The sequence below is a fragment of the Gossypium hirsutum genome, chromosome D01 (assembly GCF_007990345.1).
Source record: "Gossypium hirsutum isolate 1008001.06 chromosome D01, Gossypium_hirsutum_v2.1, whole genome shotgun sequence".
NCBI lineage: Eukaryota > Viridiplantae > Streptophyta > Magnoliopsida > Malvales > Malvaceae > Gossypium > Gossypium hirsutum.
Window position 1 is genome coordinate 58,779,818 of NC_053437.1, and position 72,089 is coordinate 58,851,906.

General features: G+C 32.4%; 3 protein-coding genes, 1 long non-coding RNA gene and 1 pseudogene across 10 annotated transcripts in view; 3 read left to right on the forward strand and 2 right to left on the reverse strand.

The window, feature by feature from the left end:
- The first annotated feature begins 20,103 nt into the window (after positions 1-20,103).
- LOC107922599 (60S ribosomal protein L3-like) lies at positions 20,104-23,409 on the forward strand (annotated as a pseudogene).
- Positions 23,410-24,183: 774 nt separating this feature from the next.
- LOC107922281 (uncharacterized) lies at positions 24,184-27,080 on the forward strand. Of its 5 annotated transcripts, none has more exons than XM_016852244.2 (3): positions 24,184-24,655; positions 25,806-26,202; positions 26,844-27,080. In XM_016852244.2, the coding sequence occupies exons 2-3, from the start codon at positions 25,918-25,920 to the stop codon at positions 26,985-26,987; spliced, it is 429 nt and encodes a 142-aa protein (XP_016707733.1). In that variant the 5' UTR covers positions 24,184-24,655; positions 25,806-25,917; the 3' UTR covers positions 26,988-27,080. The 5 variants fall into 5 exon arrangements, with proteins under 5 accessions (XP_016707733.1, XP_016707735.1, XP_016707734.1 ...); XM_016852246.2 differs by having other exon boundaries at positions 24,187-24,207; XM_016852245.2 differs by having other exon boundaries at positions 24,231-24,357.
- Positions 27,081-27,407: 327 nt separating this feature from the next.
- Positions 27,408-32,728, reverse strand: LOC107922280 (MACPF domain-containing protein At4g24290). The gene is made up of 8 exons (XM_016852242.2): positions 32,243-32,728; positions 31,470-31,746; positions 31,032-31,270; positions 30,569-30,770; positions 29,845-29,913; positions 29,551-29,737; positions 28,844-29,010; positions 27,408-28,364 (listed from the first exon to the last, which is right to left on the reverse strand). The coding sequence occupies exons 2-8, from the start codon at positions 31,728-31,730 to the stop codon at positions 27,678-27,680; spliced, it is 1,812 nt and encodes a 603-aa protein (XP_016707731.1). The 5' UTR covers positions 31,731-31,746; positions 32,243-32,728; the 3' UTR covers positions 27,408-27,677.
- A 2,553-nt stretch (positions 32,729-35,281) lies between these two features.
- On the forward strand, positions 35,282-38,545 carry LOC107921381 (uncharacterized). The gene is made up of 3 exons (XR_001691046.2): positions 35,282-35,462; positions 36,022-36,110; positions 38,298-38,545. It is a non-coding gene; the product is annotated as an uncharacterized lncRNA (long non-coding RNA).
- A 31,555-nt stretch (positions 38,546-70,100) lies between these two features.
- Positions 70,101-72,089, reverse strand: part of LOC107921106 (MACPF domain-containing protein At4g24290) — a 3,288-nt gene continuing 1,299 nt past the window's right edge. For all 3 annotated transcript variants that reach the window (XM_016850977.2, XM_041087516.1, XM_016850978.2), the window contains 5 exons: positions 72,002-72,089; positions 71,702-71,903; positions 71,419-71,611; positions 71,149-71,315; positions 70,101-71,053 (listed from right to left, as the gene is read on the reverse strand). The exon at positions 72,002-72,089 is cut by the window's right edge. In XM_016850977.2, the coding sequence (XP_016706466.1) occupies positions 70,382-71,053; positions 71,149-71,315; positions 71,419-71,611; positions 71,702-71,903; positions 72,002-72,089 (1,322 nt within the window). In that variant the 3' untranslated portion in view covers positions 70,101-70,381. The remainder of the gene's footprint in view (positions 71,054-71,148; positions 71,316-71,418; positions 71,612-71,701; positions 71,904-72,001) is intronic.

The following is a 72,089-nucleotide window of genomic DNA, read 5'->3' on the forward strand; positions in this document are numbered from 1 at the left end:
TTTCATCATTGATTAACTTGTAATATTTTGAACTATTTGGACTAAATGGAGTTTCTAAATGATTATTTAATATTGTCGTGAATTTTCTTATGATATACAAGTTTGTATAGTCGCTCACGAATAATATAGTAATAAATACTAGCGTTATTATCTCCACAAGGATCGGTTTTAAAATAGAAATTGAAAAATTAACAAATGACAATTTGGAAAGTAAATAAAAATATGATTGGATTCAAATAAATATACAAAGCAATTTAAAAATAGTAACAAAAATTAATAACAATGAATTGAAGAGCCAGAATAATTATTCCCCCTAATAATCAATTATTGGTAGCCATGATACGATAATGTGACATTTTATTAATCCGGAATCAATAGTTTGTAGGCTTCTCTCTAAGTCATTATGTTCAATCGTATAACTAATTATACATATGTCTATGCCAAATTAATGTTAAGAATACAATTGCAAGCACCATTCCTACAAGATTATGCACGGTAACAATATATGTCTATATAGGGGTGTTCAAACGGTTAACTGATCAGTTAAGCAAATCGAACTAGTATTAACCAAATTAACAGAACTTTTTAATCCTTTAACCGTTAAGCGAATCGAAATATTTCAGTTAATTCGATCGGTTAACCGAATTAACCAAAATTTATAAGTTTTTGTTTTTGTTTTTGTTAAAATAAGTATAAAACATATAAAATAAATTGATAATGTTCATTTGACCGAATTAACTAAATTAACCAAATTAGTAATAACCTAATACATATAATATATAATATTATTTATTAATTTCGATTAATTTGGTTAATTACCCAATTTTGAACCAAGTTAACTGTTAACTGAAATTTCAAAAAACCTTTAACTGACCTCCAACCGAACTAGATCGGTTAACCAACCGATTAACCGAATTATATCGGCCTAGTCGATTAATTCAGTTTTAACCAAAGTTTGAACATCCCTATGCCTATATCATTATGCATTTAAAACCAAAGTTTCTCTTAAGTTTTATTTGTTGATTTTTGAAACAACAAAAAGAGTATTTGTTGATTTTTGATATAACAAGAAGGGGGATAAGAGAAGAGAAAGGTAAATTTAATTGGTATTTGGTTGATTATTTTTTATGACTAATCTTTTAATGCCAACACCTAAGTGAATATTTTTTTCACTATCAAGTCTTTGTTTCAAATTCATAAAACCAAGTCATTGATTCAAATTGATCTTAACAAGGGGGAGTAACAAATTCAAAAACAAATTTACATGTTTTATTATATAAAAAAGTGGGAGGTTGTTAAACTGACTTTGTAATAGGCCAATTTAGCCCGGGCTCACAAAAAAATAAATCCAAAATAATAAAACAAAGTCCAAGTCCAGTCCAAAATTATATCATTTGGCCCGATCGGAATGACCCATTACTTGAAGAGGTTGAAGGTCCATCTACAAGCTTAACGCATATGGAAACATAATCTTCAAGGATATGCAATCTTAGGTATGATATGCAATCTTAGAAGATATGATTTTGTAATATTAGAGATTTAATTTGTAGATACCCTTTAATCTTAGTCGTTGATGTAATTGATCTGTACCGTTGGATTTGGGGAGGCTCAACTATAAATAGACGCCTCTCCCTTCATTGTAAAACACTTCAGTTTGGAGCAATAATAATTATTAAGAGCATTCACCCAAATTTCTCCCTCTCTTGCGTTCTTATTTTCTGTGGCTTGTTCTTATTTTGTTCTTCGTTCATCTTCGTTTCTTTTTAAATTGCTTTCATTTGAGTTGGATTTTGGTGGAGAAATTTCGTTGAATCTTCATATTGTGAGAGTTAGGCTGACTTAAGCATTTTTTTAACCTTTTTTATTTATCCATTTAATTGTTTAATCATTAATTATTCTTTTACTTTTATTCCTTTATTTATCCATCAACTTTCTTATTTACATATTGTTCATTCATTTAACCATTCTTATCATTCTTTTATTTTCTTCCATTAATTATATAATTTATTTGTTTTTAATATTATGTCACACATGTTGTTTATTTTTTAAAAAACTCGTGTGATAAATCATCCATTTTAAATTGTTTGATTATTTGCTTTAATTTTTTTTCCATATATTATCAATCGCAAATTTTTTTTATACTATCTATTTTATATACCATTTATTTTTAAGATGTTTTGTGTATAACTTGTTCTAAATTCCTTATTACACAATATTTATTTTTAAACTCATTTATATATTATTACTTTATATATTACCTATTTTCATTTTTTATATATTATTTATTCCAAACTTATACATATATTACCTACTTTTTTATATATAATTTATTTATTGATTTGTATATTGTTGATTTCAAATTTCTTTTTCCCTTATTATTAATTTTCAAATTCATTATTTTTAAATTTGTTTATATTTTATTTTGCCTTATATTTTTTATTTTTTTATTTTAAATTCATTGGTCTTTGATTATTGATGCTAGTATTTAAATAATTGCCATCATGTGTTTTATAAATTATTTATTTGTATTTTCATATTGCCGTTTTTTTATCAAAGTTTTTACGGATCGTTTTAATATTGCGTCAATTTTTCCCAATTTTAAAAAAGAAAACTTTTAAAAATAAGGTAATATTCGGTATTTTGGAGCTTTGAAAAAATCATGCCCTAACTTACTGGGTTTCGATTTTTTTTATCCAAATAATCGAATATCATTTTTAAACTTTAATGCATGAGACAAGCTTAGTTTCGAGGGTTAAAATGTCGTATCCTAACTTACTGGATGTGACATCTTATTACTTCGGGACAAGGAGGTCTTAACATCAAATTCGATTTATTCAGGTTTTTTAAATCTTTTCAAATTTTTGACATTAGGATGTTAATCAATTAGGTACCAATTTTTGGGCGTTACGAGGGTGCTAATCCTTCCTCGTGCATAACCGACTCCTTAGCCCGTTTTCTCGAATTTTGTAGACCAAAATCATTATTTTAATAAATCAAAATATTTTATTAAAATGATTAATCTCAAGGTGATCCGATCACACCTCGAAAAAGGATTGGTGGCGACTCCATTTTTGTTTTAAAAGTCGACCCCGTTTTTCAAAATAAAAATAATTTCGACAGCTTGACGACTCCACTGGGGACCATAAGAGAGTCAAGCCGTAAATTGATTAATTTTTGTCTTTTTTGTCGAAATTTGAAATTTTGGTTTTTAACATATGATCATCTTATTGCATTTCATCTGTTTTGAGTTATAGTTTTCATCATGTTTTGTATTTTAAATTTTTATATCTCCATACATTGCATTGCATGACCGTTGGTCATACGCTTTTAAGTGGGAGTGAGTAGCTACTCTTTCGTGAGGTTTTCACCTCCGTGCAGGATAGTGGATCATTTCCGGGATACATCCGTATTTATGTCTTCATGAGATTTTTATCTCCGTGCAGCCATAGGGAAATGTATTCCCCTGAATTGAACTCAGTCCATATGAGCCTATAATGGGTGAGGATCGAGGAATCTACTGGTTCAGGTACCCTTGCCTTAGAACCGAACCGCATATAGAGAGCCCTAAGAACCTACCCTAGGTAAAGCCGCGCCAAACCCTAGTGGTCACCCAGATAGGTGTTCTATTTTGTTGTTTATTTCTTCTGTACTAACGTATTTTGTTTTGTTTTGTTTATGATTGATTTGCATTTTCATCATAGAAAAGAGGTATTGATTTCAATTTGATTGCTAAATAGAAAAGCTTGTCATGAAAAATGAATTTCTTGATAAAGTGGAATATAATGCGACTGCCCGAATATGGTCTGATTAAACACAACAAGAGAAGGCTGGAAATTCGTGGAAGAATATACGACTATGCTTTGCTACTTGAGAATTCAAACAGACAGATTATTCGAGAGCTGTCACGTCTCAAAGAAACTAAAGAGCATCGCGGGGTGAGCAATGAGTTGTGGCTCGGATCAAACGAAAAGGAGATAAAAGAGACAGATTTTGGAAAATTCGCAAGATTTGATCCTAGCATCCGGATATGAAGAAAAAGATTGATGTCTTCGCCTGGAATATAAGGGCAAAGCCGTTTATATGTAATCTGTTTTATGTAAAGAAATTTGTTTTCTAAAAAAGTTGTTCTAACAGAATTGAATTCAGAATCAATGCCTCTCTTTCTTTTTGCATTCATTCCATGCATCTGCATTACATTGCATCATATGCATTAGATTTTCACAAAAGGACCCTAATAAGGTAAAATTATTTCATTTAACTTGGGAATCAAAAAAAATTCTATCAACTAAGCATCGTTACAGTACTCGCGCAAGAACAAAGGTAATGGACCAAAGATTGGAAAGGTTAGAACATATTCAAAGAGAAATGCAAGACCAGTTGCAAATGCAAATGCAAATGCAAGAGCAATTGACCAAAATTTAGCAAGATATGAGGGACCAGTTGTTAAAGTCCCAAAAGAATATGATGGATCAATTGACCTAATTGTTACCAGGGGCTAGAAAAAGAGAAAAGCCCTATGGTCAATTCTGGAGATGATAATGACAAAGCTCCGAGTTTTACCCTGATAAATGCTCAGACACAACCTGAGGTGTACCCACGAGGACCATCTGTTACGATTAGGCCTCAACAATATCAAGCCGGTACCTCTGTACCAATAAACTACTCGATACACTCAGTTTTTAATCTGGGGAATAACCCAACTAATCTCGTTGTCCGTGATCTCGATGAGGTGGTAGAAATGGAAAAGGCAATGGTAGATCTGCCGAAACAACTTAAGAACTGATGCAGATGGCTGGAAGAGAAATTTAAAGCAATAGAAAATGCTGGCTACCATTGCAGGGTTGACACTAAGGACTTGAGCCTGGTCCCAGATCTAGTACTCTCGTCAAAGTTCAAAACTCCAGAGTTTGAAAAGTACAACGGGACTAGTTGTAACAACCCGGTTTTGACTCTAATCGGACATAGTGGTTTCGGGACCACAAGTCCGAGTCAAAAAAATATTTTAATATTATTTTGTGTGTTTATTATGCGTTAATTTAATTGTGTGAAATTTTCGTGTTTTAATTTTATCATTTGAGTGTCCGATTAAATAAAAGGATTAAATCGCTTACAATAAAAATTTAGGGGTTAAATCTAAAAGTACCTAATTATTGTTGTCTTTTTAAAATGGGGGATTAATGATGCAATTAGACTAAAACATAGATAGTGGGTGGAAAAGGACTAATATAACCTTATTATATATGTTTTGTTTATTAATTATTAAAGGTTAAATAAGTAAATTAATAAATAATGTATAGTATAATAAAACAAAACATAAAACAAGCCATTATCATCTCTTTTGTTGGCCGAATGTTGTAAAGAAAGAAAACATCCATGGCATTTAGGGTTTCGGCACTTTACTAGCTTGATTAAGGTATGAAATTGTTTCAGTTTTTAATAATTTTTACGTTTTTGAGATCGTTGCTTTGTATATTACCTAGCCCATGCTTTAATTTTCGGATTTGATGATGAATTTGAGATTTGCCATTGTTGATAATGTGAGGAATTTATTGTTTGATGATGAAAAATAAATCTTTGATGTTTGATTATCATGTTTAATTAAGTGATTTTTTATAAAAAATCCAAATTAGGGATTTAATTGTGGAATTTGAAAATTTAGAGGCTTAAATGTGAAATAAATGAAATATATGGGCTACTAGGGACCATTGGAAGATTCGGCTAAGGCATGATTTTGATGAATTTTGTGTATTTGGTGTATTTTTGTATTAGGACTAAATTGCAAAAAGTGCAAAATGTTAGGGGCAAAATGGTAATTTTTCCATTTATGTATTTTTGGACTTAATTGAATGTTTTGATGAATAAAAAGGTTAAATTTGATTATGTTTAGATCAAGAAACGAAGAAAACGAATTTGGATCGGGGAAAAACGAAAGTAATCGAATAGTCGATCGTGTCTGCTGATATCCAAGGTAAGTTTATCAGCTATTTAATGTTATCAAATCAATATATATGTATGTATATCTATTATGTTTGTTGTTGAGCTATAATTAAAAGTAATTTAATTGAATAAATTCAAATTATAAATGGTATAAATATGTATATACAATGTTCGGATATATAGGTATATGCTTATATAAATATTTGAATTAAGTTAAAGTATGAATGGTATAAAGGTATATATATATTCAAATAATTATATATGTATCTATATGTATATATACTTGAGTTTGGTTGGTTGTATGAGAGTTATATATATATGTGCACATAAGTTTCGAACATATATATATGTAGGTAAAAACATTTGGGTTTGATTAAAGATATATATGTTGTAATTGTACAGATAAGTTCGAATAAGTAGGTATATGGGAATTGGAACATCTATATATATATGAATAGGTCTTGATTATATTTTAAGGTATAAATGTTAAATACGTACTTGGGAGTTCGAATATATCTAAGTGTATATTCGTGTACAGATTCTTGAATTGAATTGAATGTATGATTTGCAAACTCTTTTGTGATTGAATATGGACTACAATGAATGTGTGTTGCTGTTAATAAGTATTTGAGGAAATTATTATGTATATGGGAAAATTGAGATTTTCAGGCTTAGCGCTTAGCAGGCTTATTGCCGGTGAAACACTTCAGACTAAATGTCTAGCAGGCTTAATGCCGGTGAAATATTTCAAACTATATGTCTAGCAGGCTAAGTGCCGGTGTACTGAATCAAGCTTTAAGCCTAGCAGGCTAAATGCCGGTGAATCTGTTTTTAAGCATGTGATTAAGTGTACAATTATATGATTTTGGATATATTTAATTGATAAGTATATTTATATATACATTCGGCTAAGTGCGTTTGATGATTATATATATATTCGGTTTATGCAATTGTAAAATATATATATATGCTTTGGGATTTTGTATTTGATAAATATATATACTTATAAATATTTGGTACGCATACTTGATTTGTAACTACATATGCATTCGAGATATATATATATCTTTGTTTATAAGTATTTGATGAAAATGAATGCATTCGTTCATATGTATTAGATTTGTATTGGTTTAAAGTTTATCATGAGTATACATACACATTCGGTTATGATATGTGTATAATATATATATGATCGGTTGTATACATTCGGTTGTAATGTTGTTTGGTATAAATATATATTCAATTGATCGCATTCGACAGGAATACATATCTGAATATAAATAAAATGGTCTGAGTACAATAATGTATAAAAATTAGTTATTCGTGTTAATTGAAATCTCAGTGAAATAGATTAACAGGTTATATTATATATATTTATATACATTTAGTTATGCTGTAAACTTACTAAGCTATAAAAGCTTACTTTGTTTGTTTTCGTCCATTTGATTTTATAGATTTTGGAGATGCGTTACGAGCTCGGGGATCATCAACATAGTCCATCACACTATCGACTTCTTTTGGTATTTTGTTAAATATTTGAACTTAATCTTATGGCATGTATAGGTTTGAGTACGATGTTAATTACATTTTGATTGTAAATTATAATAGCTATGCGAAAGTAATTAAATTTTCATGTTGTGATTAGTTTGGTTTTAAAAATGGTTGTGTTTGTTCGGTAATGCCTCGTAACCCTAATTCGGCGACGGAGACGGGTTAGGGGTGTTACACTAGTTGTTCTGAAGCTCACATCATGATGTTCTGTCGAAGGATGACATGATATGTTAATAATGACCAGTTATTAATACATTGCTTCCAAGACAGTCTGATCGGGTCAGCAGCAAAATGGTACAACCAATTGAGCTGTGCTAAAATCAATTCATGGTAAGACTTAGCACAAGCTTTTATGAAGCAGTATAATCATATAACAAACATGACACCCGACAGAATTACTTTACAGAATATGGAAAAGAAGTAAAGTGAGAGCTTCAGGCAATATGCCCAAAGATGGAGCGAGGTAGCAACACAAGTCCAGCCACCACTTTTGGAGAAAGAAATGACGATGCTTTTCATCAATACTCTGAAAGCCCCGTTCATCAACCACATATTGGGAAGTTCTACCATGAGCTTTTCAGATATGGTAATGTCCAGCGAGATAATCGAAAACGAGATAAGGAGTAAGAAGATAGACGCAGGATAAAGTGCCAAAAGATTAACCCTAAAAACAGGGAAAATAAAGTGAATAACCTGAGCACCAGTCATTATAGGTCAGCCGAGGATCGTAACCACTAGCTATCAAGGCTCTTCAAGGCAGAAATCCAACTTGAGGCCAAATACAAAAAGCCTCCAATTCACACTCATCCCGATAACATATAAGGAGCTGTATCAGAATCTTTTTGATGTGCATGTGGTGTCTTCGTCCTACTCAGAACCCGTACAACCTTCGTTCCCAAAATGGTATAATGAGAATGCCCAATTCAAGTACCACGTGAGAATAACGGGTCACTCAATCAAAAACTGTACTACGTTTAAAAAGTTGGTCGAAAGGTTCATTAAAATGGAAATTACGAAGTTTGACGTTTCATCAGAACCTAATCACTTTGATGAGGCAATAAATGCGATAATTGAATGAGGAGGCAGGAAAGTTACGACTCCTTGAAGAAGTCAAAAGCCCAGAGGAAATATCGGAGAATCTGAACATTAATGATGTATCCGAAGAGGGAACCGGGGAATAAAGTTTCCAAGCCCTTGCATACTTGGGAGTGTTTTGAACAATGGGACTGTGAAAGAAATCTCTGTATTTTTAGAGATAATCTAGAGTAATATTCAATACACACTTGTTGCTTTAAAGCCTAGAGGCAATAAGAATCTTTTTGTGAAATAGGCTAATGTCCAAAATCTTTATTTCAATAAAATACATCTTTTTGAGTAAACATTCTTTTATTCTTTTCATTTATAGATTCTTTTATTCTTTGGACTCTCTTTTAAATATTATTTTATTCTTCATTCATACAAATAATTATCCTTATATTTATTTATTCTTTGGAATTCGCCTTTGTGCCTACAATAGGTCTTTAGATATCAACGACATGAGCGATGTTGCTACTGACCCAGAATCTCATTTTGAGTAAGATATGTGTTTAGGGGGATCTCAGGACTTTGAATATGTCTGAGATTGTAACCTATCTCTTGATTTGTTAAGGATGGTAGAACAAGATGAAAAAACAGAACCTACCTTACAAAAGTCAGTGGACAGTGAGCCTAGAAGAAGAGAAAGAGATTGGAGCTTGTCTTACCATCTAAACAAAGTGAAACATCATTAAATTATTCCAAGAATTCAAAGATGTTTTCGCACGATCATATCAAGGTATGTCTGGCTTACTAAGGCCTGTGGATGCTGTTAAGGCTAAAAGGTTCATAAGTGTGTCAGAAGGACACATACTAATGGTTTTACGATAGCCAAGTTAATCACGAGGTTTCAGTACTACTAGTCTATCATAGAAGGGGATTACATCAGTTATGCCGTAAATACCAATTTGAGGAAGGTAAAACCTATGTGCCTCCTCCATTTCTTCATAAATTTTCCATATGTGGGGCATGGATGTGATGGGGCCAATCTCGTCAAAAGCTTTTAGCCAATATCGATTCATCTTTTTGGTCTTCGATTACTTCACTAAGAGGGTGAAAATAGTTTAATATGTCAATGTTACAAGGTCAAAGTCATTAAATTTCAATTTTAAAAAAATAGAGATCAGGCACCGGTAAAGAATGCCAAAAAAGATAATGTCAAAATTTTGTAGTCTGTTCAAAGATTAGATGCCATAGGCAGCCAAAAAAGAAAAAAAATAAAACAAGGATCGCGGGAAAGATGATTGAGACTTGTAAAGATTGGCATAAAGAAGTTACCATTTACCCTCTATGCTCATCAAACGTCGGCTAGGACCTTTGCCGGGGCAACACTTAGCCCATTGGTTTATGGAATGTTGAACCCAATCAAAGAAAAAAAGGTTAAAAACTATCCGTCACGGTCAGATGATGTGAGCTTACAACAAAGAGGTTCATCCTAGAGAATTCCACGAGGGGGACCTGATGTTGAAAAAGATCCTTCTTATACAAAAATATTTTAAAGGAAAGTGGATGTTAAATTGGGAAGGACCTTATGTTGTAAAAAATGTCTGTTCTAGAGGAGCATTAATATTGACCGAGATGGATGCCAATGACTTGCCCAATTCAGTGAATTCAAATTTAGTCAAGAAGTATTTCACCTGAAAGGGGAGAGGCCAAGGTGAAAACCCGCAAAGGGCACATTGAGACAAAAAATCAAAAAAATAAAAAAAAAAGAAAGAAAGAAAAAGAGGAGAAGCCAAGGTGAAAACTCGCAAAGGGCGCTTTGAGACCAAAAGGGTTTTGAGTTGAAAACCCGAAAAGGGCGGCTCAAATTTTGATTGAAAGTGGGGCTTGTGGTAGTCTTGCTATGTCTGAATTAACAATGAGGAAATATGCTACATCTTAGGGCATTGACAAAGTACTCCAGATCCCCTAAACACATGTTAAGCTCAAACTAGTCCTCAAGAAGTTCGTACAGAGAAGCTCAGGCTGCAATATCTGGGGCACCTAGTTTTCCATCTTACCCATTTTTGAATTTGCTATCTTTGATTACCTTATTCTTTTCAAGATACGCCCCAATCAATTTCTTTTTATTGCCTTGGCTATCTTTGATTAATTTAATTGTTTCGAGCTATGCTCCTAATTAATTTCCTTCTTGTCCATTGTTATGATCTTTTTCAAGCATTTTATATTGAAATAACGATTAATGGACAAATAATACTTTTTATAAAAGGAGTTTCGCATATTACTCTAGAAGTTTCTAAATAATACAGGAACCTGATGTAGGACTACTATTTAGAATTCACCAAGTTTAAAGGTTAAAATATCTGAGGAGGAAAAGTCTAAATTAAGACTATCTCTTTGGATTTTGTTGTTAAAAATATTGATTGAACAAAATGACAAGATACCGTATTGGTGATACAACTTCAATAAACAAACAAGCAATGATCACTGAGTAACAAGAAGAGGTTTTCTTGAGGAAGAAAATTCTACATTTGGTATGAAACCCTATTAATGGTGTAGGAGACCAAAGAGATTCAGATCTTGTATCCTTGAATTGCAATAGGAGAGGATTGAGAAAGAGCCAGATCTTATACTCCTAAATTACAGTGGGAGGAAAATGGTTCAAATTTTATGTCCCAAAAGTACAGTGGATTGAACCTTGAAGATTACAATGGGGGCATCTGATTAAGTAAAATGTGAGTGTTTTTATGGAAATACCCGCCGAACAAGATGACGTTCTGACATGTCAGTGATAGAGCCTTAATAAAAAACGAGCAATAATAACTCAAACATTAGGGGATCATTTTCATGACATTTTGCATTCATGCAGACACATCTAGTTAGGAGATTTTGATTCATTCTGATCACAACATCCTAATCACTAGGCATAAATAGGCCAATGAAATGGATTCTACAGGTCACGTTCCCCAGAGAACATATCAGTGAAACCACAAATCTTATCTCCCTGAGGTTACAGTGGAGCGGATTAAAGTTACAAGTCTTATCTCCCTGAAGTTGCAGTGAAACAGACTGAAGAAAGCAAGTCTTATTCCCCTGAAGTTGCAGTGGGGCAGACTGAAAATGGAAAATCTTATCTCCCTAAAGTTGCAGTGGAGCAGATTAAAGCCAATAATCCTATCTCCTTGAAGTTGCAGTGGAGCGGATTAAAGTTACAAGTCTTATCTCCCTGAAATTGTAGTGGAGCAGACTGAAGAAAGTAACCTTATCCCCCTGAAATTGCAGTGGGGCAGACTGAAGATGGCGAATCTTATCTCCCTAAAGTTGCAGTGGAGCAGATTAAAGTTACAAATCCTATCTCCTTGAAGTTGCAGTGGAGCGGATTAAAGTTACAAGTCTTATTGAAGAAAGCAAGTCTTATCCCCCTGAAGTTGCAGTGGGGCAGACTGAAGATAGCGAATCTCATTTTCCTGAAGCTGCAGTGGAACAAATTAAAGTTATAAATCACAGATCTTATCTCTCTGAAGTTGCAGTAGAGTAGATCATGACAAATCTTATCTCCCTGAAGTTACAGTGGAGCAGATTAAAGCTAATAATCCTATCTACTAGAAGTTGCAGTGGAGTGAATTGAAGTGAAGTCTTATCTCCTTGAAGTTATAGTGGAGCAAACTGAAGATAGCAAATCTCGTTTCCCTGAAGATTGCAGTGGAATAGATCAAAGATATAAATCATAAGATCTTATCTTTCTGAAGTTGCAATAGAGCAGATCACATCAAACCTTATCTCCCTGAAGTTGCAGTGGAACAGGTTGAAAATACCAATCTTATCTCCCTAAAGTTGCAGTAAAGCGGATTGAAGCTACTAATCCTATCTCCTTGAAGTTGCAGTGGAGCGGATTAAAATGATGAATCTTATACCTCTAAAGTTGCAGTAGGTCAGATTAAATTCCCATGACAAGTCTTATCTCCTTAAAGTTGCAGCGGAGCAGACTAACGATAGTAGATCTTGTCTTCCTATATTGGCAGCGAAGCAGATCGAAGACACCAGCCTTACCTCCTTGAGTTTGCAGCGGAGCAGACTGAAGATAGTAGATCTTCTCTTCCTATATTGGCAACGAAACAGATCGAAGACACCAGTCTTACCTCCCTGAGTTTGCAACGGAACAGACTAAAAACAACAAATCTTGTCTTCTTGTACTGGCAGTGAAGCAGATCGAAAACACCAGCCTTGCCTCTCTGAGTTTGCAGTGGAGTATGTAATATCCCGAAAATTACTATAGTAAGAAAGTAAGATAATATCCTTGATATAGTAAAATAAGAAAATAAAGTGATAAAAAGGGTAATATTGAGTTATGTCAACATTGATAAGTATATTATGACATATTAATTCAAGAAAGGATTAAATTGCAAAAGTGAGAAAAGTTTTGTTGCCCAAGAGTAAATACTCAAAATTTGAGGGGTTAAAGTGTAAATATGAAAAATTTGAAGGACCAATAGCGTAAATATTTTAGGGTGGAATAATCTAGAAACTAAGGAAAATGGATGAATTAGGACCAAATTGAAAAGGTGAAGAATTTTGAGGGACTAAGTTGCAATTTTACCAAATTAAGTGATGACTCAAGGATGGAATTTAAAAAAATTATTAAGGGCAAAATGGTCAAATAGAGAGAGAATTCTAGAAGGTAATGATAATGTTTGTGATATTTTTAATTAATTAATTAGATAAATGTTATTTAATTAATATTTTATTACGATTTTTAGTATTATTTTATTATTAAATGATTAATATAAAAGGGAGGAAAGATGATGAAAAATCATCATCTTTCCATGCAACCAACGGTAGAAGAGAAGAGAAGAAAGAAAATTTTGCTTTCTTTACAATTTGGTCATTTCACCAAAAACTCACTATTTTCACCTAGAAATCAAAAGAATTTCCATAGCTTCCAAGAGAGAAAAATAATAAGAAGACAATGGGGAGCTAGAATTTCAAGCTAGATTCAAGAAATAGAAGCTGGAGGAGAGAGAAAATCAAGTTAAAGATTTAAGTCAATAGCACAAGGTAAGAACATCAAGATTTCAATATATTTTTAAGTTTGTTATAGTTGAAAAAGTATGGAAATGATATTATAGTAGAGTTTTCTTAAATAAAGTCTTATGTTCTTGATATATTAGTGAACGAAAATAAGTGAAAATGATGGGAAATATTATAGAGAAAGGGAATAAGGGAGTTATAAATTTAGTAATCAACATCTTGCACTAAAACAACTTTGGACAGCAGTAGTAGGCTAACTTTGAAAAATCACCATAAATTGTGGAAATTGAATTAGAGGATGAAAAAACCATGGAATTAAATATTATTAAGTCTAGTTTCTCATATAAGAAACGGTATAAGTAATAGAATTGTAAATCATGAGATATAATAAATTTTGTGAGACAATGTCAGAATGAATTCGGGTTCCCCTGTTCTGATTTTGGAAAACCATCAAAAATTGAATAAAAATAATTAGAGGCTTAAATTTATATTTTTAAAATCATTAATGAGTCTATTTTCAATATAAACAAATGGAAACATCATTAAAATTCTGTACAAAGAGATAATTATTTTTTAGTTAAGAGGGGTTGGAACTGTCAAACAGTGAAACAGGGGAAATTTTAAAGAATAAACTGTACTTATTGGCTAAACCAAAAATTCTGAAAATCTTATGGTAAGAAGATATGTGAGTCTAGTTTCATAGGAATTTAGCGGATCTTAATTTGGAGTTTCATACATTAAGGATGTGGAATGGAGAGGAGGAGGAGGAAAATAAATGATTATTCAACTAGCATGAATTCTCATTAAAAATAACCAATTTGCATGCTTTAGGTTCAAGGACTAAATTGAATAAAAGTAATATTTTTAGGGTAAATTGGTAAAAATGTCAAAAAGTGACCAAATTGTATGAAATGAATTGTTTTATTATTTAAATTAATAAATTGAATGAAATATTAATTTATATCAAGATTGGGTGGAAATTCGAGAAAAATAGAAAATTATCAAAATGTCCTTGAATTTTGGTATTTCTGCAATTTAGCCTGGTAAGTTCGTGTAACTTGAATTATATTCTTAGATGATTGAAATATATATATTGGATTGAGAAATTCATTTGAATTGTGAACATGAGAAATTGTGAATTGAATGAAATGGAAATGAAGCTTTGAATTACATGAGTAAATATCGGGTCTCGTAGGCCCTATTTGTTATGAATATAATATTTCGAGGATATGTTGTAAAGAATTATAAAAAGCACGTTAATAATTTAAAATTTTTAATTCGGATGAAATTTTGTAACTCGGTTTAATACGTATGAAAATGTATGTCTTCTAGTAATGCCCCATACCCTATTCCGGCGTCAAATACGGGTAAGGGGTGTTACAATGTGACATCACCAGATTCGATCATAACGTTTAGACCGGGCTTGGGGTGTTACAGAGTAGGTTGAAGATTGTAGATCCTGTCTCCCTAAGCAGTAGTGGAGCAGATCAAAGACGGCGAATCTTATCTTCCCAAGGTAGTAGGGAAGCAGATTTAAGCCACCAGTCCTATCTCCTTGAGCAGCAATGGAGTAGGTTGAAGATTGTAGATCTTGTCTCCCTAAGCAGTAATGGAGTAGATCGAAGACGACAAATCTTATCTTCCCGAGATAGTAGGAAGCAGATTTAAGCCACCAGTTCTATCTCCCTGAGCAGTAGTGGAGTAGGTTGAAGATTGTATATCCTGTCTCCCTAAGCAGTAGTGGAGCAGATCAAAGACGGCGAGTCTTATCTTCCCGAGGTAGTAGGGAAACAGATTTAAGCTACTAGCCTTATCTCCCTAAAGTTGCAGTGGAGCAGGTTGAAATTACCAAATCCTACCTCCTTGAAGTTCCAGCGGAGAAGATCAAAGCTAGAAATCTCTTCTCCCTGAAATCACATTGGAGCAAATAGAAGCACTAATTCCTATGCCCCTGAAGATGCAGTGGGATGGAATGAGACAACTTGAAGAAGACGAGCACTCAAAGAAGTCAGAACCCAGCAAGACCGAGCAAAATTGGCCATTTTATAGTCTTTGCTCCATTCTCGTTACACGACAATGAGCAAAAAGGGGCAGCTGTAATAGGCCAATTTAACCCGGGCTCACAAAAAAATAATAAACCAAAAATAATAAAACAAAGTCCAAGTCCAATTCAAAATTATATCATTTGGCCCGATTGGAATGGCCCATTACTTGAAAAGGTTGAAGGTCCATCTACAAGCTTGACGCATATGAAAACATAATCTTCAATGATATGCAATCATAGGTATGATATGCAATCTTAGATATGATATGCAATCTTAGAAGATATGATTTTATAATCTTAGAGATTTAATTTGTAGATACTCTTTAATCTTAGTCGTTGATGTAATTGATCTGTACCGTTAGATTTGGGGAGGCTCAACTATAAATAGACGCCTCTCCCTTCATTGTAAAACACTTGAGTTTGGAGCAATAATAATTATTAAGAGCATTCACTCAAATTTCTCCATCTCTTGCGTTCTTATTTTGTTCTTCGTTCATCTTCGTTTCTTTTTAAGTTGCTTTCATTTGAGTTGGATTTTGGTGGAGAAATTTCGTTGAATCTTCATATTGTGAGAGTTAGGCTGACTTAAGCGTTTTTTTAAACCTTTTTTATTTATCCATTTAATTGTTTAATCATTAATTGTTCTTTTACTTTTATTCGTCTATTTATCAATCAACTTTCTTATTTACATATTGTTCGTTCATTTAACCATTCTTATCATTCTTTTATTTTCTTCCATTAATTATATAATTTATTTGTTTTTAATATTATGTCACACATGTTGTTTATTTTTTAAAAACTCGTGTTATAAATCATCTATTTTAAATTGTTTGATTATTTGCTTTAATTTTTTTCCATATATTATCAATCGCAAATTTTTTTATACTATCTATTTTATATACCATTTATTTTTAAGATGTTTTGTGTATAACTTGTTCTAAATTCCTTATTACACAATATTTATTTTTAAACTCATTTATATATTATTACTTTATATATTACCTATTTTCATTTTTTATATATTATTTATTCCAAACTTATACATATATTACCTACTTTTTTTATATATAATTTATTTATTGATTTGTATATTGTTGATTTCAAATTTCTTTTTCCCTTATTATTCATTTTCAAATTCATTATTTTTAAATTTGTTTACATTTTATTTTGCCTTATATTTTTTTTATTTTTTGTTTTAAATTCATTGGTCTTTGATTATTGATGCCAGTATTTAAATATTTGTCATTATGTGTTTTATAAATTGTTTATTTGTATTTTCATGTTGCCTTTTTTTATCAAAGTTTTTACGCATCGTTTTAATATTGCGTCAATTTTCCCCAATTTAAAAAAAGAAAAATTTTAAAAATAAGGCAATATTTGATACTTTGGAGCTTTGAAAAAATTGTGCCCTAACTTACTGGGTTTCAATTTTTTTATCCAAATAACCGAATATCCTTTTAAAACTTTAATGCATGAGACAAGCTTAGTTTCGAGGGTTAAAATGCCGTACCTAACTTACTGGATGTAACATTTTATTACTTCGGGACAAGGAGGTCTTAACATCAAATTCGATTTATTTAGGTTTTTAAAATCTTTTCAAATTTTCGACATTAGGACATTAATTAATCAATTAGGTACCAATTTTGGGGCGTTACGAGGGTGCTAATCCTTCCTCGTGCGTAACCGACTCCCGAGCCCGTTTTCTCAAAATTTGTAGACCAAAATTATTATTTTAATAAATCAAAATATTTTATTAAAATGATTAATCTCAAGGTGGCCTGATCACACCTCGAAAAAATATTGGTGGCGACTCCATTTTCGTTTTAAAAGTCGACCCCGTTTTTCAAAATAAAAATGGTTTCAACAGACTTTATTTGATAAATTGTTTTGATATAACAAACAAAATTATTTTTAAATAAATTTTGTTTTTTAGCAAAGAAATTATAAATTTTAAAGTATAAAAATCATTTCAAGACTTCCAAACATCTTATAACATGTTTTGAACACTTAGAAAATTTTGAACAATGTTCCAAAACGGTTTTAAACTCTTTAACTCGATTGAAACATTTTTAAATCGATTGAAACACTGCTCCTTACAAGAAGTATCGATCTTTTTCAAAAAGTATCGATACCCATACAATTTTTATTGATACCCTTTTCTATATTGATACCAAATCTGCTTACTGATTTGAAACAAAAATTGAACAAAAGCAAAAAGTATCAATATTTTTCAAAATATATCAATACCTGTTGTATTTTTATTGATACCATCTTTTTATATCAATACTATTTTTGTATTTTGACTTGATGATTTTTCAAATAATCACAAAAAGTATCGATACCTTTTACCAGGATAAAACATCTTTGGTATTGCTGTAAACTAACTTTAACAGTTACTGAATCAGGTGTTAAATGCTAATAGTATCGATACTCATAGAAAAAAATATCGATTTCTTTTGTTGCAGGTGAATTTAATGATCTCGTATTTTCATCCCCAATGGCTCTATTTATTTTGTCAACAACCACAACGGTTGGAAATGAATTAGAATGTACAAATACCAGCCTCCAAAGGTCCTACAACAACAACAAGAAAGAATATTCAAGCTTAAAGATCAATCAACCTTTGTGCTAAAAATTTACTTTTCTTATATACACTTGTGAGCTTCATTGTTATTCTATCAATTCAAGTGTTCTTCTTTGTAATTGAGTTTAATTTGCAAACATTCTGATCTTGCGACGGTTATTTCTTTGTTTGCTTATTTGTATCTCTTTGAAAGAGTTTGTGTCGTAAGGTTTGGGTAAAAACCTTAAGGGAGTTTGTAAGGTTAAACATTATCCTCAAAGGTTGTCAAATTAGTGGATTTGAAAAAAATCTTTAATAGTGGAAAGCTAAGGTAGTGGAGTAGGAAGCTGGGGCTAAACCACTCTAAATTCTTATGTTCAATCTTTCTATCCTTATTCTCTAGCATCCACAAAATTTTAAAAAGTCAATTCACTCCTCTCTTGGTAATTTCGGTTTTGATTATTTGAGCTAACCATTTGATTGGAACAAATGATTTAATAATCACTGGTATAAGTAATGATCATTTCCATCATAGTGGTGACCATTATATAAAAGAGATCAAGTTAGGTAGATAAAAGAGATCAAATCAGGTGAACAGATTTAGTCTTTAAGAATTATGGATATCCTATGAGGGTAACACATATGACAAGGTTACTAGACTAAAGCTTAATAATATAAGTAGCTTTCGTGATGGAATATTTTGGGAAGTTCAATTATAGTACTTTTAGTGGTTTAACTTCATTATTAAATAACCTTGTAATTAATAAACAAAGAGTCCAAAGTTAAATACAAGTTATTTTAATCCTAATTATATATATTTAATCAGTTCCTCCACTAACTTATTATAACTCTAAACATATTGTATATATGAACGTAGAACTAATAGACAACTCAAACGGAGAGAAATAGGTTGCATGAGTTACTATCCACAGTAATTGCATTTCTCGATAAGGTAAGGGACGACTTAGAATTAATTTAATTTATTTGAATTATTGTTTAATTGGATGAGTTAATTAAATAATTGAGTCCAAAGTGGAAATTAAATTAAGTAGCCATCGAAAATAAGAAGTGCATTACTATAGATAATTAAATTAATTTATTGACCAAAATAGAAACACTCTAATACTTGGGTACCACTTAAGTAGTATACCCTTTTATTCCTAAAGAGTTTAGGCATTTTTTACACCTTAAATATGTTTATATTCATAAATATCTAGGTACCATATAAATTAGACTAGGTTAAATTATGTTATTAGTCCCTATATTTTGTAATCGAACCTTCACGCCCTTTAACATAAGATTTTGAGTCTCGTGTGTCTACTATTTCACCACAAAGACATCCTGAAAGTGAATCATATTCAATAAATATGATATCTATCTAGTGTGATGTATGAAATATATGACAAAAGTGAAATGTTAGAGTATTTCTATTGATCGGTCATGTCATATAGGCTCAAGTTAAACATCCAATTAAATAAATATTTTCTAGGGCCCATGACTTGCTTCGATTTAAAACCCTTGGTGGCCATGATGGATTGTAGAACAAAAGGACCATTTTTCAGTTCTTGAACTAAAAAAGATTATTAACGGAGCCCATTTTTCATTACTGGACAGTTTGTATTATGGCCATGATGGATTGTAGAACAAAAGGACCATTTTTCAGTTCTTGAACTAAAAAAGATTATTAACGGAGCCCATTTTTCATTACTGGACAGTTTGTATTATATTATAAGGGTCTAAACAATTAAACATTCAAGTTGATATTTAAAATTAATTTAGACTGATAAATAAAATTGTTGTTAAGAAGATAATAAATTTTAATGGTAAAATAATTAAAATGTAATATAAAGTTAATAAAAGTGATTATTTTTATACTTTACCCTTTCTTTTTCCAATCTTTTCTTTCAGATATCGGGGTATTAGCGTTCAGATTGTCATTTCGATTTCCATATATAAGGTTTTTTTAAAAATATAATTTTGAATTTTTCTTTAGTTTTTTGGTGGATGCTCTTGGTGTATGAAACTGAAACATATTGATTAAACTTCAGTTTCTGGCGATGATTGAGATGGATTTCCCCATGAAAAGACATTGTTGGGAAAATCAAGGCTGAGTCTCGAAAAGGGCGCTTCTCGCCAGAACCCTAAGGGGGTTTTGGAAAGATATACCAAAAGAGCCCGAGAATTGGCATGCTTACAGTTCATGCCATAGGCCTTTGGTCTTGGGGTCCATTTCTTTCACTTCGCTAGATCTGCTATTATACATATGTTTCTACAACTAGGGTTAACTTCTTTTTGGACTGTTTTTCATTTACATTTATCTAGTTGATGTTTTTAGAAGAAAGTTCTAGGGTTCTTACTTTGATTCTGTCATTCAGAATTTCAGGTTTGCTCTTTATGATTCTGCTTTGGCTGAAATAAGGCTTATTTTACTTGATCGAATGGTCTACTGCTCTACTTAACAGATTTAATTTTTATCTTATACTGCTTATGTTATTAACTTGAATTGTTTTTTAGTTGTTTCTCTTTTTCTTATCTTATGATGCTTTGAGTTATTCTGCCCTGATTGAAATCCTCAATGCCCAATTTTTATGTTTTGCTTGAATGATTTTATGAATATTTGGACGCAAGTTTGTTATCTGAAAAAAGAGATGAGAATTTGGGAGTCGAGTTATAATTTAATTTATTAATGAAATCTTCAGTGCTCAATTTAGGGATTTGGTTGATGTTTTGCTTGTATGATTTTATGAATCTTGTGCACACAAGTTTCTTATCTGAACATAAGAGATGAGGATTTGGGAGTCAAGTAATAATTTCATTTATCAAAGAAATATCAATTGAGCATGTGCCAGTTTATAATTGTTGTAATATTTATCATTCAGCAGATATTTCCTTTATTTTGTTTGATTTGTTTTATACATTCCAATTATTTTCCCTTGGTTTAATACTCTAATTGGCGGCTTGAATCTGTTGGCATTATACTTAAGCTTAGGTTAATAATGGAATTGAGTTGATTGGAATTTGCAGGATACTTAATATTGAAGAAAAATATCTCATCGCAAATTTGAGCATCCAAGGCATGGCTCTTTGGGATTTCTCCCAAGGAAAAGAGCCTCCCGCCATAGAGGAAAAGGTTTCTCCTATTTTCCCTTCAATTGTTTATAGTTGGATTCTGCTATGTTTGTTTAGTAAATATGTTAGATTATTCTATTATTTGAATGGCTTATTGCATCTTAACCAATCATACTGATGCAGAATTAGCTGTGACCAAGTATAATCTTTTCTAGTTTAGTAATTTGCCTTTTAGATTTGATATAATCCCTGAAGTTGTAATCGCTAGCACGCTCCCTTATTATTAAGTTAAGATTTTTAGCTTGTTCAGGATATATCTTTAATTCCCTCTATGAATGTTTTTTTTTTTTATTATAAAATCTTCTGATTTTTCTTTCTTCTTTCACGGTTGTTCAGTGAAGGCATTCCCAAAGGATGATCCTACTAAGCCATGCAGATTAACTGCGTTCTTGGGATATAAAGCTGGAATGACCCATATAGTGAGGGAGGTTGAAAAGCCTGGTTCAAGTAATTTTTTCTCTTCTGACTCATCTGTAAATTTTGGAATACTAGATTGTCTGTTGCTTATCTGCTGCTATATGAAATAAAACCATGTGCCTTTTATGTGCTTTCTTGCATTGTTTACTTTCCTCCATGGTTAGGTGGATAGCATAATGTATTTATATGTTCTTTTCTTCCAGAACTTCACAAGAAGGAGACATGTGAAGCAGTTACTATCATTGAGACACCACCCATGGTGGTTGTTGGAGTTGTGGGATATGTCAAAACACCTCGTGGTCTTCGTACTTTGGGCTCTGTGTGGGCTCAGCATCTGAGTGAAGAGGTGAAACGAAGGTTCTATAAGCACTGGTGCAAGTCTAAGAAGAAGGCTTTTACCAAGTACTCAAAGAAGCTTGAAACTGAAGATGGTAAAAATGACATTCAATTGCAGCTGGAAAAATTGAAAAAATATTGCACTGTAATTCGTGTTTTGGCCCACACTCAGGTATCTCCCCCTCAAGCAGTTCTATATTTTGTAGTTATGTTTTAGTCCTTCCAATTCTGGATGATTGAATGCTTTAACTGCTATGTTTTTCTTTTTTTCCTATTTCTTTGATGTCCTTTATTGCATATTTATGTAGATAAGAAAGATGAAGGGCTTGAAGCAGAAGAAGGCCCATTTAATGGAGATTCAAGTAAATGGTGGAACTATTGCTCAGAAAGTTGACTTTGCTTACGGTTTCTTTGAGAAACGTATTCCAGTTGATGCTGTGTTCCAGAAAGATGAGATGATCGATATCACTGGGGTGACCAAGGGTAAAGGGTTTGAAGGTGTGGTGACCAGATGGGGCGGCACCCATCTCCCACGCAAGACCCATCGTGGTCTTCGCAAGGTTGCCTGAATTGGTGCATGGCATCCAGCCAGGGTTTCTTTTACGGTTGCCAGGGCTGGGCAAAATGGCTACCATCACCGTACAGAGATGAATAAGAAAGTATACAAGCTTGGAAAGGCTGGACATGAGTCGCATGCTGCCATGACTGACTATGACAGGTTAGCCAAGTGTCCTCTACTCAGTTTGCTATTTATTTTGTAGGATTATGATTGCCACAGGGAATTATTAATTGCTTCCGTCTTCTGCTAATTTCAGGACAGAGAAGGAGATTACCCCAATGGGTGGATTCCCCCATTATGGTGTGGTGAAAGAGGATTATTTGGTGATCAAAGGAGGGGGGGGGGGTGTTGGGCCAAAGAAACGGGTAGTGACTTTTGAGGCAATCCCGGGTGAATCAAACTTCAAGGGTCGCTCTTGAGGAGATCAAGCTTAAGTTCATTGATACATCATCCAAGTTTGGGCATGGTCGCTTCCAAACAACACAGGAGAAGGCCAAATTCTATGGGAAGCTCAAGGCATGACGAGGGACTTAATATTATATTTTCAAGTTATGAAGGGCTAATCTACAAGTTCACATTTATTTGCCTTCTATTTCTGGTACAATGTTAATGTTCACACTTTTTCTTTTTATGGTTGACTACAACTTTCAATTTCTTTTTAGTTGGGACCCACTAAACACTGTAGTTTAGTACAGCTTTCGACTTTCAAGCTCACTGCTCTGCATATAGGACCGCTTATAACCACTGTTTTTGGAATGGTCAAATTGGGTTTTTGGTGCATTTGGTTTAAATCACATAAGTTATTAAAAAGTACATAGAATTTGATTAGTTTGTATTAATTCTCATATCAAATGATTTTTGCCGTTCTTTCGATGGATTTTGGATCGGATTCAATTGGTTTGATGGATGGACGAAGTTGTATGTTGTTGGAAACTTGAAAATCACATGTAAAATCTTTGCTCTTTTCCATTTAATGTATTTATTTATTTATTTTCTTGGTAAAATTGTTGGAAAAGGAAAAAGGTCGGCTGACCTGGTTATGAAAATAAAAAGAATTGACGGAGATAAATAACAGCTTTGGTTTTTCCAAGACATACTTCAGTGTGCTTTCCTTTTCAAAGGGGTCCTCTTGTCTTATATGGGAATGGGAAACAGTGATCTTTCACAAATGTGTGTTTACGCCTGATTATGAAATTAGCTTTTTTATATGTATAATTATAATTGGTATCGCAATATAAAATATATAAGGATATATTCCAATTTTAAATATATTTTACTTGTTTAATAAAAACTTAAAAAAAAGGGATAAAGCTACTTTCTTTGTGTTATTATTATTATTATTATTTTATCTTTTCTAGAACTCTGGAATGAATATTTGCTCCCTATAACTCTCCTCCTAGACGACTAAAAACCTCAGTGTAAAAAATAAATAAATCTTGTTTCTGTCAAGCTTTTGTTATCAATAGAGGATGTCATTATCTATGAACTATAATACTAGAAGATTATAACTTGTTTTAAATCCAAAAACTTTATGAAATTATCTTATTTTTGGTTAGGCCTTAGATAAGCTTTCACATCGTTCTCAGACATTTTGATTATCTTGTTTGACAAAGAGTCCTTACTTAGGTAGAAGAACCTGTTTCTTTTTCAAGGGTCCTCATTATTTCTGCTATAAGTAATTATTGCTTCAAGTTTTTTTCTTTCTTTCTTTTTCATTCTTTTTCTAGTTATATGAATTCTAGGCTTCATGGAAGAAACAATAAGAAAGCGATGTTGGTATGTTGAAGAAAATAAAAATAAAAATAGATTCTTCCATTTTTACAAAATAATTGAGGTAATTTTGTAAGTTGTTAGCTTTAGTGTTTCTGACAAAAGCGACGGGTTCCTCTCAGAGTCACCTCACCAGGTTTTGCTTTAAAAACTATAAAAGAAAATATATATGAGGAATAATAATTGTGGTCTAAATCACCCCTTCCCCCTTTTTTTTTTCAAGCTCTTTGCTTTAAGCCACGGTCCATTTTCTTTCTACTCTAGAATCATGACATATCTGCCACTGCATATGCTTGGTTGTAAGGTATCCCAACATTACATCTCCCTCTCAATCACCTCTTTTCTTCCTAAACTTTCAAGTCAATTCTTATTCTTCTTTTTCATGTGCTTTCTACCCTGTTTGTTCTTCTTGTGTTTGCAGCTTCTTCTTTTCTAGAAAAATTGATACTATAATCAATTGTATATGACATATTAACAGATAGTTTAACCTTGCATGAGTCTTTACCTTTTTCTTTATTTGGTTTAATTGGAGATTATGGTAGATTTGGCTATCTTTCCCATGATTATGTTGGACAGACATAAATGATACATAGTAGATCTTTGCAGCCTACCTCATGTAACCTCCTCAAATATTATGTACTAATTCTTAATGATAGTTATAATCAGTGAAAACTTGGTTAAATCTTAGTTAGTGGAAACAATTATTAATCTTTGAACTCTTTTTTCTTACCTTAGAAACTGCTGTTAGTAATTATAATTATATTGGAGATATTGAAAAATGATGGCTTGGTATCATCCTATTAGGACCCAGATTTAAATAAATTCAGAATTCCCAACATAACATCTAAATTCAGCAACTAAAAAGTGACAAAGTTTGAAAAAAGGAAACCAATAGGCCATTCTTTTTTTAAGGGTCTCCAGACAAGAAGGCCAATGCTTTTTATTCCTTTAGGTTTGCTTGTTGGGACAAGGTATAGTATTGATTAAGCTAGGCATCATCAGGATCATGTACCATCATTCAAATTCAAGAAAAAGTGTACTGCTGGGATTATCATATAACTTTGTCTTTACATTTGCAATTGGGTATAAATCTAGCTGGTCTCAGCCCCTACTTTGTTTCATTTACAAATGGTGGCTGTGGCTGCCTTATTTTTCCAGGGCAGTGTTAAGAGGTGTTTAGGATGGGGAGGATAAGTTGATGTTTGCAGCTCTTAATTCCAAATACCAAAACCCAAGTTTTTTTAACTTGTTTAAAGAATCTCATTAAAAAACTCTGCTGGTTTTTCCACTCTTGGTAAGTACCTACTGATAAGTTCATTTTCATTTGTAATGATGCGCCACTGGGATTCTAATCACTGTCTTCCATCATACGTCTATGATTTCTTGGATTCAGAACTATGTTAGTTTCTGTGTATTAAGGATTCTTAATAATTACCTTTGTCAATCTTTTACAGAGACTATCTCGAGTCATTAATGAGGAAGGGCATTTTCTGAGAAGAATAACCTGCAACTACTACTAAATCTGCTTTATTTCACAAGTACTGTTTGTTCCTACAAAAACGAGCCATGAATGAGTTTGGAACTGGAAGGTCAGTGCCATGGAACATATACCCAAGTTCAGATCCGACTCCATCTCAACCAGTAGTTGATAAGGAAACTCCATTGAAAAACTTGGGGACATCCATGAATGCCATTTCTTTTGGCTTTGTTGCTACTGCGATCTTGATATCAATGTTTGTTATCATGGCCATCTTTGAACACCTTTTTCAGCCAAATCCTGCTTTTTCTTCCCCCAATCAAGACGGTGCTGTAGGATCTGGTGCAGCTGAAAAACTCGGGAATCCACAAAGAGTAAGCTTTTATCTCTTCAGGCTGTAAAGTTGTAATATACCCCATGGTAAAATTATCGTATGGTCCTTAGGAGTCGGATTGTATTTTGCTCGCTTTACTCATAACATGAGCAAATTCGTCTCCATACAATAGCTTTCACCTCAAAATGAGATACATTAATTTTAATTGTTTGGTTATTCTGTCAATCATGTTAGTTTTTAACAGTAAAAATGGACAAATTCTTAACAACATATAAAAGTTAATTAGCCCACTTTTTGAATAAAGGGGGAAATGCAATATGAGTCTTACTACAATGACTCTCATGGTACTTTTACATACCCCAGTTTCCTTTCTCTTTTTGTTTTGCATTGTCTGCATGCTCTTTTGGCAGCATTCCTTTAAGAACAAGGGAACTTCAAACAGATAATCGTCCACTAAGCTAAAAACCCTTTGGCCCTCTGAATGGCTTGCCAATTTCTCAGAGCTAGGATGAGAACCACATTAAGGAAATGCGGCCTGTAAATTCTGGTCACCTTGTATATAATATCTGTCTGGTTATGGAAGAATGATATAAAAGTAAAACATATATTGTATGTCTAAAACATGCTCTATATTTTTCATTCAATCTTGAAACAGGTGTCTGATGAATGTTGTGATTGCAGGCATCGACATCATATGCAACTGATTTGTCAGTAGTGATGCCAGGAGAACAACATCCTACCTATATAGCTCAACTTGCTCCCCTCCCTTGCCCAAGGGAAGGCATCTATTGGCCTCCCCATGAACGTAATTTTGTATATCCATAAACATACATCATCCATGTATGATGCATTTATATTTATCAGCAACCAACCCTCCTTTCTTCTATACTATTTATCCAATGAAATATTATTACCTCTTGAAGCTGGTTTGCGAGCGCCCTCATTTTTGGGGCAAATCTGTCAAATATCACAGATGACCTATTTGGAAAATGCAAATTCCTCTGTTACAAATTTAGAGCTTTTTGCTAGAAAGTTTTCATTGGTATTATGTTTCAATTGAACAATCCTTGCATCAATAATTTTATATCATGTATTGATGTTTTAATCTCAATTTTGGACAACTGAGTCGGATAAAGAATCCAGACCTCCCAAAATAAGCAAGATCAATTACTTGCAATTTAATTAGCTATAGTGTCAAAAGGATTATTATATTAGAAAACCATCCCTTGCAAATCATAATCATCATTGAGCATGAAACTTGAAGAATTTATATTAGAAACAAGCAATGATAAAATTTACATTACAAGAAATGCAACTTGAATTTATATCTCCTAAGCTCTTTAACCTCCCATCCATTCACCCATCCCCATTAAGTTTATCCCTGTAAATATGACTTGTTATGTTTCCACTCCCCACTACCCATTCTCTATACTCATCTTCAGTAACTTTTTTCTATTAATATTTACTAACATAGCGGGCAAAGAAAGCAAGGTGATAAGTGGAAGGGAAAATCCGCTAGTGCTCATCAATGTCATCTTCATCAGGTAATAGTGCAGTCAGTAAAGAATACTTTACCAGGAGAGAGATCCTTCCCTTCTTGACGACTAATCTTGCCCCAGAAACAACCCAATATCCAGGAACCTCTTGTGGTCCTCTTGTTATCTCTGTTGTATCAACAAATTTCAAAAGCTTAGGAGCTTGAACAGGTACGGGAGGGCCTCCAGGGTAAACAGCGGAGTTTATATTCAAATCAGCTGGCCCTGGAGGTGGTTTCTGAACTGTTGTGAAGTGATGACTAATTAGTGTGGATATGAGTCCAGACTTAGGTGCCAACCGAGGTGATCCATCCCATTCTGGATGCTTAATAGACATCGCTCCCAAGACAGTCGAGAAGCATAGCCGTAAAAAGAGAATATTTTTAAAACCATGATTCTCAACCTGCAACTGGGCTCCAGTTACAATTGAAAGTTCCTCCTGAGATTCAATGGGAGCAGTGCATACGTGAGAGTAGTTCTTCCAATAAACTCTCTCATAGTATTTACGATCATGAGACTCTTGGCAGAAGTTCCCTTTTGGATCATCTACAAGTTGGAATATTTTTGGAAGGGAGGAAAGGTGCTGCAAGTGGATGGCCAAGCGATTGCTCCTTTTACCTTCTAGATATAGACGGAGGCCAGTCACAGGCCTCTTACCCACATCAACCTGCCATTAAGTTATATAACTTAAAATTAGCTATAGAGCAAAGACTCCCAAAATAGGTTTGCGCTCAATGATCCAAGTGTTAATATCAGCTTCCAACTTTATATCCACACTAAGTGACAAAGTATAATTATGCACTCTTCAGGAGACCAAAAGAAGACGAAGTCTTAGATAAAGTACTACTTATATTAGTTCCCTAGGAGCATTTTCTTTGATGGAACTATAGATAAATCTTATCTTGCTACAAAATGCTATTTCCTTTTTAACATACAGTCATTAGGGCACAGAGTTTTTAAAGTTAAAATGCTGAAGAGACTCTAGTGAACATCTATAAATCCAACACCAGCATATCAATATGTTTTGAAGTTTATGTAGCGCTAATAAAAACTACTCAAACACATACATGCATAAACCTACACGGTCAAATACTCAATGCACACAAACAAAAGCCAGAAAAATTTCAAATTTAGATGATTTTCTACCGGAGTAGTATTCACAAAAAGCTTGGGCCCCATGAAGCTGAATTGCAAAGAGGCAGTGCTTTGTTGCTTTCGTTGTGGACCAAGAGGAAGTTCACTGAAAACTGGGGCCCACTGTCTTGGAAGCTGAAATTCCAGAAACTGGTGGAGCTCTTCAACTGGTGGTTTATCTGAAAGAGCAATAGCTTACGGATGAAATATGTGTAGACTGTTCGCTATAAAATAAGTATCACTTGCAGCAGTAAGGCAAAATGAATGAAAATGAGGTCCCACAACAAATTCTCATTGTTACATGACAAACTTTATGAAATGCTAGAAATACCTATCAATTATTTGGTTCCAAATGTCTCTCAACTCAAGCACCGCTAGTTAAGGATATCATGATAACAAAACTGGTACTTACTAACAACTTATGATAATTTAACAAAGGCTTTAATCAAAATAAGCTCATAACTCTTGTATTGGTTGCTTTATATTACAAGATAATAAGTTGATTAGTGAACTTACAGTGTCTCAGTATAACAAATTATAAGATTTAAAAAAAAAAAAAAACAGAAGTATGAGGCATGCTTCTTTCAGAAAATAGTAAGAAAATAAGAAAATAATAAGTATGAGGCATGTTGAGAGAAGAGGAGATACAATAACCTGAAGCAGTAAAAGAAAATAAGAAAAGCATTAGGTAGACATAACGAACTATAGATCTTGCTTACATCGCAAATATAGGTTTATGGCATGGCTCAGAAATCCACTACCAGGAACTCCATTCAATAGAGAAGTAATAGGGATAAAGGACATTGAGATTACATCAGGCTCTGACTGAACCGTCTGTAACCAGTCATTATGAGAAAGGTTTCTATTATCACTTCCACCTCTCCTTTTGTAAATGCTTATAATGTCCTGCAATTTTTAGGTAACTATTAACATCTATATCAGGAATGAAACTTAAACCTTTATCAAGGAGCTTTAACTATTAAGCAAACGACACTGTATGAAAGAAAACAAACCTCTTTCTGTGCATATGAACTTGATGGACTGTTACTAGCAAACCTTAGCCGCTGCTCCCTAATTTCAAACTGAAACAGAAATAATTAGATTAGATACCCTTGGGGGGGGGACCACATAAATTATGCCAACTGTTTACTATAACGATGATTGACAGATAAATTAAAACAAATATGGTTTTACCACCAAAGGAGGCAGCAGATTAGATGTATGAAGAATAGCCATAATTTCTCTATTCCATAGAGATTAAATAATCGCTAGTATTGAAAGGCAAGCAATCAAAGCATAGAGTACCAAAGCAATCAAATTAAAAAAAGAAACTGCCAACCTAGATGAAAGGCCTAGAAAATAACACTGTCCTGATAAAACTGTGGCAAAGCCTGGTGTAAAACCTAAACATTCAAAACAGTAGCAGACTTTTGGTTTTCTCTGGCAAATATTTAGCTGGTATCACACTAGCAATCATATAATACTAATGTGATACTGGGTTGTCGTTTTAGTATGTTAAGACATAGTGATAACAGTGCTTCTCAACACAAATTTTGGCAACAATATGCAACAATCTGCAGCAACTTCCAATTAACACACTGCTTGCTAGGCCAATCATGGAGATTTTACACTGTTCTAAAAGAATATTGATTTCATTCCATCTCAACAAGAAGCATGATTTATCTAGATATGCAGCAATAGATTAGACAAAAAAATCAAAACAGTTCTATTGAAAACCTTGTCACTCTGGAAGACTTGCTCAGGCGCCAAGTTATAATGTCCACTGGCATCTAAAAACCTTTTATCAGCCATATCCTTCAATCTTTTCTGGATATCAGCAGGTTGAAGAGTAGATGAATGCTGCTGTTTTATGTAAATAACATCCTTCCCACCCATCTTCACACCAACAATTATATGGGTTCCATAAGTGTCAATAAACCTGGGATGCCATAAAAATACATATCAAACTCAAATGCGATATATCAGAGAGTAAATAACATTAAACAAAGCAGGCAATAGAAATCAGAAAATGCATAGCCATCAATAAAAGAAATAAAAGAAAGTTGATCATCGAATTATTCTCCAAGTGATGACAGAACTCAAAGAGAGGGAGCGAGAAACACACATTGGCTGAAGCCAATTCATTGCATAAGGAAGAAAAGGCCCCCTACATGCAAAGGTCTTATTTATGGCAATTCACCTTGCTAATGCTGCTGGTTCCCATGTAGATGGGACTGCTTTCTTGACATGATCTCGTAGCACAATTTGAGATTTCTCCAGTGCAACTGAGTAGAGGGTGATGAAAACCCCATCAAAAGAAAGTGTCTTGGTATTAGCAGCATCTTTTTGCCAACAACCAGAGAATTCAAACATGGAATTAAAGAGGCCTGAAGGTATTTTTCCAGTCAAAGATATTTCTTGGTTGAATTGCTCTGACATCTGGAGAAAGTAAAACAAAAGAAATGATTAAAAAAAAAAAGCACTCTCATGACAGACAAAAGAGTATGAAAACATAACCAATTTACCACATGACTAGCAATTCTCATATACCTTCACAGGATTTGACTCATGCTACAACAATTGAACTAGTGATACATATATGGATACAGATAGCATTGAACAAACAATACACTATTACCTGCTGGAAGGAGAGGACATCAGACCTGAACCGCGTGCGCTCTCCTTTATCACATTTTATTGACTTGGACACATTGGGTATTGAAACTCCACCAGGTAAAACAATCTCATGCCGTCCATCTTCATGAATCTCAATAAGACATGAATCTTTTGAATTCCCTTTACAGTACTTCAGCCGAAGATCCATTCCAATATCATATCCACATCCAATGGACCCTATGGCAATCTCAGCCGCCTTTGGAGCTGTACTCTTAAGCGCCATTGCTCAGTGCATCACTCTTTTTCACCAAATTTGGAACCAAATTCACACGAGATTCAATTATTCAAACCAAACACAGTACACTCCACATAAAGCAACATTGTTTCAATCATTTACACAAATAAAACTAATCCAAATCCTACAAATAGCTGAACGTGTAAAAACAGAACAAAAATCATCATATACAAAATTTCTTTTTAAAGTATATATTACTATAACAGAACAGATAAGAAGTTCATAAATAGCTCAAATATTGAAATTTATATATAAAGAAAAGCAATTTTCATAATCTTTCCGGAAACAATCACAACCAAAACCAGTTTAGCTCAATTTAAGAAGAAAATTAGCCAATTTTCAAAAATTAACAACATTCAATCAAAACCCAGATATTGTTCAGACTGAACAAACACACCCGAAAAAGCTAGATCCTAAAACTTAAAAAGGACCAAAAATAGTTTTCTAAAGAAAACTTGTAGCTCATATTTGACAAAAAGAAAAAGAAAAAGAGTTCGTACATTTTACGCAGGTCAAAAACTAAAGTGGGAATCTTTCTAAGAGCAGACTTTGAAGCTGGAGGAAACCAATAAAAGTGAAGCTCACACAAGTTGAAGCCGAAACGCCAATCCTTTGGTTCGATTTCGAGGTGTCTTGAAACTCCCAAGATTTTCAGGTTTGGAAATTCCAAGAACGAAACTTGAACGGAGAGAAAGATAAAAAAAGGTTCCTTGATGAAGAAATGTAAATAGTAAAAACAAATGAACTTAAAAAATAAAGAGAAAGGGAGAAACCCTAAGAAGGGGGATGGTTTGAGAGAGACAGAGGTTAGTAAAAATGGGTTTGACTGAGAAAATAAAAATCTAGCATTGACATATATACATGTGAGAGAGTTGTTGAGAGTGAGAGTCCCTCACCCATTAACTCCAGTTTTTGATTGAAAAAAAAAAAAGGGAAAGTCAAAGGTGCTGCTTTCAATGCTTGGCCCTGCCTTCCATTAACTTCCCACCGCTTTTACACCATTAATATGAATATATTCATTCATTTATTTATTTTACCTTAATTTGTCGTAACTAACCATTAAATCCTTTTAAATTTCTTTCCACATATATAAAATAATTCTTTCCATATCAATTAACTTCAATTTTTACAATAATTTTAAAAAAAGTATTGGTAAATTTTATTTAAGTCTTTTTTTTTATCTAGCGAGTAAAATACTATAAGTAGAGTACTTAACTCTGTCCCGTTTTAAAAAGTTGCAAGTTATTTTATTAGATTTAATTTTAAAATATTTTATATATTAATTATTCGAATATGAATTGCACTTATTGTACGGGTTAATTAGCCAAAAAGGCTGACTTTGAAAGTTAACGAGGAAATAGACCCTTTTTTTCCTCTTATATTTAGGTAGGCGTTTTCGTTTCCCGGTCTTTTTTTTTTTTTAACAATTAAAAAATTCAATGGTATTTTTTTTTCAAACGGCTAAAAAGGGTTAATTTATTTGCTATATAAATTCAAGTTATCTTCTTTTTTGCATCTAAATCCAATTCTCTCATTTCATTTATTTTCTCAATTCTCTCGACTATTTAGTTCTCATTTTTTCATTCAATGTCTCTCAAAATCTTGTTGTTTTAATTTTATATTTTGTAATTTCTTTGATTTTATTTTATTTTTATAATGAAAATTCTGCTTATTCATTTGGATGACAAACACATTACCAGTGCCTAATTACAAATAGTAAGAAAAAATTATTAAATTTTTTAATTTTAATTAAATTCGTTGTTAACATTATTAATTTTATCATTTTTTATGTTTATATAATCAAGCCGAAGATCGAACTTTAGAGACGTACATACACAATTTAACTACGAAGGCACCGCGTGGTATTGAACAACACTTGTGTAATAGCCCAATTTTTAGTGATGTCGTAAAAGGTGGTTTCAAAACCTCATTTCTGTAAACCGGGTCCTTAAATATCAAATATGAATTTTTATAGAGTTTCTATAAAAGCATATTAGACTTTGGCTCGGTAATTTTGTCAATTAATTTCTTAATTAGGGTACAAGGACTAAATTGTAAAAATCCAATCGCTATAGATTTTTAATTAGCTAAAGATTCAAAATGTTAAAAAAAAAACTATTTTGTTACATCAATAGAGGAGGAGGATGTTAACTTCCACTTTTGGTTAATTGTGATTAAGGTTTAATTAATTAAAGTTTAATTAAGTGATTAAGGATTAATTAAGGTCTAAAAGGCTTAAGTTACTGAATTTTCATTCATCTTCTCCACTATTCTTCTTCATTTGTATGTTCAAGAAAGAAAATTCCATTTTTAAGTGTCAAGCATTCAATCACTATTTGGTAAGTAATTTTAGGTATTTTTCTTGTAATTTTTATATTTTCGAGGTCATGGGAGCTTGATTTAGTTAGCCCATGTACTAATTTGCAAAATTATTAAAGTTTTTGAAAGTTGACAGTGATAATTTCTTGGAGAAATTGGTGTTAAATTGCTAGATTTTAAGCTTAGATGTGAAAAGGACAAAATTATAATGTTTAATTGTTAGTTTTTTCATAGGGACTAAAGTGAATAAATTTTGAAATTAATGTGAAATTTCTGTAATGATAGATAGTAGGGAGTCCTTAAGGGATGTGATTAAAATTGGTTTTCAAAAAAAGGCTCAAATTGAAAGTTATGGCTATTTCGGTTTCAGGGACTAAATTGAATACAACGTGAAACTTTAGGTGTATCAAAAATGAAATTATTTAGATTCATTCATGACATGGAATAGTGTATAAATGTTTGGTATTGATGGATTGAATGGAATTATTGTATATATAGATTAATAATTGAATCAAACTGGTGATAATTGAGAAAAAGCCAAAATTATCAATTAGTCCTTGAAGATTCGGTTGTTTGCTGCTTTGACCAGGTAAGTTCACATGGAACATACCAATTAATTTTTACTTTATACATGAATGATATTGAATTTATGCTTGTATATCTATATATATGAATTAAGTAAAATTAATGAATTTGACACTTATAGCTTGAAACAAACTGAATTGTAAATTCATGTAAATATTGGTTATATGGAAATAGTACTGGATGTAAATGTGATTTTTGATTGAATGTATGCCTCATAAGGAGAAATGAAATTGTGTACAGGAATTCATAATGTCAATTACACAGAAATGATGCTCGAGTGAACTTAGTAAAAGGTTAGGATATGTATGGCATGCCATTAGGGTTATACGTACGATTAATCAGGGATTTACATGTTATTACGTGATCTAGCATTTGTCACATCACAAAATTTGGCCTAGAAGTTTCGAGGTTAATTTTGAAATTTATGGCCTGAATTTGGGTTCGAAAATTTAGAATGTGGTAACCTGAAAATATTTTCGTTAAATGACTTTTGAAAATAATATCAATTTATGAAAGAAATGAGAAAAGGCTTTCAATTTTTAAAGGAAGGCTGATTTGTAAAGGGGTTTAATTTTGAAAGTAGCTTAAAAGCAATAATACCAAAGTTTTAAAATCAACCTATTTTCCCCTTGCACCCTACAGTAGACGCACGACTCCCTTTCTCCCATCACTTTTTGCCGTCAATTGAAATCCCCAAATACCATTCACTATTTTTTGTCCCCATTTCTTTTATGATTTTGATTTTTTTCATCTTCCAAACATTAAACCTCCTTTGAATTCAAAAGAGAACATCATAATTTCATTGGTTTTTTCCAAGTAAGTTTTCTCGAAATTCAATCAACTGTTCGTTGTTTTCCTCAATCGGGGTAAGGTTTTGCTTTTCTAATATTTTTTAATGTAGTCTAGCCTTTCAAATCAAGTTTTAATCTGTTGAATCATAGATTTTGTGTGTTAGTTAAAATTAGGGTCATTAATGACAAAATTTAGATTTTTTAAACAAAACTATTATTTCTACGTATTTTTCAACTTGATTAGGTGAGATTAGAATTTTTTTAAACTTTTGTTAAAGAATTTTAAGATTATATTGATTTTTCACTAAAAGTAGCCATGAAAGTCAAAATTTTCCAGAACCATAAATCTGAGAAGTTCTGGGTGTTTTAAAGGTTGAGAATTGTTCTTAAGTGAGTCGTCAGATTATTAGAATTGATTTTAAGCAAAGGGAATTAGTTCAAGTTAAGAAATTTGAGTTACTACTATACTAGTCGAAAATTTCGGTTCCAAGAGGAGCTAGTTTAAACCTGCATTTTTGTTTGATTTGAGATGTGTTATTGGCTTTTAATTGTTTGTGTATGTTGTGTGGTTAACATTTCTGAAGATTCAGAATCGTTGGAGCTCTCTTCAAGCAAGGCGAAAGGCAAGGAAAAACTAGTTTGAACTTTCGGCTAATAAGCGAAAACGCAATTTGTGAGTGTTTTGGAGTCACTACTAGTATGCACGATTCATTGTGTTAAATGGGAGCTTAGGTTAGCTTAAACATCTATCCTAAGTTCCGAGTGTAAGCTTTCTTACTCTCTTTTTTTCATTTTGCAAAATTGTGACTGTGTAATCTGAAATGAGTATCATGATGTATTAGTGCAGCAAATAATGTGTGATTGTGAGCATGTGATGTGAAATTTCTAGCTTATGCTTATATATGTTACTTAAAGTGGCTATAGCTTATAGAACTTTATGTTAACACTTGTGAGTGCATAAATAGGAAGTATGGTAAGCATGATATAATGATTAAGAACAGTAAAAATGTGAATTGAAATGGTAAGTAAAAATGTGTGTATTAGTGGATATTTTGGCTTTGTGATATCTTGAGATTGTTGGATGTAGTTGGCATGCCATAGGATTTGTGAGTACTCACCATTGTGTTGTGATTTGGGGTATTGAGGCTTGGAACAATTTTGAGAGATAAGGAAATGTGAGATATGCTCCATTCATTGGGACATGTTGGTGTGTTGAAGAATGTTAGCTTGATGCTACACTTATGGGATATGTTGGACTCTTTGAATTATTGGTGTGATGGAGATTCGTGTATCCAATGTATGGTGATAGAGCTCACTCTTATGCTTCAAAGTCTCAAGTTACCAAATTATCATAAATGATTTTTACATAAATTATGATATATGTAAATTCATGAAAAATGAAAGCTAATTACTTGAGTTAATGATGCATGAACATGGTAAATTTTTTATTATGTATGTGCTTGAGAATGACCTTGATTTAACCGGTGTTGATATGCATGCTTGTGGTAATTTTCGATACATTGACTGAGCTTGTTTAAGCTCACACACTCATCACTAAATTCTTGTAGATAGTTAGCATTGTCAGTGTGAGCGGTGTGACCAAGGAAGTGATCCAAGTTAGGGAATAAACATTTGAGTATGTAGTGTTATAAATTTTGGGTATTTTGAATAATGACAAATGTGGTTAGAGTTTTGGTTGGTTTTCATCATAATTTTTTATTGGTTTATTATGATTTTGGACTTTTGAAGTATTGGTATTGCTTGGGATTATGTTTATGAATAATTTGATGACTGATATTGTGTTTGATAATGCATGTTCGAAAGGAATAATGTTTGTGCATGAATGTTTCCCTGTTTTGTTGTGTTTTTGCTTATTTGTACAGAGGTATCGATACTCGAGGCATAAATATCGATACCTCGATGTTGGAACGTATGTGTAGGAAAAATAATAGCTCAATTATACCCATTCACGAGTATCGATACTCATGGAAGAAATATTGATACCCATGCCTAAGTATTGGGTAAAATGTTTTGAATCAAAATTTGGTAGAATGCTAATTTGGTATTGATTTTCTTATTAGTATTGACACCTAATTTACTAAATATCGATACTTGCAATTTTGTATCGATACCTATGCTGATTTCTTTAGAATTTTAATAAATGAGCCTTAATTATATATTAAACTGTTTCTAATATCGTATTGTCTAAATTAGACATGAACACTTCTATAAATGCTTAAACTTAGTAGCTGTTATTCATAATTGAAGCTGTGTGAGCATGTTTGTAAGATTTGATGTTTGTTGTAACGTCTTGTTACTCGAGTCCAGCAACCAGGCCGGGTGACATGTGTTACAACATTTGTTTTAAATTCTAAGGTTATTTGTATCATTGGTTTAGCCCATACGAGTAACCTCGATATGATGTTAGCTTGTGTGAACAATTCCCTTAAAATATCAACTTGTGTGAGCAACCCTGAAATACTGTAAACTTGTGTGAGCATTATATTCCTGTGTATCTTAGTCTATTTTACTACAGCTCCATCAGGCGATGTTCATTTGATTGGAAATGAAATTTAAATCATGAATTGAAAATGAAATGGTATTGATGATACTTGACATATAGATTGCTATATGATTATGTTTTAAATGTTGAAAGTATTTATATTAAAGAACATAACTAACGTATTCAATTTGTGGTGATGTTGCCTGTATAAATATGTTTTCATGTGCCAAGGAAAGTTAATTTGGTAGCCAAATAGAATATTTTTTTACTTTAATGATCAAGGTAAGCTTTAGTTTCCATATGAGCTCACTAAGTATTTTATATGTTTACTTAGTTTGTTTTCCCTTTTCCATGTAGATTGTCAAATTGTGGAACACGTCAAGCTGGATCAATGCAAAGCTCACACTATCCTATCCTGGAATCTATAGCTTTTTGGTCATTTCAAGTTAGGGATTATGGCATGTATAAAAGTATTTTGGCATGTACATTCATGTATAGAATGTTTTGATGAGTTTGGTAACTTGTAATGTTTTGGTGTTTTGAATTCATATATAGAGATGAATATATATGCATTTCATGCTTGATGATGTGATAATTTATAACTATATGAATGCCATACGAAAATGGTATTGAACTTGGTTTGTGGTGATTTGGATGTTGGTCTTGGTGGTGATTTAGAAATGCATGAATTGGCATTTTTTATGCCTAGTTGAATTGGTACATTTTGATTGATGTGCTTGGAATAAGTATGACATTTAAATTGGCATGTTTCAAGATGGTTTAATATAGGTAAAGACTTTGTATTTGGATAATTTGGTTCATATGTATGCCATGACAATGGAAAGTTAAATCTAATAGTAGAATAGGTAATGAAAGTTAAGAAGTTAAATATGGTTATTTGAACTTGATTGATATGTTCTTGGAGTGTTTTAATTTAAGTGAAGTTAGTAATTGGTGTATAAATTTATGGGTTAGGTTGGAAACTTTGTAATAGGTACCAAATTGTACATTTTTGCCAAAAACAGGGATCTCGTCCTGGCAACCAATTCACCTTGTCGCAACATCAGCCAATAGTGAGTCATGTCGTGACATCAAATGACCTAAGGCCACGACGTGACAATCTGTTTGGAGATGTCATGATGTAGGGAAGATGATGTCACGACATTGGCCCTAAATTTCTAAAACTTTGCAATTTGGTCCTATTTCGTGCTCGGTTTGACAAATAAAATTTTATAAGCTCGAATAAGACCCAAAAATAAGGTATTATTGTAATTTAATAATGATTGATGTCGAATGCATGTGAAAATGGTTATTTTATTGTGAACCTGATTGTAGTTGCTCTAGTAACGAATATAACATCCTATAGCTCAAACCCAATGATCAGGTCGAGTTAGGGGTGTTACAACTTCCTAGAGGTGAAACTCTTGCACGTGTCTCATATGCTCGGGGACACTAAATTGGATCCCGTACTTATCAACGCTTTGGTGGAAAGATGGAGACCCGGAACACACACATTTCATCTTCCGTATGGTGAATGTACAATTACACTCGAGGATGTAGCTTTACAACTCAATTTACCGATGGATGGACAGTTGTTATGGGGGAAATAGGCGTTAGTAATTGGAGCGCAGTTTGCTAGCAACTATTAGGTAAGGTGCCGAACAAGTTTAGTGATAGCCAGATAGATGAAATTGTTGGAAGACAATTTTAATTATATAAAAAACTTTGCGAGTATCGTTGAAAGAGAACAATACGCTCGAGCATTTATCCTGAGGTTAATCGAGAGTTTTTTTATGCCCGAAAAATCTCGAAATCTGGCACATTTAAGGGGGCTACTACAACTTGTCAACTTAAAAGAAACAAGACAACTCAGTTGGAGATCAGTTTTTTTGGCGACATTGTACTGAGAGATGTGTCAGGCGATGAAACCATAAAAAATTAGAATAGATGATTACATACACCTTCTTTAACCATGGGCATATTACCAGCTGCCATTTTTACGCCATCGAGTAAATTCCCCTATATATTCCCACTTGTAATAAGGTAAAATTAATTTGATAATATAATTATCATAATATTTTTTAATTATTATATTTTTGAAATAACATATTATTTGAATAAATTTAACAATGAGGCGAGTTATATGGATATAGCGAACGAGCTCGTAGATATTCAGGTATTATTAGATCAACGATTGGGAGCTGAGGTTAGTTTTTTAATTTTTAAATTATATAATATTTACGTAAGGATTTGAAATTTAATATTATGAACTTAATAAAATTTATAACTTCGTACTATAGTTTGAATGGATGCCATACGCTGATATGAGAATTCTAGAATGCATCCCAATCGAATTTTTGTCCAATCGTAATATTTGGCACGTCAATGTGCCATTGATAGTTTTTGTGATAGTCGAGATGCATGAAACCGATTGAGTGATGCACTAGTTTGGGTTTAGGCAAAGTATTTAGTTGTCACCCTAGGACATTGAAAAATTGCACAAGATTAACTTGCGGTGGATAACTAATGAAGATTTGGCGAAATTCCATGCCAAATATATCTACATTTGAGAGCATAGATACGATCTCATACATATACGCAAACCAATTCTCCCATCTAGATTACATGACATGGTTTAGAATTCACGGTAAGCTATATCTACTGCCGGAGGAGGAAAAGAGTAGGCAACATCGTCGTGGGAGGCCAAGATGACCCCACATGAATTCTAGATTATGAGTACATGCATCGATGGAGTCATCATTAGCTCCAACCCCATATGAGGCATCTTTGGGTACACAACCTCTATCCCCAGCACCATATTACACGCCAATGCCAACAACAACACTGAAGTATCCGCCATCTTTAACAATTCCAATATTTTATCTACAATCAAGTTATGCAACACTATATACTTATCTTCCGATAGTGTCGTAAACACTCCCAACATCATTCTTCTACCAAGGTGGCTCATCTTCGTAAGCAACTGTTACAACAACGGACAATATACAATGGCAAACTAGGATAACGCAACACTCAAGCACGAAGGAATGAGATAAAGATGAAGATGAAGATGGAGATGGAGATGAAGGTGGAGGTGAATGTAATATCCCAGAATAGGTCCTAGGTGTTTGAGGCATGGCGAGTTGGTATTTTCCAGTAGGCTTGGCGAGCAGGGGTTCGCCAGAAGGCTTAGTAAGCAGAGGTTCGCTAGAAGGCTTGGTAAGTAGGGGGTTCGCCAGAAAGCCTAGCGACCTGGGGTCGCCAGTTGGCCTAGCGAGCTGTGATTACTGTTTTGGCCAAAAGTCAAAAGTAAGAGTAGTCAAAGGGTAATTATACCAAAATTAGGAAGTCAACTTACTTTTCTCTTCTTAAAACCATCAATGCACATAACTCTTTCCTACTTCTACTGCGACTAGGTATCATAAGAACATTAAAACATTTAGTGTCTATAAATTAAGAGCTTTCCTTAAAAAAATCATCTTCTTTTGAATGAAAAAATTATCTCAAATTATTTCATCGATTATCTTGTTGTGAAGTTTCTACGAAATCCAGAACCCAGAACTTAGCTATTAGAAATTAAGGTAAGACTATGTTTCTTTAGAACTCTTAAGAAGGTTCGCAACAAAAGAAACTAGGTTCGCCAAAAAACTGGCATGTTCAAACCTAGGTACGTTTGTGTTTATGTGTGAGTTTTAATGTGTTTTTGTGAAATTGAGAACCTGACAAAATCATCTACAAGCAAAGACAAGGGAAAAGCGAAGCTTGTTTAAAGTTTTAGCAAATTGGTAAGTGTTTAGGGATCGCCACATGTATGTACGAAACATAAAGTAAACCAAGAGCATAGAGTTTTATTCTAAGTTCCAGGAGTAAGTGTTTTAAAACTCTGTTTTGTGATTATATATGTGTTTTTATGAACAGTGATATGCGAACTCTATATGGTAAGCTTAATATGAATAGTGCTCTACGAGCTCCTCATGATTTGTGAGCTCTATGTTTTAAGTATATGTTTGGATAATATAATATTTTGAAACCGTTGGATATAATGGCATGCCATAGAATTGTGAGTACTCACCTTATGTTTTGTGTTTTGGGCGGAAAGCCCTGGAACAAGTTAGAGAGATAATGGAATGTCGAGCTAAGCTCCATTCAATGGGACATGTTGGTGAGTTTGGAGAGTGCTTAGCTTTATGCTACACTTATGAGACATGTTAAGACTCATTGAGTCATTCTGAGGCGTTATAAGGAGATCCACTTATCCAACAAGAAAGAACATGTGCATAAGATTATAATTTCTGAAATATTGTGTTTTACTATTTTTAAGCCATCTGATAGTAAGTGTCTACGAACCAAGTTTCGCGTAAGTATAGCGAACCCAGTTTGCAGCTCTATAACCTTGCCAAATCTTTTGTTTAAACTTATGCTTTGTGCGTGCTATGTGATTATTCTTTCATGTATATTCACTGAGTTCGCAAGAGCTCACACATTTCTTTCTAAACACTGCAGATAGTTAGATCACACGGTGAGTAATAGCGAGGCGAGTGATCCAAGCAAAGCACAAATACTAAGAAGGTGAAACAAACGAACTCTGAATTAAAGGCAATATGGGAATCTACTTGGGCTTAGAGTACTATTGACCTCGCCAATTATTCTAGGACTTAGTTATTTTTATGATTTCTTTATGTTTTTATTTATGAACAGATAATACTTTATAAACACATATAAATTTTAAGAATATGAACGTAGTCCAGGATTGTTTAATTTTTTCTTAGTTTTACAAGTTCCAATTTAAGCAATTAATTTCTAAACATAGTGTTCGCCATATGCTATAACCTGAAATGTTCTAATCTGACAAACTTATGTAGAGTTCGCCAAATTTTCTGCGAAGTGACAGGGTTGCCAAATTATGCCAAGTACTAACCGTAGCGATTGGCAAACTACTATCTGCAAACCTTTAGTGGGTTTTGATAAACTGTATAGGAAGAACCTTGCGAACTATGTTCGCAGTATCTAAGTACTTAAGAGGTGGTTCACGAGACTTACCCTATTTAAAGAGTCTTACCCTAAGAAGACTTAGAATGCATGAGCTAAGCAAGGGTGCGAACCCCAATGTCAGGTCAATGAAAAATCATATATTATTTTGCGAACTTAGGGTTCGTCTATTCTTAATTCCTTTCTTCAAATATTTTTGACTTCAAGAAAAGAGTAAGTTAGGTTCTTGTAAGCGAAGTAGGTTCGCATGTTATTACCTTTGCATATCATGAAGCAAGTGAAGTGAGTTCGCAAGCTTGTGCTTTCTTAGACCCATACATGTTGTTTTATTTTAACTTGTGGTGTGTTGGAGGTTAGGTTGGGTAATAATGGGAAGTCACTTAGGTGGCTAATATGGCATTCCATAGCTCGGGTTCAACAATCAGACTGGGTATAAGGTGTTATAGTGAAGATAAAGATGAAGAAGATGAGGAGCTAGAACCCCAACTACGAAGTAATCCTAGCATACATTTGGGTTGATAACGCTGATGATATTTTTAAAATTTTTCCATGTAAAACATCATTTACTTTGTTAAATTTTAATTTGTATTGTATTAAAATTTTTCATCCATAATGTACTTATTCCAATTATATAAGAAAATTTGTTCTATTGTATTTTACATCAATAATATACTTATTTACAATCTACGAGAAAAATTAAAAAATTATTTGTATTGTATTCTATTGCATCGAATATCAATAATATATACTTGTTTACAATCTATGAAAAAGAATAAAATTTTTTATATTGTATTCTACTATATTTTACATAAATAATATATTAATATTTATAATTTACCAAAAAATAGAAGCTATGAAAAAAATTAACAAATTATTTGTTTGTTTGTTTGTTTCTTTTTGTATTTCTATAAAAAAAATTTAAATTAGGTCTTGTTCTCAATGTTGTCCCCAAGTGTGGACATGTTGGCTTAGTATGCCCTGGGTTCCTACAATAACTCCATAACCTCGATTGCTCTATCATCTCCCGAATATTCATATTGTCATGTATTCAAGTAGAAATTGGCTGACCTTTTGGCTAGCGACGCAACATAATATTCGGTACCAACTTGAATGGGGCACTAAAGACAGATCACCATATACTTTCATTTGGGATCGATAGGAATTTAGATTTCCATATTTTATAGATGTGCTTTAGTTTATACGCTTCGTCAACATAGCTCATGCAATCCAGACATGCCAAGGCACATGCAAAAATTGCATGTGTGCTATTGGAAAAAATCCGGTTTGAAAATAGTTTTCTTACACAGCAAAAAATTAAAAATTTGAAAATCGACCTAGTTTGTGATATTTATAGTAATAAATCCTAAACCAAAATCGTACCTGTGTTTTTGGATAGACGGATCATTTTTGTTCCCGGCTTTCAACCATACAATCTTCTGCGCTATTCTCGTACCACAATTTGCTTCAAGTATGGGCTCGAACAAAACGAATCAAACGAAGAAAATGAATCTAAAAGTTGCATGTATTGCCCTACTGGTGCCATCTATTTATAGGAAGATGTAACACCCATCGTCTGACCTGGTCGTCAAGTTCGAGTTACGGAATGTGGCAGCTGTGGCCAGAGCAACTACTGACGAAAACATTGAAATAAAACCATTCAAACATGCAAACATTTAAAAATTTCAGTTAGTACATGATCAATGAACTTTCCCGAGACTCAATCGAACATACGAAAACTTAATTGATAATCCGTACATGAGATAGGACCAAATTGTAAAATTTCAAACTTTCAGAACATGTACCAACATCCCATGAAAGGTACCGATACCAAAATTAGTTTCGAAGTTTGGAAAATTCACCCTTAGGTTAACATGTATCGATACTAGAATTATGGTACAGATACTCTTTTATAAGTATCGATACTAAATTTTAGTATCGATACTATTTTTTGATTCTGTTTCTTCCATAAAAACTTATCAAAAGCCATGTGTATCGATACCTTTGTAAAGTATCGATACTCTGATGTAAAGTACCGATACTTTAGTCCTATATCGATATCGTTTTGAAATTCAAAATTTGAAAATTTAACTTAAAAATACTAAGTACTGATACCTTCACTCGTGGTATTGATACATCTATGTCAAAATCTTCTATTTTGGTCCCTTTTGATGCCCAAAACCAAAGAAAACTAAAATAATGCTTAAAACACCCTATAAACCTGCAAAAAACCAAATAATATCTTACCAAATACCACAATCAATACTTTCTCAATCAACCAAACATTAACATCAACTAAACACTTAGATATGTCGTTTTCATCTATAACTTTAATATCATTGAAGCCACATCTTAACTATACCATTTTCAAGATCAAAACATACTATTTCTAACTTGTAAGATTCCCAAACATTCATATTTATATCATCATTTCATATCTTCATCATAGTCACGCCAATTGACTTTTAAACTTCACATTCTATTAAACATGTGCATACTTGCATATAACCATTAACAACCCTAATTTAACTTTAACCAAGATACATACCAAACCATCATCCAAATTAACACATTTATAATAACATCTGTAACAGCTCGATTTTAGGCCTAGTCAGAATAGTAGTTTCGGGACCACAAATCTGACGAGGGAAAATATAATTATTATTATATTTTTATAGTCTAAAATTTCACGAAAAAATTTTGTGAAAATTTCGTTCAAAAATTTCGACGTTTGGGCACTCAATTTAGCCAAAAGGACTAAATTGTAAAAAGTGCAAAAGTTGAGTTCTACATGTTAGAAGTGTCCAATTGTTATGAAATTTTAAATTAGAGGTCCTTAAATGGTAATTAGACCATTGGTTAAATTGTGGACAAAAATGGACATGAGATAAGTGAAATAGGAAATTTTTAAGTTAGGGGCATTTTGGTAATTAAAAAGCATTAAAAAGACAAAATATGCCAAAAATCATCATCTTCAACCTCATGGCCGAAACTAGTAAGGGGGAAGCCATGGTTAGGGTTTTCAAGCTTTCAAGCTCGATTGTAAGCCCGTTCTAACCCCGTTTTTAATGTTCTTTACGTTTTTGGAGTCTTGGTAACTTGATTTTGCTTATTCTAGCAATAATTTAAACTCGGGTTTATATTTGGAAAAATACCCATAGGTGAAATGTGTTTATTTTGATGTTTTATGATAGAGTATGAAGCTAGAAATTATGTTAAACAACTTTTACTAAGCGATTTTAAGTGAAAACGAGTAAAACGACATAATCGGTAAAAATACCTAATGTTCATAAGTAAGTGTTAGAGTAGGAATTTGATTTTCCATAGAAGGGAAAAATGTTCTGCATGTCATAAAACATAAGAATAAGAGATGAAGTTTATTTTTCGAGATTTGGGGAAAAAGTATAAATATGCAAAAGTTTAAGGGCAAAATCATAATTTTGCTAAAGTTCAAGTCAAGGGCTGTTTTGATAAATGTGAGTGTTAAATAAGTTAAATGTGTCATTATAGATCAAGAAAGACGAGAAGTCAACCTTAATCGGGGAAAAGAGAAGATTAGGGATTAAATTCCAAAATCTTTACATTTTGTATAGAGGTAAGTTGTATGTAATTAATACATTGTTATAATTATTTTTGTTATATTTCGTGAAAATATATGCGAAAGGGTTGGATATGAAATAGTTATATTCAAGTTAGAAATTTGAAATTGATAGTTGATTTGTTTAAAATCAGCTTGGTTTATGGATATACCAACTGCAAGTAATGGTTGAAGTGATTTAAATCGAATTATTAAATTGGTTATGGAGTTGAGTGGAAAGATTGATATTATAATGTGCTATGGAGAAATTCTAAATTATTGGAAAGTAAGAATCTTTGTGGAACTGTCGGAATGGTAAAGATTTGAATAAGGTATCGATGAACACGTGTGTAGTACTGTGTGAAGGCTACTACGTGAATCGATAAATGATGGTCACATGTGTAGTACTAAGTGAAGGCTATAATGTGTATTGAGAAGCTTTGGTCACGTGTGTAGTACTGTGTGAAGGCTACTACGTGAATCGATAAATGATGGTCACATGTGTAGTACTAAGTGAAGGCTACTATGTGTACCAAAAGCTTTGGTCATGTGTGTAGTACTATGTGAAGGCTACTACGTGAACCATAAAACTTGATCACGTGTGTAGTACTATGTGAAGGCTACTATGTGAATCGTAAAACTTGATCACGTGTGTAGTACTATGTGAAGGCTACTACGTGTATCGAATGATAAAAGTAACATGGGTAGTACTGTGTGAAAAACCCCAAATATTTGTTGTTATACCGACATGTTCAATGAGATATAAGTATGTGATTGGAATGTGATAAGTTGCGAAAGAGTGACTGAAGTGATGAAGTCTTGTATTGTGTTATAAAATAAATGGTTATAGTGCTATGTGAATGAGGGATGTGTGGAATTGAATTGAATATTGACTTGAAAATGACAAAGTGAATTTTAAATTGAATAGTGATTGAAAGTGAAAAAGTGAAATTATGAAAAGTAGAATTAGCAACAAAACAGTTTTGGACAGCAACAATCATGTGACTTTGAAAAATCACCAAAAATTATAGAAATAGAATTAGAGAGTGAATAAGATATGAAATGAAATATTAGTGAGTCTATTTTTACATAAAAGAAACAGAGCAAGCAAAAGAGTTATATATTTTCAGATATTTGAATTTTAGTGAGACAGGGACAGATTGATTTCAGATTCCCTTGTTCTGATTTTGGAAAATCATTAAAAATTGTAAAAAAATAATTATGAGTTATAATTTATATCCTTAGAATCCTTAATGAGTCTATTTTCAAAAAAAAAACAAACAATAACACCATTTGAATTCTGTACAATTAGATAATTCATTTTTAGTGAAAAGTGGTCAGAACAGTCAGACTGCATAACAGGGTAAACTTTAAACAATAAACTGTACTATTTGGCTAAACCAAAAATTCTTAAAATTTTATGGTAAGAAGATATGTGAGTCTAGTTTCAGGGAAAATTAATGGTTCTTAATTTTGAGTTTTTTAGCTCTAGATAAAAATAATTTAGTGATACTGACTTGGATAGACAGCTTTGAATATACATAAGGGTGAGTAAAGAAACTATAGAAAATGTTATTTCTAAGAATGTTAAGTACACTAAGGATGTGGAATGGAGAGGAGGAGGAGGAAAATTAAATATATATATGAATGATTTATGTATAATTGGTCATATGATCGATTATAATCGATAAATGTGGAAATAGAAATGATGCTTACATCTGTATGTTATTGATCATGGTTTAAGCTCATATTGGAAAATAAAGTTTCATAGTATGTATGTATGGTATATTTGGTATATGATTTGGTTTGAAGTAAGGCCATGAATGGTATATGGATTAAACGCACTAGCTTGCAACTATGGTTGAATGATATGTTATTGTTTTGTGTAATATTCGTAGGAAATGGGTGTGGAAAGGAAATGAAATACTTAGTTCATACTTGAAGAATAAAATGACGAAAAAGAGGATGATGAGTTGATACGATGTTGTTATTTAAGCTTAAATGATGTTTGCATTGCAATACTAAGAATTTTATAAATGTGTTAATGAAGGGTAAAATCGATAAACGTTAAGTTAAATGGTGAATACGTATTAGTATTGAACTTAATGATATTGAATTGTACGTGAATTAAATGGAAGTTTCTAGTGATATGTTTTGAATTAAAAGAATTATGGTGGTACTGAAATGTATATTAGATTGATAAATTGATTTGAATTGTGAACATGAGAAATTGTGAATTGAATGAAATAAAAATGAAGCATTGAGTTACATGAGTAAGTATCGGGTCTCGTAGGCCCTATTTGTTATAATTATAGTATTTTGAAGTTATAATATAAAGATTTATAAAAACATGTTAATAATTTGGAAAACCTTAATTTGAATGAAATTTTGTAACTCGGTTTAATATATATGCAAATGTATGTGTTCTAGTAATGCCTCGTACCCTATTTCGGCATCGAATACGGGTAAAGGGTGTTAATACATCCTAGTACATGCCACATAACTAAGATTAAAATGAGCCAAAAGACTACCAAATCAGAGGCTGGTAGTGTGATCTTCGTGGTAATCCAATTGACAAGTTCCGCAAACTGACAATCTATAGAAATGGAAAAATAACTAGGTAAGCATTTCGAATACTTAGTAAGTTCATAGGTAAAAAACAATAACTTACCTCGATATACAATTAATTGTATTAAACTAAATAATGTGACACAATATACTTGAAATATCATATTCAATAATTAGGTGAGTTCATCATAAATCGAGTCATATAGAAATTCAACATTCAATAAGCTAATCAACTTAGTACCATTCACATAGAGTTCACATTTCTATACCATATACATTATCGGATCATCATATACCATATGAGCATTAAGCTCGTAACATGTAATTTTCAATTCCCTTTCCATTTTTCGACTAGCCCGACAAACTCTAGTAAATAAACTCGGATACATGGGTAACTAAATCACACCAGAAAGCACTGACAGAGAGCACAAAATTGCTAAACCCGTACAAGCACGCAAATAACCCTATTGCCATGTCAACCGTATCTTAATCGTTTACTAAGTTCGTGAAAATATATGCGAAAGGGTTGGATATGAAATAGTTATATTCAAGTTAGAAATTTGAAATTGATAGTTGATTTGTTTAAAATCAGCTTGGTTTATGGATATACCAACTGCAAGTAATGGTTGAAGTGATTTAAATCGAATTATTAAATTGGTTATGGAGTTGAGTGGAAAGATTGATATTATAATGTGCTATGGAGAAATTCTAAATTATTGGAAAGTAAGAATCTTTGTGGAACTGTCGGAATGGTAAAGATTTGAATAAGGTATCGATGAACACGTGTGTAGTACTGTGTGAAGGCTACTACGTGAATCGATAAATGATGGTCACATGTGTAGTACTAAGTGAAGGCTATAATGTGTATTGAGAAGCTTTGGTCACGTGTGTAGTACTGTGTGAAGGCTACTACGTGAATCGATAAATGATGGTCACATGTGTAGTACTAAGTGAAGGCTACTATGTGTACCAAAAGCTTTGGTCATGTGTGTAGTACTATGTGAAGGCTACTACGTGAACCATAAAACTTGATCACGTGTGTAGTACTATGTGAAGGCTACTATGTGAATCGTAAAACTTGATCACGTGTGTAGTACTATGTGAAGGCTACTACGTGTATCGAATGATAAAAGTAACATGGGTAGTACTGTGTGAAAAACCCCAAATATTTGTTGTTATACCGACATGTTCAATGAGATATAAGTATGTGATTGGAATGTGATAAGTTGCGAAAGAGTGACTGAAGTGATGAAGTCTTGTATTGTGTTATAAAATAAATGGTTATAGTGCTATGTGAATGAGGGATGTGTGGAATTGAATTGAATATTGACTTGAAAATGACAAAGTGAATTTTAAATTGAATAGTGATTGAAAGTGAAAAAGTGAAATTATGAAAAAGTAGAATTAGCAACAAAACAGTTTTGGACAGCAACAATCATGTGACTTTGAAAAATCACCAAAAATTATAGAAATAGAATTAGAGAGTGAATAAGATATGAAATGAAATATTAGTGAGTCTATTTTTACATAAAAGAAACAGAGCAAGCAAAAGAGTTATATATTTTCAGATATTTGAATTTTAGTGAGACAGGGACAGATTGATTTCAGATTCCCTTGTTCTGATTTTGGAAAATCATTAAAAATTGTAAAAAAATAATTATGAGTTATAATTTATATCCTTAGAATCCTTAATGAGTCTATTTTCAAAAAAAAAAAACAAACAATAACACCATTTGAATTCTGTACAATTAGATAATTCATTTTTAGTGAAAAGTGGTCAGAACAGTCAGACTGCATAACAGGGTAAACTTTAAACAATAAACTGTACTATTTGGCTAAACCAAAAATTCTTAAAATTTTATGGTAAGAAGATATGTGAGTCTAGTTTCAGGGAAAATTAATGGTTCTTAATTTTGAGTTTTTTAGCTCTAGATAAAAATAATTTAGTGATACTGACTTGGATAGACAGCTTTGAATATACATAAGGGTGAGTAAAGAAACTATAGAAAATGTTATTTCTAAGAATGTTAAGTACACTAAGGATGTGGAATGGAGAGGAGGAGGAGGAAAATTAAATATATATATATGAATGATTTATGTATAATTGGTCATATGATCGATTATAATCGATAAATGTGGAAATAGAAATGATGCTTACATCTGTATGTTATTGATCATGGTTTAAGCTCATATTGGAAAATAAAGTTTCATAGTATGTATGTATGGTATATTTGGTATATGATTTGGTTTGAAGTAAGGCCATGAATGGTATATGGATTAAACGCACTAGCTTGCAACTATGGTTGAATGATATGTTATTGTTTTGTGTAATATTCGTAGGAAATGGGTGTGGAAAGGAAATGAAATACTTAGTTCATACTTGAAGAATAAAATGACGAAAAAGAGGATGATGAGTTGATACGATGTTGTTATTTAAGCTTAAATGATGTTTGCATTGCAATACTAAGAATTTTATAAATGTGTTAATGAAGGGTAAAATCGATAAACGTTAAGTTAAATGGTGAATACGTATTAGTATTGAACTTAATGATATTGAATTGTACGTGAATTAAATGGAAGTTTCTAGTGATATGTTTTGAATTAAAAGAATTATGGTGGTACTGAAATGTATATTAGATTGATAAATTGATTTGAATTGTGAACATGAGAAATTGTGAATTGAATGAAATAAAAATGAAGCATTGAGTTACATGAGTAAGTATCGGGTCTCGTAGGCCCTATTTGTTATAATTATAGTATTTTGAAGTTATAATATAAAGATTTATAAAAACATGTTAATAATTTGGAAAACCTTAATTTGAATGAAATTTTGTAACTCGGTTTAATATATATGCAAATGTATGTGTTCTAGTAATGCCTCGTACCCTATTTCGGCATCGAATACGGGTAAAGGGTGTTAATACATCCTAGTACATGCCACATAACTAAGATTAAAATGAGCCAAAAGACTACCAAATCAGAGGCTGGTAGTGTGATCTTCGTGGTAATCCAATTGACAAGTTCCGCAAACTGACAATCTATAGAAATGGAAAAATAACTAGGTAAGCATTTCGAATACTTAGTAAGTTCATAGGTAAAAAACAATAACTTACCTCGATATACAATTAATTGTATTAAACTAAATAATGTGACACAATATACTTGAAATATCATATTCAATAATTAGGTGAGTTCATCATAAATCGAGACATATAGAAATTCAACATTCAATAAGCTAATCAACTTAGTACCATTCACATAGAGTTCACATTTCTATACCATATACATTATCGGATCATCATATACCATATGAGCATTAAGCTCGTAACATGTAATTTTCAATTCCCTTTCCATTTTTCGACTAGCCCGACAAACTCTAGTAAATAAACTCGGATACATGGGTAACTAAATCACACCAGAAAGCACTGACAGAGAGCACAAAATTGCTAAACCCGTACAAGCACGCAAATAACCCTATTGCCATGTCAACCGTATCTCAATTTTGCATTTTTTTCAATTTAATCCCTAAAATCGAAATTACTATAAACCTCAAATTTGAGCTTTAATTTTGAAACCGATCTCAATTACATCCTTCTATAGCCCGCTAATATATAAAATTATAGAAATTTAATATCAATTTTAAAATTTTTACACATTAGTCCCTATGTTCAAAATTAAAAACTTTCAACTTTTTCGCTTCTAAGCTTAAAATCTAACAATTTAATACCAAAATCTTCAAGAAATCATCAATGGTAACTTTTGAAGACTTTAACAGTTTTACAAAATAATACATAGGTTAGCTAAATCAAGCTCTCGGAATCTCAAAAACATAAAAAAAATTATAAGAAAAAGACTAAAAATCACTTACTAATTGAGAGCTTAAGATTGAAAATGTTGAAACCCTTATTCCTTTCTTTTCTTTCGTAAGGAAGAAGATGAATATTCAATTTGTTTGATTTTTCCTTTTAATTTAATATATATACTTATATTAACTTTTATTAATTCTACTTAACTAAACTATAATTAACATTTCTTAATCAAGTTTAAAATAAACTAATGAGGACATACATCATTCTCCACTATCTATAAAAAAATGTCTAATTACTTAATTAGTCCATTGAGTAATTAAAAATTCATAGTGATTGAAAATTTTCCTCTTTTACGATTTAGTCCTTACACCTTAATTAACTATTCTTTCAATAAAATTACTAAACCGAAATTTAATATAATAATATAATATACTTGAAAATATTAAATAATAATATTCATGGACATGATCATCATAAAATGGGATTCTAAAACCACTATTTCTGATACCACTAAAAAACGAGCTATTATAGGAGAGAAGATAGAACCCTTGTTGATTTAGAGAAGTTTATTTCAACTAGAAAAACAAAATCCTAGTTCAACTAGGATGTAAGGGGTGACAACCATAGTTAATTGTATAAGGGTTTGTCATCCCTCCTTTATTACATAAGGGGCTTTTAGGCCTCTTCCATATTGGGTCCAATTAAAAGTAATTTTCGGGCTTTTAACCCAATACTTCATAATTTGATCCAACCCAATATATGTTTTTTTATTTCCCAAAAATAAACTTCAATATATCTCCAATTAAATAATTTTCTCAACCTAGTTCTGATTCCGTTAAAATCATGATGACTTTATCATAAAAGAATCTATGAGAAAATATATTTAATATTTTTGCATTCAACAGTTCACTATGACCAAATGATTTATTTCCATTTTCGAACTTCATTTATTTGAAAAGCATAAATTCATTTTTCAGGTCATTTTCATTTTCATTTTAGAGAAAACCTTAATAATTTCTAAATGTTTTCTATTTCTCAATTTCACCCTTTTTATTCATTTTTGTTCATTTATGTTCATTTGATTCAACATGCAATTTATTTTTAGTTTCAACGAGCTAACGGTGGGACCGATTAGACATATGCAATTGAGGCTCAAATTATTTATAATTAAGTTCCAGTTTTTCGCTTATTAATTATAAACTCATTTAGTCACGAAGTTATTCCACATATAATATCGTGACTTAGCTCTCTCCAACAGCATACCATTATGAAAGCAACTCGACCAGTGCTCGTCCAATGACCTTGTCATAAGTGTGTTACGCTCATAAGATATCCTTAATCTCTTTATGATAATATCCATTCTCCCAATATAATCTTGTTTTATCTCATGATAACCATTATATCTTCTTTTGTGAAAAGTTAATTATTATCAAATAGTAATCAAGTCATTCATCACAAAGACAAACTACCCGTGGCCATGTTTACTTTTCACCAACCATGTAAAGCCAATGAGAGGATATCATTTACCCATGTCTCGGGCTATGAATTCCACTATTGTGAATGATGTTACATACTGTAAAAGTCGTACACCCAATGCACCAGCTTTCAGTTCCTTACCTTTTTGAACTCAGGTTTTTACTTACATCAAAGTGTACGAGTCACGCATACATTGTTCGTCATTTACTCAGGATTTAGGTGTGCCACACTATGAACGTCACAAGTGAATAAATCCATAAACGAAATCAGGATATTTTCTTCTTGGATCCAGTTTGATGTATTGTCAGTCTAGTCAGGCAAATATATTTCTTTATCTTCTGGGAGTCATTCGCTTCGATGCCCAAGACAAAGTATCTCCCTAATTGAACTTGATAGGTGACATATTAGTCTTTCAATCGATTTGCTAATTTTTTATTAGACTAGGGACATGTTTAGGTTCGTCTACTAATATAAGTTGTCTTTCTGTATTATGATCCAACCATGTAATATCACTTAGCATTAGTTTAAACATTAGAAAACCAATAAGCAACATTTGCTTCCATTCTACTTTGCGTGCAGAAACCAAATGAGGACAATCATACAAAGTATATTAATGTAATCAATATTTTTTTTATTAACCAATCTGTTTGAAAATTTTACCAGTTTACAAACGAATATATTACACTCAATGCACCAGATTCAACAGTGCACAAGAAAAACGATGTGCTTGAAATCTCACACAGTCGCAGGTCTTTCGTCCTATGTATATACGGTACGATCCCCTAATAATACCTTCGTCGGGTTTTTGGAACTCCAGAACCCAAAATATTTTGATTTGGACGAGAGTGGCACAATGCAGATATAGAGTTTGCTCTTTCTGTATTTTCTCTAATTTTTTTCATCACCTCTTTGCACCAAACGTGACTGCCCTTTATCTATCCAACATATTTTTCTGCTCAATTTGGAAATAAGGCTGCTAAGTGGTAATTTGTTTCTTTGACTGCCGAGGTTATCGACAAATGACACGTCCCCTTCAATATGGAATTTATGCATTCTGCAAGGTTCGTTATCATGTACCCATATTGTTGGCCTCCATCATACAATTGAGTTTATTGCTCCTTGGGTATCCTATCAAGGTATTTTAGACTGTATTTTTTATAGCCCACAAGTTCTTTAACATTTAATAGAATTGATGTTGGATGAGCTCATACCCAATTAAAGAAAATAAAGAGTATATCCATGAATGCAAACATTGTATATGTTAAATAATGATATAGAAAACAATGCTTACAATGTGCCCATGTTAATAACATGTTGTCATTCAACATCCTTATGATATCAGCCCATGTAGTTAGACCTATATGTTTGTATACAATATCTATGGTGTGTATGGTCCTAGAGGCTTCCACACTAATCAATTGTAGCCCATATTTCGGGTCCCCTAGTAGAAATGATACATATATTAGGTTGTGACACAACATGCCTTCTCAAGTTAATTAAGAAGAAATCTCAATTATTAGCGGATTCTTATTTTGTTATTGTAAAATATAGTGTCAGGATTTTTTTATTACCATCCTAGGCAACAACCAACAATAATCGATGCTCTTATCTCCCATACATGAATATGCTGCTAATTTAGACTAATGGCTTACAGTACCGAAATGCTATAATGCATTACTTGAATCTCCAAAAAAATGATGGAAAACTCTTTTCCCTTGGACCAATCGATTAATATAATATGTAGGTTCCGTTGGCAGATCGATTACGGTACCTGGGACGTATTAGTTTAGTATCTGACACTATTGCCACAAATCATTATATGATTTATCCCACATGTTATGCATTTTTCCAGGCTATTTTACAACCCATGTCTTGTAGTATGACACGGTGTAATCGTGCTGACTATAGATATTGGCAATCAAAACCAACAAGAGAATTCTAGGACTTACTTTCACAATAGGTAAGATAATGTCAAAGATCATGTTAGAATTCAATTTGGGATGATTTTGTAGAATAAGTAACACAAATCGAGTATTTCAAAAATGATTAAGACAATGTTAGAATCCAATCTCGGATGATCATGTGACATACCTATGACAACACATGTATGTGAAGCGTTATATTTTTTAATTGTTTAGAACCCCATCTTTTTTCTCACAGATGTCATGGTTTTCCATGGACATCTGCTGTCACACGTTACACACTTGGCCTCAAAATTTTCTGGTTGGGATTTTGTAACATGAAAGTTAACCCCATGCTTTATGCTATACCGCACCACCGCAACAAAAATTTATCTTCCAAGGAAAACTCCATTCCAACTTGTAAATAATTGATATTTAATGACGAACTTGCTCGGTTCAGTCTTCTATGAGGAAGTTTTAGAAATTCTAACTCACCTTCAACATGGAGGTTGACATTATACATGAAATTTGGATGGGTTCCTCTAGATTGTTTGAACCTTCACCGTCAAAACCACTCTCTTCTGGTTTAGTAGGAATCGACTTTGGTTCAGAAAATAATGCAATTTCCATACCATCTGACCCAGACTCTTGAATTAGATCATTATCGGTTTCAGATCCCTCTGCATTCTCAGATCCCTATTTGTTATCAACCCCAATTGCATGTCCAGGGTTGGATGTCCCTTCTTCATTGCAGGTTGTTGGCAGTACATCTGTCACATCTCAAAAATCGAGGATTAGTAGATTCAGGTTTGTAAATCAAGGAGAGTGGTCATGCCTTAATTTTTGATATTATCATTTCATTTTTAGGAAATAAATGAGGTATTGGTTTTCTGGTTAAGTGTTAGTGAAATTTTCCTTGAAACCCAAGTTCAAATTCCTTCGCTCTTACTATTTTTATTATTTTGCAAATTTTGCATCAAACCCTACTATGTGACACGCTTTGTTTTTAAAATAAATATTGCAAAACTATTTCAAGAATGAGGAAATAGCCCAGTGGTTAAAAGAAATATGAAAAAACATGGAAATTAGATTAATGTCCCAAGTTTGATTCCCTTCTCTTGTAAATAGCTTAATTTTTGCTCAAATTTCTCTTTCTCCTTATTTTGTGCCACCCAAGCCTTGAACCCTAGGTATAAATACAACTTTTTCTTGTATGTTCATCCTTTAAGTCAATTTTCCCAACCCTAGCCATTCACCCTCTTCTTCTCCTCTTTTCTCTTTAATTTTCATTCTTTCTTTCTTCCCTTGTGTATCGCCGTCCAAGCCACCAAGATTTACCATCAATTTCTCTTGTTTTTGCAACATGTTCTTGCATCATTATTTTTCTCTTCTTGCTGTCATTTTATCATAAAATTTCCAGCCTTAAATTTGAAATTTTAACGCTCAAGATCGGCATCCATTGATGCCCTAAAAGAACTCCTTTGCCGTCACTATCTTCTTACTTAACTAAGTGTCATTTTCTGTTGTTATTCTTGATGGATCTTTCAATAAAATACCCAATTTTTTAGATATTTAGTTGGGGTGATATTTAAATATTTAATGGGTATTTTTCTATCCATTAAAGTGATTTCAATTGTAGTTTTAAATCAGCCTCAATTTCGCCACCGTTGGTGGTGGTGCACCGCTCCTAGAGGCACAAAAGGGTGCTATTGTTTCTTTAATTTTCCCATATATTTCTAGAAAAATATTAGGTTCTTGAACCCTTTCTAATCAGCCTTTAATCATGTGTAATTTAGGAAAAATCAATCTTGATCAGTCGGCGATTCAAATATGATAATTCGGGAAGCATAAGTGTGGTTGATTATGGGTTAGTGTGTAGTTGTGGTTTTGATGTTGGGGAAATTGTTAATTGATTGAATTAAAGATTTTAAATATGGAATAGCTATTGGTTTTTCAGTATTTTTTTTAGGTGCTAACTTAAACTCCCCAAATCAACAGTGACGCTGTTAGATGTTCGCGCATACGACTTGCATAAAACCAGTGTAAGAAACCTATCTAGTTTGGATCTGAAAAATCGATATAATTGTAACGATAGGATTGAAACCATAAGAGGGTGATTGGGGGATATTTAAGTTGTTTATTAATTTATTTCAATGATGATTTTTAATTTAGGTTTGTTGTAGAGTCTTAAGGAGAAATCGCGAGATTCGCTAGTGTGCTGCAGTAGAACGTAATTAAGGTTTGGATCCTAACCCGTTAAATTGAATGTTTTAATATTATTTTTTAAATGATTTAATTGATGACTAAGCTTGTTGGTTGGGCTTGGCTAAGTGACTAAGTAGTTAAATTGGAAGTGGCTGAACCAGGTATGTTTCGTGCCCTAACTATTTGGCATGTTAGGAAAAATGTGAGAATGGCTGAAAACTTGTTTGATTGTTATTGTTGTGGGTAATTAGTTGATATGATGTATTTTGATTTTATGTATAACATGATTCCAAATGAGAATGAGTCTTATGCATGATATATTTGTATGAATGATTTGCTATGAAATATTTGAAAGACTGCTATACATGCATTCAGAAAAGAATTGTAAGTTATATAAAATTGTGATATGTTAAACAAAACCATCTTAATGGTGAATTGAAAGTTGGATAAATGATCTATTTACTGAAAGTATTTGATAATATGAGGGCGTGTTGTCATGCCAAAGAAATGTGAAAGTATTGAATTCATGACTATGATATTGTATGACATCTTGCATGTGCATTGGGGTGGGATTGATATTGCGGTTGACGGAGGAGTTCTGTGGAGATTCCGCGGCATATTAATTCCACATTTATTCGCAGTTAGTGCATAGTACCGAAGATTTGAGGAGATTTGGCTATTTTATCTCATTTATTTGTTAAATGGAAGATTTTTTGCAATTATGTTCATTTAGTGGTTTTACCACATCGAGCTTTCCTCGCATTCGTTGTAATTTGCTAGACAGGTTTTGGGGAACTCATGGTGTGTAGCAGATGGTTTGGGTAGGAAATTTTTTATTACATCACTCCACACTCATACACTGTTTGACATCGATTTGATAATGGCTATGTAATGATATGAAATTCCAATGATGGTTCTTTGTTCTTCTGTTAATGCGGATATGCTTCACTGTATTTGATATTTATGTCTGTTTAAATAGTTGTTTGACTCACACTAAGCTTTCATAAGCTCACTTGCCCATAGTGTTTAACTTTTCTGGTAAACCTCGAAAATAGGATCAGATCCAACATACGGAGAATCACCTTGGCCCTCAAACCATTTTTAATAAATATTATTAAGTCTCTATTGGTTTTGGTTTGTAATTTTTAATTATTTCTAGGCTGTGGCTTAGTAACTTTTCATTTGAGAATTTTTGCATGCATAGATTGATCAAGCATAATAACCGAAAAATGCATGATCGCTGGCTTAAGTAAAATTTGACATTGTTCCCTAATTTCCACTGCATTGCAAAGGAATCGTTTAAAAAAAAGCAAATCGATAAGGCAATTGGATTTCTAAACGACATGAATAATGGTATTTTTTTCCACTGCATTAGTTAACATCAAGTTTTACAAAGTAAAGCGATGAACAAATGATTTTTCTAAAATAACACTATCAATAATAAAATGAATCTTAAGTACAGATGACCTAATAAATGAATGTTTTTAAACTAACTCAAAGTCCAACTACAATTTTCTCTAAAATGAGTTCATTTAAGGTCTTCAAAAGTAACGTAAGTTGGCTTAGCCATTTCAGTGGCTAATGTAGCCTTCTCAATCTAGCCATAACGTCTAGGCCGGGTTTGGGAGGTTACAACATCACCCGTTCTTGTAAACCCTTTGTTAAAACCAAAATTATTTACAAATTGCCCACTGGTATAACTTTATGGCATACCCGTATTAGTATTTTCAACATAGAACACTGATGTTTGAAAGTTGAAATAAAAAACACTCACAGAATATCATGTTGGGTGTCGAAGTTTGGGTTACCAACTAACCCCGACTGTTGGATGAACTGTGCGTCAAAATTAAAATCGAGGGCTGAAATCGATGAATGCCTTCCCATTGATGATACCGACATTTCATGATAGAAGCTTTGTAAGAATGTTGTGAAACCACCGCACAACTTTGTTGTTAGACTTTATACTTCTTGTTCTCGATGGGCATTAATTGGAACTGTTGTCAAACTCGGAGCACCTTCATCGACATCAATAAAGTGGGCATATAACTCTAGTATAGCTGGTTCACTAGAGTAATGTGAATTGAGCATCGCCTTGACCTTCATGTCTCCTTTTAGCTCAAATAATCATATCTAATGGGGTTTAATAACTTTAGATATCTATATTTCAAGCTCGAAATTCTTCTTTGGCTTGAACTAGCCACTTTCCTTCTAATTTTTGACCGAATCTCATGCAATTTTATGCTTTGGTTGAATGTAAATTTTGTCGATTAGGTTTATGTAAAAACGAACTAAACTTCAGTATCACAAATTTGATTGTCATAATAAATAACGGCTCTAATTTGTCTACTTATCTTCAACCAAAAAACCAATCTTTTGCTTATGCAAATCTCCTTATGAAAACAACCTGCTCAGAATTTTAGTAGCCAATTCTACACAGAATCTTTTCATTTTATAGCAAATTCTACCCCTGGATACGAAGCAAAAATTTTGGGATGTGATGTCTGAATTTTATTTAGGATTCTCTGGCCCGAGAATCTCTAATTTAAGGTTAGGGTAACAGTTTTGAAAAGTTTTCACGGGTTAGGGTTGAAAATGTGAGGGAAGAAAACGTACCCTACAGTATAGGTGAGCAAAACTTGATTCGACTCGAAAAAATAAAAAAAATTCTAATTTCGAATTAAACGAATCGAGTTATTCGAATTAATTGAGTTATTCGAGTCAAATCGATTTTTTTTCAAATTTTGAGTTCGAATCGAGTTTGGTTTTCGAATTTCAATAACTCGAATAAACCAAATATCAAACTATAGTAATTTACATTATTACCCCAAACTCCTAAACCTCTTCACATTCCTCTCAAAACTTTTACTCCCTCATACTTTCCCCCAATAACTTTTGCTCCCCTCCCATCCCGCCCCACTTCTACCCCAAACCCATCCCCCCCCCCCAATTTTTACTCTCTCAACCTCCAAAACTTTTTATTTTCCCCTAAACTTTTACTTCTCACCCTTTACCCCCAAATAAAAAATTAAAATCATCCAAAAAAATTCCTAAACCTAAATAATAATTTTATTTATATATGCTATTTATATTATTAAATTAAATTTTAGATTTTATACTATTTATATTATTGAATTGTTTTATCATATTGAATCTTTATAATTTTTTGCTAAAATTGAATTATTGATGATACCATAAAATATTCGTGTTAAAAATTTTATGTTGATATCAATTTCATATTTTATCTTTAAGATAATTTTTATTAAAAAAAATCACATTTTTTTCATTTAATATAATTTTTAATTTTAAAATACATAGTGACAAGAATTAGAAGATAATTAAAGTAACTAAACAAGTGCAGAAGTTAACATATATATAAAAGATTAATAAATAAATTATAAGGGGATGAAAGGTAATAAAAAATTGGATTACGGTGGGTGACAGTGATTACAAGGACCCAAAATATTTTTTTAATTTAACTCGAACAAATATATTAGATTCGAATTTCATCTCACTCGACTCTATTCGAGAAAATTTCAAATCGAGTTAGGATGATAAAATATGATTCGTCAACTCGATTAACTCGAATTTTTTTCATTTGATTCGATCGAACGCTCACCCCTACCTTATAGGAGGCATTTTCAACTGAGGTGGTAGTAGGGATGCTTAAAGTGCACTTTGTAGGACTCGCTTTCAGCCTGCATAACAACTACCAAAGTTGAAAACGCATCTTACAAAGCACGCTTTCAACGTCTCTTTTGCCACTTTAGTTGAAAACGCATCCTTTCTTCCCTCACATTTTCAACCCTAACCCTAGCCTATGAAAAATTTTCAGAACTTGAGAATCTTGTATAATTTTTAGACATCCCATCTCAGGAATCCCAGACTGTCGCGGGCTCCCACATAGTTTTTTTTGAAAAAAGAAAATCCCCCTCGATTGCCTATATAAAAAGGGGCTTTTGCTCCCCCTACTCCATTAAGTCTCTCGTCTATTGTCCTTTACAAAATAAAAAAATCTCTTTTAAATTGTTTTATTTTTTTGAGTGTTGAAATTTTTGGAGGAAAATATTTATTTGTGTTTGTGTTTGAGGGAGAGAGTGGGATAGTTTTAAGTTGTGTTTGAGTTCACGATGATGCGGTGGCACTTAGAGACCTGCACATTTCATCTACCATATGGGAATTGAACCATCACCTTAGAAGCCCATCGCATTGCAACTTGGGCTTCGAGTTCAGAGTGGTTATACATTCACGGGTTCAAGTATAACTAGGGCTCCTAGTTGACGATGGTTATGCGACCACAGGTTGAAGTATAACTCAGGCCCGCAATTAACGGTGGTTATGCGATCATGGGTTCAAGTTTCATGATATCGGAAGAGGATGTTTATAAACCCCATGCATAAGTTTGAGACCATAATCTTAGGGAAAAAAATAAAAGGCTTTCCACGTAATCAGTTTATTATTTTTCTCCATCTCCACCAAAGGTAGTATCCTTAACCTCTCTGTGTCCGAAACTTGTGACAAAATTGGGGGCAAGAAGACTTTCAACGGGAAGAGTGATTGTGGCATTAGAGAAAATCTGAAACGCGACTCGGGGTGACATTAATTGTTGTGATTAAAGAACTTATTAATAACTACAACCATTGCTGCCCTGACTCGAGTTTTAACTTTTTCTCCATCGCCACAGTCACTTCCCCCCTGAAAGTCCTTTTGCCCCTAACTCTATCACAGGTTTCAGACAATAAGATTAAGGATACTACTTTGGTAAATATGGAGAAAAAGCATAAGTTGATTATATTGGAAAGCTTCTTAGATTTTCCCTATGATTATAATCTCAAACTTATGTATGGGTTTTATAAAGCATCCTCTTCCGGTATCATAAAATTTGAACCCTTGACCGTATAACCACTATCAACTGTAGGCCTAAGTTGTACTTCAACCTGTGACCATGATGAGCCCTTATCATATGATTATTTTGGACTATATCTTAAATTTTCTTATTTTCTTGAGTATTTTTATATATTTTAAATTAATTTTAATGATTTGACTTTATTGTGTATTTTTAGTGTTTTTCACGCATTTAGTTTCAATAAAATATTACATGTGGAATTTACAAGTAAAACAGGTTTGGGGAAAAGATGTCAATACATGGAACCATAAGATTAAATGCACAAAGCCTAAATTTGATCCAATATAATGAGTGAAAGCTCAAAGCTCAAAGATTCAAAATTTGTAATTTGGACACATTCAGAACTTCCAATTGGAACACTTCTTAGTGTTTCGATCATGCCTTGAGCTTCAGGACTCCGTTTTGGGTGTACTTTATATTGCGGAAAGGGAATTTGAAGATCTATTCAAATATTGGAACACAAATACAAAAATGAATCAGAAAGAAATCCAAAAGTAAAGATAAAGTTACAAGTTTCACATTGATGGATAATTTTGATGCATTTTCACGTTTGGGTCATATCTCCTAACATACATGGAGTTTGGAGTTGAAATTTCTACAGTGAATAGACAAGATGCAGACCATTAATCAACTTCCTTAGACTTTTCCCATTGGGAGATGTTAACTTGGACAAAAGAAGTCATCATTTAACATATGAAAAATGACCATAAAGATGACAGAAAAGTAGACCTAGAAATTTTTTATTAGCAACTCCTTTTATTTTAGAAGTCATCATTTTCCTCTTCACAAACCTCTATAAATGGCCTTTTATTTCAGAATAGGAGGCATTTTGAAGTTGAGATCAAGATCATTTTCTTGTTAAGTGTTTGTTGTTTCATTATTCGTATAAAATTTCAAGTTTCTTATATCTAATATGTCTTTTTCATTTAAGTTTGAGTTGTTTAATTTTGCTATGTTATTCTCAGTTTTCAATACTGAGGTGAAAGGGTGAAACTCTTGACAAATATTAAGGTAAATACCATACTCATCATTTGAGCTAAAATTAATTATCAATCACTTGTTATAATCATACTTGTTAAGTAAGATTTTTTATTTGTTATAGATAATATATGGCACAATGAATTCTTGGATAAATTAACTTTGATTTCTTGTAGACATAAAAATTGACATGATAAATATTTGAAATATTTTTTATAAGTCTTGAAGTTATCAAGTGATTATAATACCATATGTTATATTTTTGGACTGAACTTAAACAGTTGAACTGTCATATTGCACCATCGTTTGCTTATGGATTCATTTGCTAAACTCTTGGACTTATTGGGCAATCATTTTTGACACTCCTTTGATGGGCATACCTTTGTTTATGGATTCATATGATTAATTGTTGGACGTACATTGCTAAATTATCCGATTGGGACCTCCGTTTTAAATCTTAATATGACACCAAGAGTTGATCCTCTAACCTTCACATATTTTCTTCCATGTATTTGGTTTTTTTAAGTTAATTTCTTATGTTTACTTTTAGTTTTTTTTTCTTCTAGTATTTCTTGCTATTACTTTCATTATCGATACTCATTCCAAAGTTAAGTGTTAAATTCTTGTTCTAGCATAATACTTGTAATCTTGTAAGTTCTAATCAACTTCCCTGTGAATCGACCTCGGACTCCCAAGATTTTATTACTTGAACATAACCTGCACTTGGGTTGTAGACCTAGAAAGTCCCTGTTAGACCGCATAACCACCGTCAATTGGAAGCCCTAGTTATATAATTCAACCCGTGATCGTATAACCATCGGGAATTGGAAGCCTGAGTTGCAATACAATGGGCTTCTAAGGTGATGGTTCCATCCCCACACAAAAGATGAAATGTGTGAGTCTTTGAGTGTCGTTGCATCACCGTGAACTCAAACATACCTTAAAACTATCACAATGTCTACCTCAAACACAAACACAAACACAAACAAATCTTTCTTCTCAAATTTCCAAGACAAAAAAGCACTTTTTTTAGAAGTAGAAAACGCGTCCTACAAAAAGCGTTTTCTGTTGAGGTAACAATAGGGAGCTTGAAAGTACGTTTTCTATTTCTTTCCAAAATCAACCTATTTCCTTAAATATGGAAAAAATGGCCTAAATCCCTAATTATTTTTTAAAATAATTTTCGTGTTATAGCAATAATACGTGTGAAAGTATTATATATAAAATAATAAATGATATAACATAAAAATAAATAATTCAGTATAAATTTTTTCTATATTTTATAATTATAATTGTAAGAATTTATTTAACTGAAAATTAATATTTTCAATGATTTAAATTTTTAGAAATGTTTGATAATCTAAAATAAAACAAATTGATAGGATTTTTTTTCTATAAAAAAGTGTAGAAAATAATAAGTAGAGAAGAGCTACTTATCATTTAATAGAAAATATTTTTAATTTATTTATTTTAATATAATATTATCCTATAAAAACTTTACAGTTAAAATTTGATTTTTGTTTAGAATAAGGTGAAATGTTTAAAAATTAATGATAAAATGTAGAATATACTCTTTATAATTTAAAATATATATATTTATCAAACAATCTAATTGTATTCAACAATTAATTTTAAGTAATATATCAAACAATTTTATAACTTACATTCAATAATTATTTTTTAGTATATAATTTTTTAGTTTATCAAACATCACCTAAATTAACATATATTTCTATAAATATTAATGACTCCTAATGGAAAATATATATGAAAAATTATAATTTAAAAATAAAATTACACTAAATTAAAAATTCTACGTTTTTAAAATGTTATCATAATATATTGCATATTTACTTTTATTCCCTTAAATTTTAGTATTTTATTTATATTTTCAAATTAAATTTAAAATTCATATTGATGTAATATAAGAATGATTATTTTAATTATACTTTTATAAAATTTAGGGTTAATGCCAAATTTGTCACTGTATATGTGTGAATTAAAATTCGTCACTATATTTCACTTTATTGATATTTGCAATTATACATATGAATTAAAGTAAATTCATCATTATATTTTTATTTTATATTAAATTTTGGGTTAAAGTATTTGGGAAGTCCCTATATATCAAATTAATCCCTTTTATTATTGAATGGATCAATAATTAAATAAGTCTAAATTATAAAAAAATATTGAAAATTATTATTTTTCAATTGCAGTTCAATTCTAAATAAAAGGTTTCATTTACAAAACCATAAATGCTTTAAATATATTAAATTGGTCAGAAAATAAATGATATTTTTTATATAGTAAATGTTAACTTTATTCCAATTTGATCTTATTTAATTCTTTTCAATAGTAAATGAATTAAATTGATCTATTTAATAATAGAGAGAGTAATTTGATATAGTTCCTATAAGAAAGGGACTTCCCAAATACATTCACCTTAAATTTTGCCTCTTACTTTTGTTTTATTAAATACTCCCAATAAAGTTCGTTTTTTGTTGTTGTTGTGTTTTGCTATTCAGTTTTTATTTCAAATAATTTAAAGACAAATTTTAATAAAAATATTTTAATATATTATGTAATACTTAAAAATAATAAATTAATATAATATTAAAATTAATAAAATGATAATTTCATAAAAATAAATTATTTTTATATATGTATTTTTATTTTTCAACTATTTATTTCATTAAATAAAATTATAACTGGATTTATTAATTTTTAATATTTATAAATTAAATTGTTGTTATCCATTAAAATAAAATATTTGAAATATTTTTTTCTTGTTAAGTTATGTTTTCAAAATATCAAAATTAATATCAATTAGTAAAATTTAATTTTTTTGTAAAAATTCAAAGTTGTATACAATATTTAATAAATTTTAAAGTTTAATAGTAAAATTCAAACACATAAAAGTTGAGTAACAAGTTATTCATATTTTCAAAATATAATGATAAATATCAATAAAAATAAAGTATAGTGTCAAATTTTACTATCCACTTATAATATGATGGCAAATTTATACTTTAACCCTAGAATTTATTAGATGAATTTAGTATATTATGATTTAACAACATTCATAATACGTGTTATTACTCTGGAGACAAGATTACTGCACATAAAATGAATGTATGCTTCTCAGAAGGTGTAAGTGATGCCTTAGGAGGTAGCTTCTGTCGTATTCTTGGCTTTCGTAGAGTTTAGAATCTTGAAAGTTATTTGGGTGTACCTCTGTTTCATGACAAAGTAACAATAGCACTTTACGATTTGTTGTAGAAAAGGTTCAAAGCAAATTACAACGTTGGGAGAAAAGATCGTTGTCCTTAGCTGGCATGGCTACTCTAGCTCAATCAGTATTGCTGGCAATACCCAATTACTTCATGCAGTCAACGCTGATTCCCAAAGGTCATTGTGAGGAAGTCGAACGTTTGGTGCACCAGTTTGTTTGGGGATCTTCGAGCAGTGGTCAAAAAGTGGCTTTGGTCAGATAGGAGGATACCTATCAGCTTCGGGATCATGGCGGGCTTGGTTTACGAAAGCTGTAGGATCATAATACTTCCTTTATGATGAAGTTGAGCTTTAAACTTGTGACTGATTCTAAAGCCCTTTGGGTTTAGGTTCTTTGTGCTAAGTATGGGGTTGCAAACAGAATGCTTGAAACTTTATCACGTAGTAGATGTTCTTTCTTGTGGAGAGCCCTCACTAAGATTTGGCCAATTATTTAGAAGAATCTGCTTTGGTTAGTGGGGGATGGGAGGAATATTAGGTGTTGGAGTGACCCATGGATCCCTAATATGGGTCCCTTGTTAATTTTATTCCTGGGTAGACAAATCTTGATCTAGAATGCTTGCTAAGCGATATGGTTTCAAATGATGGCACTTGGAACCTTGATTTGTTTTGGCTTTGGCTACTAAAGATAGTCATTCAAAAGATTATTAGGGTTCCTCCACCACATTCGACAGCAAGTGTTGATATGATCATTTGGGGAGGTTTACCGACGAGCTCATTTTCTGTTCAAAGTGCATTTGGGAAACTCCAGAAAAGTTCCTGCAAGCCGAAGGAGGATGTGTGGAAGATCCCATTTAAGTGTCAAGGACACAAAGGGTTAGATTTTTTATTTGGCTAGCACTCAAGCAGAGGTTGCTCACTAATATGGAAAGAGTTCAAAAGGGCCTCAGCCATAGATCGACATGTGGGGTTTGTGGGCACATCACTGAAGATGCGTTGCATGCTATTAGGGACTGTCCTGCAGTGAGTGATATTTGGATTATTTTAATCCATATTGACTGTTTTATTATTTTTTTTTGGTAATTTACAGGAATGGATCATTTCTAACTTGTAGAACTAATATGACATTGGCTTTGGGGAGGTTGATTAACAATGTCTTTTTGGGATTCTCATCTAGCGAATTTAGAAGAATCGCAATCTTTTTATCTTTCAGGGTATGTATTGGAGCAGTAATGATACAATCAAGGTCTCATATAGTTGGGCCGAACAATTTATGATGACCACTAGGGGTCCAACAAGTTCGTTTCAGATTCCATTTTCATGTTCAAAATTGTCTGAGAGCTGGGTCTACTTGAATACTGATGGTTCAGTCAAGCTTGAGGATGGTTTTGCTACAGCAGAGGGAATTGTGCAAAATCGAAATGGAAAGTGGATCTTTGGTTTTAACAGCTTCCTGAGGAGTTGCTCAGTGTCTGAGGCTGAATTGTGGGGCATCTTGGATGGATTAGGTTTTTTAATCAATCAAGGATATGATAAGGTGTTGATCTAAACTGATAGTCTTGAAGTGACTAAGGCCATATAGGAGAGACCCATAGGAGGATCTAATTCGATTTTAGGAGGATTCTTTAGTTGTTATCTTAGACTCATTAGTGGAGTATTTGCCATATTCCTAAAGAAGAGAATCAGGAAGCTGATAGCCTGGTCAAGTTGGCCCATGTGGGTAGTCAAGGATTGCAAGTTTTTGAAGTGTTCCCGTACAGGGAATTAGGCTATTTAATGTAGTTTGTTATATTTTACATTATTCTTTGTCAAAAAAAAAAACTATTTTGAGTAAAATTGTAAACATTTATGGTTTAATTAGGAACAACAACAAATTTAGACCCTATGTTTATCCATTTGTTACTTTGGCTTTAATTTCTTTTTTTTTTTGGATATTTGTGATCCTCAACCTTTAAATTTTATGTAAATTGTTTTTTTTATAGATATAAAAGTTGATTAAATAGTTAAAATTTTAGTAGCACTAATGTGATAGCCCGCATGATAGTCTATATGTCATTTATTTCTTAAGTGGATAATTTTTTTAAAAAAAATTATGAACTTTTCTGGAATTTGTTAAATATTTTAATAATTTTTATCAATTATTTTAATTTCATGCCATATGAATTGTCAGGACAATATCTTTAAAATTTTAATGTCAAAACTAATAAAAAAAATAGAATTAAAGTGACAAAATAAATAAAAATTAAAGCTAAATTATACTTTAGTTGAAAGCGTAAAAGTTTATGGTGTTGAAAAAAAAAAGAAAAACCAAAAATCTAGAAACGAATCCTATAAATGTGGCCATCAATGTAATGTAATATGATATAATGAGAATGGTAAAAAAAGAAGAAGTAAAATCTTGATACTCATGAATAGGTCTTACCTATCATATCTTATCAAAATTTATTTGTGACATGTATGAATATAAATATGGGTATAAAATCATGAAAAGGAAATAAAAAAGTCAACAGCATTTTCATCTGATGAAAATGGGTAAATTTCTCTGGTGTTTTATTTATGCACACAATCAACAGACTGAGAATGATGAAATTTAAACTACAAAAAGTTTTCAAAATCCAATTAACAACAATCAATTAAACTAGGTGAAACTCTCCCTTCAACGTCACACAGCTAATCTACTTTGCTGTCTCTCTGGAACCAAGTTAGAAATTTTGTCTTAAGCCCCAGAACAATGGAGGATTAAACTACAAATATTTTGGCTTTGAGCTTGCAGCAGCAAAAACGAAAAACCAAATATACATATGCTAATGCTCCTCAGGTATTTCATCTGGTATGTCAATTAATAGGGAGTACTTTACCCGTAGAGCAATCTTGCCTTCCTCAACAACCAGTCTTGCCCCAGACACAACCCAGTATCCAGGAGGATCTTGTGGCCCTCTTTTCATCTCTGCTGTATCAACATATTTCAATAGTTTTGGGGTATAATTTGGCATTGGAGGGCCACCAGGGTAAACTGAACAGCTTGTATCTGGCTTTCTTTGTGGTGGAGGTGGTGTTAAAGGCTTACTCAAAAGATCAGATAGGATTCCGGACTGAGGTGCAATTCCAAATGATCCATCCCATTCTGAACGGCTTAGGATTACCGTTCCCAAAACGGTAGAGAAATGAAGTCGTAAAAAGAGAATGCTTTTCAATCCATGTTTCTCTACCTGTACCTGAGCTCCAGTTACTATGGAATTATTATTGTAACACTCTACAGGAGCTGTACAAACTCTAGAGAAATTCTTCCATCGAACTTTTACCAAGTATCTTTTATCATAGGACTCTTCATCAGGCAATGTATCGTTGGGTTCATCGACAAGTTGAAAGTATGTAGGTAGAGAAGAAAGGTGCTGCATGTATATGGCCAACCGATTGCTTCTTTTGCCTTCGAGATAGAGCCGAAGACCTGTAACTGGTCTCATACCTACATCAACCTGTCATAGAATGGGTAACCCCACAAAAGGACTTTTGCAGCAAAAGAAACAAGAAACAGCAGAAGATTTGAAGAGGCTGAAAAAAAAAAGTTTACTGGAATGGTGTTAACATAAAGCTTGGGACCCAAGAACTTGAACTGTAAAAACGAATTGCTCTGTCGCTTGTGTTGTAAACCACGGGGAAACTCGTCGAAAACTGGTGCCCACCGCCTTGGCAGCGAAAATTCCAAAAACAAATGTAGTTCTTCAAGTGAGGGTTTATCTGTCATAAAATTTCAACAGTTATCTATATATGAAATCGTCTGATATAATTAATATTAATAACAATTGTAACAATGGACAAAAAGAGAGTCCATTATGCTTACAACGTAAGTAGAGATCTATGGCATGATTCAAGAATCCGCTCATTGGAACTCCACTTAACAAGGAAGTAATAGGAATGAATGACATTGAGACCACTTCAGGATGAACATCAACAGTTTGTAGCCACTCAGCATGGGATAAGTTCATTTCCTCTCTTCCACCCCTCCTTTTGTAGATTATAGAGATATCCTGCATCTAGAATTAACAAGTAATATCATCAAAGAAGGTGAATAAGAAGAAGTTGCTCTTTGAACTTACTTGATCCAAAGGGATCAGATAAGAAACCTGATTATATAGTTTCACTTGTTCTGAATTGATCCTACTTTGTTCATTGTTCTTTAAAAACTTATCATCAGCCAACTTCTTCAGTTTTGTGTATGCATCAGTTGGTTGAACAGTTGATGAGTGCTGCTGTTTCACATATATTACATCCTTTCCGCCCATTTTCACACCAACAATAATATGGGTTCCAAATGTCTTGATGAATCTGGAATGGCAAAAAACAAGTGATCACAGTCTTGCATAATTAGATCCTCCAGTGCCATACGTTAAATTGTAAACATATTTCTAATCCAATTACTTCACCTTGCCAAGGCAGCAGGTTCCCATGATGATGGAACAGCTTTCTTAACATGATCACAGAGTACCATTTGTGATTTGTCCAATAAAACTG

Bases quoted from the DNA above. Each gene is read 5' to 3' on its own strand.
- LOC107922280 (XM_016852242.2), bottom strand. From the start codon at position 31,730: ATGGCGCTTAAGAGTACAGCTCCAAAGGCGGCTGAGATTGCCATAGGG. The intron at 30,771-31,031 runs GTGAATTGCCAT...ATGGCATCCCAG, and splicing joins GAACCAGCAGCATTAGCAAG to GTTTATTGACACTTATGGAA. The intron at 29,011-29,550 runs GTAAGCAAGATC...TTGCTCTTTCAG, and splicing joins CATAAACCTATATTTGCGAT to ATAAACCACCAGTTGAAGAG.
- LOC107922281 (XM_016852244.2), top strand. From the start codon at position 25,918: ATGAATGAGTTTGGAACTGGAAGGTCAGTGCCATGGAACATATACCCA. The intron at 26,203-26,843 runs GTAAGCTTTTAT...TTGTGATTGCAG, and splicing joins AACTCGGGAATCCACAAAGA to GCATCGACATCATATGCAAC.